General features: G+C 51.6%; 2 protein-coding genes across 2 annotated transcripts; both read left to right on the top strand.

Annotated features, from left to right (window-relative positions):
• Positions 1–30,649: 30,649 nt before the first annotated feature.
• Positions 30,650–44,217, top strand: DNMT3L (DNA methyltransferase 3 like). Its single transcript, XM_052648257.1, has 11 exons — positions 30,650–30,749; positions 31,048–31,092; positions 31,939–32,018; positions 32,093–32,205; positions 33,257–33,428; positions 35,322–35,409; positions 36,517–36,605; positions 38,533–38,608; positions 39,094–39,233; positions 42,382–42,467; positions 44,052–44,217. The coding sequence occupies exons 3-11, from the start codon at positions 32,001–32,003 to the stop codon at positions 44,215–44,217; spliced, it is 948 nt and encodes a 315-aa protein (XP_052504217.1). The 5' UTR covers positions 30,650–30,749; positions 31,048–31,092; positions 31,939–32,000.
• A 7,706-nt stretch (positions 44,218–51,923) lies between these two features.
• Positions 51,924–63,479, top strand: ICOSLG (inducible T cell costimulator ligand). The gene is made up of 7 exons (XM_052639127.1): positions 51,924–52,083; positions 53,431–53,471; positions 54,392–54,754; positions 55,794–56,075; positions 58,209–58,379; positions 59,316–59,351; positions 60,202–63,479. The coding sequence occupies exons 1-7, from the start codon at positions 52,070–52,072 to the stop codon at positions 60,210–60,212; spliced, it is 918 nt and encodes a 305-aa protein (XP_052495087.1). The 5' UTR covers positions 51,924–52,069; the 3' UTR covers positions 60,213–63,479.
• The last annotated feature ends 7,033 nt before the right edge of the window (positions 63,480–70,512 follow it).

Genomic DNA, 70,512 nt, shown 5'->3' with positions numbered 1-70,512 from the left:
TGCAGTCCAAGGGACTCTCAAGAGTCTTCTCCAACACCACAGTTCAAACGCATCAATTCTTTGGTGCTCAGCTTTCTTCACAGTCCAACTCTCACATCCATACATGACCACAGGAAAAACCATAGCCTTGACTAGATGGACCTTTGTTGACAAAGTAATATCTCTGCTTTTCAATATGCTATCTAGGCGGGTCATAACTTTCCTTCCAAGGAGTAAGTGTCTCTTAATTTCATGGCTGCAATCATCATCTGCAGTGATTTTGGAGCCCCCCAAAATAAAGTCTGACACTGTTTCCACTGTTTCCCCATCTATTTCCCATGAAGTGATGGGACCAGATGCCATGATCTTCATTTTCTGAATGTTGAGCTTTAAGCCAACTTTTTCACTCTCCTCTTTCACTTTCATCAAGAGGCTTTTTAGTTCCTCTTCACTTTCTGCCATAAGGGTGGTGTCATCTGCATATCTGAGGTTATTGATATTTCTCCTGACAATCTTGATTCCAGTTTGTGCTTCTTCCAGCCTGGATTTCTCATGATGTACTCTGCATATAAGTTAAATAAGCAGGGTGACAATATACAGCTTTGAGGTACTCCTTTTCCTATTTGGAACCAGTCTGTTGTTCCATGTCCAGTTCTAACTGTTGCTTCCTGACCTGCATATAGGTTTCTCAAGAGGCAGGTCAGGTGGTCTGGTATTCCCATCTCTTTCAGAATTTTCCACAGTTTCTTGTGATCCACACAGTCAAAGGCTTGGCATAGTCAATAAAGCAGAAATAGATGTTTTCTTGGAACTCTCTTGCTTTTTCCATGATCCAGCAGATGTTGGCAATTTGATCTCTGGTTCCTCTGCCTTTTCTAAATCCACCTTGAACATCTGAAAGTTCACGGTTCACATATTGCTGAGGCCTGGCTTGGAGAATTTTGAGCATTACTTTACTAGTGTGTGAGAAGAGTGCAATTGTGTGGTAGTTTGAACGTTCTTTGGCATTGCCTTTCTTGGGGTTGGAATGAAAACTGACCATTTCCAGTCCTGTGGCCACTGCTGAGTTTTGCAAATGTGCTGGCATATTGAGTGCAGCACTTTCACAGCATCATCTTTCAGGATTTGAAAGAGCTCAACTGGAATTCCACCACCTCCACTAGCTTTGTTCGTAGTGATGCTTTCTAAGGCCCACTTGACTTGACCTTCCAGGATGTCTGGCTCTAGCTGAGTGATCACACCATCGTGATTATCTGGGTTGTGAAGATCTGTGTATTTTTGCCACCTCTTCTTAATATCTTCTCCTTCTCTTAGGTCCATTCCATTTCTGTCCTTTATCGAGCCCATCTTTGCATGAAATGTTCCCTTGGTATCTCTCATTTTCTTGAACAGATCTCTAGTCTTTCCCATTCTATTGTTTTCTTCTATTTCTTTGCAGTGATCACTGAGGAAGGCTTTTCTTATTTCTTCTTGCTATTCTTTGGAACTCTGCATTCAAATGGGAATATCTTTCCTTTTCTCCTCTGCTTTTCACAGCTATTTGTAAGGCCTCCCCAGACAGCCATTTTGCTTTTTTGCGTTTCTTTTCCATGGAGATCGTCTTGATCCCTGTCTCCTGTACAATGTCACGAACCTCAGTCCATAGTTCATCAGGTACTCTGTCTATCAGATCTAGGCCCTTAAATCTATTTCTCACTTCCACTGTATAATTGTAAGGGATTTGATTTAGGTCATACCTGAATGGTCTAGTGGTTTTCCCCACTTTCTTCAATTTAAGTCTGAATTTGGCAATAGGAGTTCACGATCTGAGCCACAGTCAGCTCCTGGTCTTGTTTTTGCTAACTGTATAGAGCTTCTCCATCTTTGGCTGCAAAGAATATAATCAATCTGATATCGGTGTTGACCATCTGGTGATGTCCATGTGTAGAGTCTTCTCTTGTGTTGTTGGAAGAGGGTGTTTGCTGTGACCAGTGCATTTTCTTGGCAAAACTCTATTAGTCTTTGCCCTGCTTCATTCCATATTCCAAGGCCAAATTTGCATTTACTCCAGATGTTTCTTGACTTCCTACTTTTGCATTCCAGCCCCCTATAATGAAAAGGACATCTTTTTGGGGTGTTAGTTCTAAAAGGTCTTGTAGGGCTTCATAGAACCGTTCAGCTTCAGCTTCTTCAGCATTACTGGTTGGGGCACAGACTTGGATTACTGTGATATTGAATGGTTTAGAGACGAACAGAGATCATTCTGTCGGTTTTGAGATTGCATCCAAGTACTGCATTTCGGACTCTTTTGTTGACCATGATGGCTACTCCATTTCTTCTAAGGGATCCCTGCCCGCAGTAGTAGATATAATGGTCATCTGAGTTAAATTCACCCATTCCAGTCCATTTTAGTTCACTGATTCCTGGAATGTCGACGTTCACCCTTGCCATCTCTTGTTTGACCACTTCCAATTTGCCTTGATTCATGGACCTGACATTCCAGGTTCCTATGCAATATTGCTCTCTACAGCATCAGACCTTGCTTCTATCAGTGCACACACACAGCTGGGTATTGTTTTTGCTTTGGCTCCATCCCTTCATTCTTTCTGGAGTTATTTCTCCACTGATCTCCAGTAGCACGTTGGGCACCTACTGACCTGAGGAGTTCCTCTTTCAGTATCCTATCATTTTGCCTTTTCATACTGTTCATGGGGTTCTCAAGGCAAGAATACTGAAGTGGTTTGCCATTCCCTTCTCCAGTGGACCACATTCTGTCAGACCTCTCCACCATGACCCGCCTGTCTTGGGTGGTGCTACAGGGGATGGCTCAGTTTCATTGAGTTAGACAAGGCTGTGGTCCTAGTGTGATTAGATTGACTAATCAATTGTCCAAGGAGCAGTGGATGCACGGGTGCAGGAGGCCTAGAGGAGCTACTCCACGTTCAAAGTCAGGAAGGGTGGCTGCCTTTGTTGGGGCAGCTGTGAAGAGATACCCCACGTCCAAGGTAAGAGAAACCCAAGTAAGACAGTAGGTGTTGCAAGAAGACATCAGAGGGCAGACACACTGAAATCTTAACTGAAGGTTGTAAAGACCTCACCAGACCTGCTCCCATAATTTACATTTTAAGATAACAGAATTAGCCAGAAGGTTTAATCCAGAAACTGTCCTCAGGGAGGATATATAATCCTTGTAAAGACCAGACCTACTCCCATAATTTACATTTTAAGATAACAGAATTAGCCAGAAAGTTTAATCCAGAGTCTGTCCTCAGGCAGGATACATTATTGTTATATAATTTTAAGGAATGCAGAGGGAAAAAAAAGTTTGTCCTTTCTTCCTCCTTGAGAATTCCAGACCCCCCCTCTCCTTGGGGACCCCTAGACTTCTTATCAACCTGCCTAGGAAATGACTCTCTCAGTAGGAAGGAAGACTAAAGCTTAATAATATGCAGTTTCTATTTTCAGTGATGAAAAAGTTCTGGAAATAGATAATGGTGATGATTAATACAACACTGTGATATATTATGGAGAAGCTCTATACAGTCAGCAAAAACAGGATGGGGAGCTGACTGTGGCTCAGATCATGAACTCCTTATTGCCAAACTCAGACTTAAATTGAAGAAAGTGGGGAAAACCACTAGACCATTCAGGTATGATCTAAATCAAATGCCTTATGATTATACAGTGGAAGTGAGAAATAGATTTAAGGGCCTAGATCTGATAGATAGAGTGCCTGATGAACTATGGACTGAGGTTCGTGACATTGTACAGGAGACAGGGATCAAGACCATCCCCATGAAAAACAAATGCAAAAAAGCAAAATGGCTGTCTGGGGAGGACTTACAAATAGCTGTGAGAAGAAGAGAAGTGAAAAGCAGAGGAGAAAAGGAAAGATATTCCCATTTGAATGCAGAGTTCCAAAGAATAGCAAGGAGAGATAGGAAAGCCTTCCTCAGCAATCAATGCAAAGAAATAGAGGAAAAACAATAGAATGGGAAAGACTAGAGATCTGTTCAAGAAAATGAGAGATACCAAGGGAACATTTCATGCAAAGATGGGCTCGATAAAGGACAGAAATGTTATAGACCTAACAGAAGCAGAAGATGTTAAGAAGAGGTGGCAAGAATACACAGAAGAACTATACAAAAGCCAGACATTCTGGAATGGAAGTCAAGTGGGCCTTAGAAAGCATCACTATGAACAAAGCTAGTGGAGGTGGTGGAATTCCAGTTGAGCTCTTTCAAATCCTGAAAGATGATGCTGTGAAAGTGCTGCACTCAATATGCCAGCACATTTGCAAAACTCAGCAGTGGCCACAGGACTGGAAAAGGGCAGTGTTCATTTCAATCCCAAAGAAAGGCAATGCCAAAGAACGTTCAAACTACCACACAATTGCACTCTTCTCACACACTAGTAAAGTAATGCTCAAAATTCTCCAAGCCAGGCCTCAGCAATATGTGAACCATGAACTTTCAGATGTTCAAGGTGGATTTAGAAAAGGCAGAGGAACCAGAGATCAAATTGCCAACATCTGCTGGATCATGGAAAAAGCAAGAGAGTTCCAAGAAAACATCTATTTCTGCTTTATTGACTATGCCAAGCCTTTGACTGTGTGGATCACAAGAAACTGTGGAAAATTCTGAAAGAGATGGGAATACCAGACCACCTGACCTGCCTCTTGAGAAACCTATATGCAGGTCAGGAAGCAACAGTTAGAACTGGACATGGAACAACAGACTGGTTCCAAATAGGAAAAGGAGTACCTCAAAGCTGTATATTGTCACCCTGCTTATTTAACTTATATGCAGAGTACATCATGAGAAATCCAGGCTGGAAGAAGCACAAACTGGAATCAAGATTGTCAGGAGAAATATCAATAACCTCAGATATGCAGATGACACCACCCTTATGGCAGAAAGTGAAGAGGAACTAAAAAGCCTCTTGATGAAAGTGAAAGAGGAGAGTGAAAAAGTTGGCTTAAAGCTCAACATTCAGAAAATGAAGATCATGGCATCTGGTCCCATCACTTCATGGGAAATAGATGGGGAAACAGTGGAAACAGTGTCAGACTTTATTTTGGGGGGCTCCAAAATCACTGCAGATGATGATTGTAGCCATGAAATTAAAAGACGCCTACTCCTTGGAAGGAAAGTTATGACCAACCTAGATAGCATATTGAAAAGCAGAGATATTACTTTGTCAACAAAGGTCCATCTAGTCAAGGCTATGGTTTTTCCTGTGGTCATGTATGGATGTGAGAGTTGGACTGTGAAGAAAGCTGAGTGCCGAAGAATTGATGCTTTTGAACTGTGGTGTTGGAGAAGACTCTTGAGAGTCCCTTGGCCTGCAAGGAGATCCAACCAGTCCATTCTGAAGGAGATCAGTCCTGGTGTTCATTGGAAGGACTGATGTTGAAGCTGAAACTCCAGTACTTTTGCCACCTCATTTGAAGAGCTGACTCATTGGAAAAGACTCTGATGCTGGGAGGGATTGGGGTCAGGAAAAGGGGACGACAGAGGATGAGATGGCTGGATGGCATCACCAACTCGATGGACATGCATTTGGGTGAACTCTGGGAGTTGGTGATGGACAGGGAGTCCTGGTGTGCTGCAATTCATGGGATCGCAAAGTCGGACAAAAGTGAGCGACTGAACTGAAGTGAACTGTGATATATTAATTGCTCCTGAATTTTAAACTCTGAAGTAGTTATGTATATTTTAGCAAAATAAAAATTATTTAATTAAAAAAAATCAGTTGGGCATATTTGTATGGACCTATTTCTGGGTTCTGTATTCTGTTCCATTCATCTCTATGTCTGTCCATCCATCTGTACCCCAAATAGTTGACTACTGTAGGTCCTTTTGAAGGAGGCCAAACTACAAGGAGGGAATACAGCTCCACCCATAGATAGAAAATTGGATTAAAGATTTACTGAACATGGCCCAACCCATCAGAACAAGACCCAGATTCCCCCACAGCCAGTTATGAAATCTTCACACAAGCCTCTTATGCTTATCCATCAGAGGGCATACAGAATGAAAACCACAGTCACAGAAAACTAATCAAACTAAACACATGGATAACAGCCTTGTCTAACTCAATGAAACTATGAGCCATGCCATGTAGGGCCACCCAAGACAAATGGGTCATGGTGGAGAGTTCTGACAAAGTGTGGTCCACTGGAGAAGGGAATGGCAAACCATTTCAGCATTCTTGCTTGAGAACCCCACGTACAGTATGAAAAGAGAAAAGATATGACACTGAAAGATGAACTCCCCAGGCTGGTAGGTGCCCAATATGCTACTGGAGAAGAGTGGAGAAATAACTCCAGAAAGAATGAAGAAGCTGACCCAAAGCAGAAGCAATGCCCAGCTGTGGATGTGACTGGTGATGGAAGTAAAGTCCGATGCTGTAAAGAGCAATATTGCATAGCAACCTGGAATGTCAGGCCCATGAATCAACGTAAATTAAAAGTGGTTCAGCAGGAGATGGCAAGAGTGAACATTGACATTTTAGGAATCAGTGAACTGAAATGCACCAGAATGGGCGAATTTAATTCAGATGACCGTTACATCTACTACTGTGGGCAAGAATCCCTTAGAAGAAATGGAGTAGGCCTTATAGTCAACAAAAAAGTCCAAAATGCATACTTTGGTGCAACCTCAAAAATGATCGAATGGTTTCTGTTCTCTTCCAAAGCATTCAGTATTACAGTGATCCGAGTCTATGACCCGACCACTAATGCTGAAGATGAGTGGTTCTATGAAGACCTACAAGACCTTCTAGTTCAGTTCAGCTCAGTGGTTCAGCCATGCCCAACTCTTCCAGACCTTCTAGAACTAACAGCAAAAAAAGATGTCCTTTTCATCATATGGGACTGGAATGCAAATGTAGAAAGTCAAGAGATACCTGGAGTAACAGGCAACTTTGGTTTTGGACTACAAAATGAAGCAGGGCAAAGGCTAACAGAGTTTTGCCAAACGAATGCACTGGTCATAGCAAACACTCTCTTCCAACAACAAAGAGACAAATCTACACATGGACATCACCAGATGGCCAACACCAAAATCAGACTGATTATATTCTTTGCAGCTGAAGATGGAAAAGCTCTACACAGTCAGCAGAAACAAGACCAGGAGCTGACCTGTGGCTCTGAACATGAACTCCTTATTGCCAAATTCAGACTTAGATTGAAGAAAGTAAGGAAAACCACTAGACCATTCAGGTATGACCTAAATCAAGTCCCTAGCGATTATACAGGGGAAGTGACAAATAGATTCAAGGCATTAGATCTGATAGACAGAGTACCTGAAGAACTATGGATGGAGGTTCATAACATTGTACAGGAGGCCATGATCAAAACCGTCCCCAAGAAAAAGAAACACAAAAAAAGCAAAATGATAGTCTGAGGAGGACTTACAAATAGCTGAGAAGAGAAAAGAAGCAAAAAGCAAAAGGAAAGATCTATCCATCTGAATTCAGAGTTCCAAAGAATAGCAAGGAGAGATAAGAAAGCCTTCCTCAGTGATCAGTGCAAAGAAATAAAGGGAAACAATAGAATGGAATAGACTAGAGATCTCTTCAAGAAAATTAGAGATACCAAGGGAACATTTCATGCAAAGATGGGCACAATTATGGACAGAAATGGCATGGATCTAACAGAAGCAGAAGATATTAAGAAGAGGTGGCAAGAATACACAGAAGAACAATACAAAAAATATCTCCATGACCCAGATAACCATGATGGTGTGATCACTCACCTAGAGCCAGACATCCTGGAGTGGGCCTTAGGAAGCATCATTATGAACAAAGCTAGTGAAGGTGATGGAATTCCAGTTGAGCTATTTCAAATCCTGAAAGATGATGCTGTGAAAGTGTTGCACTCAATATGCCAGCAAATTTGGAAAACTCAGCAGTGGCCACAGGACTGGAAAAAGTCCATTTTCATTCCAATCCCAAAGAAAGGCAATGCCAAAGAATGCTCAAACTACTGCACAGTTGCTCTCATCTCACATTCTATGAAGGTAATGATGAAAATTCTCCAAGCTAGGCTTCAGCAGCAAATGAACTGAAAACTTCCAGATGTTCAAGCTGGATTTAGAAAAGGCAGAGGAACCAGAGATCACATTGCCAACATTCCATTGGATCATAGAAAAAGCAGAATTCCAGACAAATATCTACTTCTGCTTCATTGACTATGCTAAAGCCTTTGACTATGTGGATCACAACAAACTGTGGAAAATTCTGCAAGAGATGGGAATACCAGACCACCTTACCTGCCTCCTGAGAAATCTATATGCAGGTCAAGAAGTAGCAGTTAGAACTGGACATGGAACAACAGCCTGGTTCCAAATTGGGAAAGAAGTACAACAAGGCTGTATATTGTCACCCTGCTTATTTAACTTATATGCAGAGTACATCATGTGAAATGTCAGGCTGGATGAAGCACAAGCTGGAATCAAGATTGCCAGGAGATATATCAATAACCTCAGATATGCAGATGATGCCACCCTTATGGCAGAAAGTGAAGAGGAACTGAAGAGCATCTTGATGAAAGTGAAAGAGGAGAGTGAAAAACCTGGCTTAAAACTCAACAATCTAAAAACATGGCATCCAGTCCCATCCCGTCATGGTAAATAGATGGGGAAACAATGGAAACAGTGACAGACTTTATTTCCTTGGTCTCCAAAATCACTGCAGATGGTGACCGCAGCCATGAAATTAAAAGATGCTTGCTTCTTGGAAGAAAAGCTATGACAAACCTAGACAGCATATTAAAAAGCAGAAATATTACTTTGCCAGCAAAGGTCCATCTAGTCAAAGCTATGGTTTTTCCAATAGTCATGTATGGATGTGAGAGTTGGACTGTGAAGAAAGCTAAGTGCTAAAGAATTGATGCTTTGAACTGTGGTGTTGGAGAAGACTCTTGAGAGTCCCTTGGATTGCAAGGAGATCAAACCAGTTAGTCCTAAAAGGAGTCAGTCCTGAATATTTATTGGAAGGTCTGATGCTGAAGCTGAAGCTGAAGCTCCAATGATGTGAAGAACTGACTCAGTGGAAAAGACCCTGATGCTGGGAAAGATTGAAGGCGGGAGGAGAAGGGGACTACAGAGGAGGAGATGGTTGGATGGCATCACTGACTCAATGCACATGAGTTTGAGCAAGCTCTGGGAGTTGATGATGGACTAGGAAGCCTGGCGTGCTGCAGTCCATGGGGTCACAGAGTTGCACACAACTGAGTGACTGAAGTGAACTGACTGTAACTATTAATATACAATAAATCTTGAAAGCCAGTAGACCGACTCCTCCAATTGTATTCTTTTTCAAAATAGTTTTAGCTATTCTCTAGTTTCTTGGATTTTCCATGTAAGTTTTAGAATAATCTTGTCTCTATCTACAAAATTCTTGCTGGGATGTTGGTAGAAATTACAGTTTGGGGGAAACTGATATACTTATTGAGTCTTCCAATTCATGTATGCCTGTTTCTCCATTTATTCAGGACTTCATTAATTTCTTTCATCAGTGTTTTGTAGATTTCAAAATCTTTCAAAAATTTGTAGTTTCAAAAATTTTATACCCATTTTGTTATATTTACACCTAAGATTTAATTTTTTTGAGCAAGCATACATAGTTTTGTGCTTTTAATTTTAATTTTTGTGTTTCTATATTCATTGTTAGTATTTAGAAATACCAGTGATTTCTTTTTTTTTTTTGCATGTTTATCTCATATCCTACAGGCTTGCTGGATTCATTTGTTCTAGGAGTGTTTTGTTTTGTTACCGAACCTTTGAGATTTTCTACAAAGAAAACTGTGTCATCTGTAAACAGGAACAATTTGATGTCTTCCTTCCCAAGCTGTATGCCTTTTGTTCCCTTTTTTTTTTGTCTCACTGCCCAGGCCAGAACTTCCAGCATGGTGCTGAATAAAAATCAGGACAGTAGATGTCCTTGCCTCATTCCCAACCCTAGAGGGAAGGCTGTAGGTTATTTATGATGTTCTTCATCATGTTCAGGAAGTCCCTTCCATTCCTATGTTTATGAGAGCTTTTTTTTTTTAATCATGAATGAGTATTAAGTTTTGTTAAATGCCTTTTTGGCACTGATTGATATGACCAGATGATTTTTCATCATTAGCCTGTTAATATGGCAAATTATATTGATTGATGTTTCTGAACTTTGAACCACCCTTGAATCCCTGGGATAGACTCCGTTTGGCCATAGTATATTTTATTGAATCTAATTTTCCAATCTTTTTTTTAAGGATTTTTATATTTATATTCACAAAGTATTAATATATTGACCTATAGTTTTCTTTTCGTGACTGGTTTTGGCATTAGGATGATGTTAACTTCATACAATGAATCAGGGAATATCCCATCCTTGTTTTTCTGGAAGACATATGTAGAATTCATGTTAATACTTTTTAAACTGTTTGATAGAAACCCCAATGAAACCATCTGGGTCTAGAGATTTAGGGGAAGGGATAAATTAAGAAGTTAATCTCCTTAATAGTTACAGGCTGTTCCAATTATTTTCTACAGGTAAGTTGTGGCAGGTTGTGCATTTTTAGGAATTGGTTCATTTCATGTAAGTTGTCAAATTTACGAATGCACAGTTGCCGGGAGCCAGCTGAGGAACTCCGCCCGTGGCAAAGGTCATGAGGCAGGAGGCTCAGCATATGCAAAGGCAGGATCGAGCCTCAGGAGACCCCCTGTTCCCGAGGATCTACCTCCAAAACCAGAGTCTGCCTACTTTACTGCTCTATGCTCTCTCCTACACCTCTGACTTTACGGGGGGCTCTCCCCCACCTCTCTCTCGGAGAAGGAGTTAACTTACAGCTCCAGTTAATAATTCCTGGGCATGACAAGAGTGTTTCAACTTACAAACTCCTCTGAAGGTTCTCTAGCCTGCCTGAACAGGTTCGTCTGGCCACATGTGGTTGTTCACAGCCTCCCAACCGTGAGAGGCACAAGATGCTTTAAACTTTCTAAATACAGATTCTTTTGAGAAGTTAGAAAATTATTAGTATAGTATAGTGGGTTGATTAGGAATTATATTGGTGAAGGGTTTTTCATTTGTTGGGCCAATATTTGCTGCCAAGTCTCCATATTCCCTGCCCTTATACACATAAATGAATATAACTAGCATATAGGAGAAATAAGTATTAACCTTTAAGATTAATCATGTTAAACCTTAGGCTAAGTAAATTCCTTTCTTAATTATAACCCACTGCACCTTTACCCTATAGGAATGCAACTTTATCTGGTGCCTTCAGAGGGTGGCGCCTGGTTTAAGAAAATTTACCCCTGGAAAAAATAGGTTTTCTGGTTGACTGACTATTATCAGAAAGAAAGGGTCATAAAATGTCAGCAGGCCTCATGGCCAGAAGCTGATGTAAAGCCACCTAAGACCTTTTGTATACATTTATATGAAGCACCTGATTTTGATAAAGGTCAGGTCTGCTGACCCCGCGTGACTCTGTATTCATCCCTATGTATAACAAAAAGTATATAAGCAAACCTGGAAAATAAAGAAAATGGATCAGTTCCTGGAAAGACTGGTCTCCTCATGTTGTTCTTTCTCTCACTTTCTGGCTGAATTCCCATCTGGAGTGGGGATGCCCGCCAAGCCTGCTAATTATGCCTGGGCTTCTAAGATCTGACCCGGGGAGGCCTTAGTGTCTCCTCTCCTTCGGGAGAACGGGAGGACGCCTGCGGCCTACGTAGGTGGTGCAAACCTCTTGTCTCGAGGTTTTATTGGTATTCCACGTAAACCACGTTATTCAGCCCCTTTTCTCCACTAATATTTCCTACTATACTATCCTTTTCTAATCTCTCTTTATATCTGTAATTAAATAAGTTCTTTCCTAGGATGCTGACTCCGTCCCCCCTTTGAATTCCCTGGATCCACCAGGGCTGGACCCCGGCACACAGTTGTTCCTAATCTCCCCTCATTTCCCTTTTGAAGTCCTTAGGGTCTGTAGTGACACTTTCTGTGTCAGTTTTAAGACTGGAAATTTATGTCTTCTCTATCTCTTTTTTTGGTCAGTTTTTCTGGAAGTTTGTTGGTTAAAAAAAAAAAAAATCCCAAAGAACTAGCTCTTTATTTCATTGGTTTTCCCTGTTGTTTTTCCATTTTCGATTTGATTGATTTCTGCTCTTATCTTTACCATGCTATCCCTTCTGCTTGCATTGGGTTCATTCTGCTCTCCTTCTTACAGGTTCTTGAGGTGCGTGCTTAATTACACCCCTCTTTTCTTCTTCTTTATTTTAAAAATAAACATATAGTCCAACAAAGCCAAGTTTATTGGGTCAGTGAAGCCAGGAAGGACTCTCTGAATAACTACACATCTCTTGGGGATGGAGAGAAGGCACGTGACACAGCTGTTTTCAAGTTTGTGTTGAGTGCACACTTGTCCAGCCTGTGCCTCCCTGCTCAGGTGGTGTTGCCACGACAGAAGGGTCTAGGGTTTCTTCATGTCCTCTTGAATAAAAGGCGTCAGCGAGAGGACAGCAGGCACACCCTTCCCTGTATCCCAGAGGTGCAGGTGGGGGCAGGTGTAAGGGGAGCAGGTGGACAAGGGCCAGGCAGACACGCCCAGCTTGACCCATGCCCACGGCAGCCGGAACACAAAGGAGCCTCGTGAGTGATGTGAATGTGACTCCTTGACCCACAGGAAGCATTTATTTAGCACCTCCTGTGTGCTAGCCAGTGTCCCAGGAGAACAAAACAGCCCAAGCTCCCTGCCCAAGAAGATCCTAGTCTACTGGGAGGAGACTGACAACCCAGAGAAGAGAAAAGAGGCCTCAGTGAGCCAGAGGGGAAAGTGCAGATGAGAAAGCAGGGCAGGAAGGAAGAGGGCAGGTAGGCTGGGGCTGGGGCTGGGGATCGGGCTCTGCAGCAAGAGGAGAGGAGGCGGCCTGCGAGAAGGACCCTGAACTGAGGCCCTGAGACCCTGCGGATGTGCTCTCGGGGGGCGGGGGCAAAGCCCTGCGGGGTGCCAGCCTGGCGTGGAGCCCAGTGTGTCTGAGCAGCGGTGTGTGCAGGAGGGAGCAGGGGGAGAGGCAGGTGATGAGAGCCGTGGACTTGGGCCTGGGATTCTGACACCCCTCAGTGTGAAACCAGACTGGGAGGCTCAATAGGAAGTCACCCCGGTGACCAGGGAGCCACAGTGGCCTGGCCCAGGTGGAGGAGGGGCTCATGGTCCGATGCTGGGTATGTCTGGGGGTGGATTTGCTGAAAGTAGAAAACATTCTTATGGTTGCCAAGGGGATAAGGGGTGGAGGGATAAATTGGGAGATTGGGACTGACATAAACACATTACCAAACATAAAATAGATACCTAATAAGAACATACTGTATACACAGGGAACCCTGAGGAGGGTCCAGAAACCTATGGTTCCACAAAGCCTTTGGGAGTGGAAGACAAGGCTGGGTGCTGAAGCTGGAGAGGGGGCTCCGAGCCTGGGAGGGAACAGCCAAGAAAGGCATCAGCGGGGACCCTCTCTTGTCCCAATCTTAGATCCCTGGTTCTATAAAACCCACTTTGACTTTAGGTAGAAATTCTAGAGCACCACGGCCGTGATGAGATGAGTCTGCAGGCTCCTTTCATGGGTGTGTCCTGTTTTGCCTTTCATCAGTTCAGTTGCTCAGTCATGTCCAACCCTTTGTGACCCCATGGACTGCAGCACACCAGGCTTCCCTGTCCATCACCAACTCCCAGAGCTTGCTCAAACTCATGTCCATAGAGTCAGTGATGTCATCCAACCATCTCATTCTCTGTCGTCCCCTTCTCCTCCTGCCTTCAATCTTTCCCAGCATCAGGGTCTTTTCCAATGAGTCAGTTCTTCACATCAAGTGGACAAAGTATTGGAGCTTCAGCTTCAGTATCAGTCCTTCCAATGAATACTCAGGACTGATTTCCTTTAGGATTGACTGGTTTGATCTTCTTGAAGTCCAAGGGATTCTCAAGAGTTTTCTCCAACTCCACAATTCAAAACCATCCATTCTTCAGCACTCAGCTTTCTTTATGGTCCAGCTCTCACATCCATACATGACTACTGGAAAAACCATAGCTTTGACTGGACAGACCTTTGTCAGCAAAATAAAGTCTCTGCTTTTTAATATGCTGTTGAGAGAGTCATTTCCTAGGCAGGCTGATAAGAAGGCTAGGGGTCCCCAAGGAGAGAGGGGTCTGGAATTCTCAAGGAGGAAGAAAGGACAAACTCTTTTCTTCTCTACATTCCTTAGGATTATATAACAACAATGTATTCTGCCTGAGGACAGTCTCTGGATTAAACCTTCTGGCTAATTCTGTAAATTATGGGAGGAGACCCGATTTTTACAAGGATTATATAACAACAATGTATTCTGTCTGAGGACAGTCTCTGGATTAGACTTTCTGGCTAATCCTGTTATCTTAAAATGTAAATTATGGGAGTAGGTCTGGTGAGGTCTTTACAACATCCAGACATTCTTTGGATTTACTGGAGAGTATATAACTTCATTGCTAACACTAACAAGCGGATACTCTTTCTACCCCCTTCTGATGCCTATGTCAGAAGCTTTCTCTATCTCCTTTATACTTTAATAAAACTTTATTACACAAAAGCTCTGAGCGATCAAGCCTCATCTCTGGCCCCGGATTGAATTCTTCTCCTCCGGGGGCCAAGAATCCCGGCGTCATGATTCAACAACAACCTTTCACTGTCTAGGTTGGTCATAGCTTTTCTCCCAAAGAACAAGTATCTTAATTTCATGGCTGCAGTCACCATCTGCAGTGATTTCGGAGCCCAGGGAAAGTCTGTCACTGTTTCCATTGTCTCCCATCTATTTACCACAAAGTAATGGGCCAGATGCCATGATCTTAGTTTTCTGAATGTTGAGCTTTAAGCTAGCTTTTTCACTCTTTCACTTTCATGAAGAAGCTCTTTAGTTTCTCTTGCTTTCTGCCATAAGGGTGGTATCATCTGCATAATCTAAGGTTATTGAGATTTCTCCCGGCAATCTTGATTTCAGCTTGTGCATCATCCAGCCTGGCATTTCACATGAGATATAATTTCTGCTGTGATGTGCATAGATCTGAGTGCCTGTCTTGAGATGGCCCCCTCACCCGCCCCATGCAACTCATACCCCGTCACCAGACAGAACATGTCCATCTCCCCACAAAGCTCCCTGGTGCCACCTCCTGGAAGTAACCTCTGACCTAGTTTGTGTCACTGTGGGTTCAACGTGCCTGTTCTGGAACTTTCTACAAAGGGAGCCATCTGGTCCGAACCCTCCATGGGTTCGAGTTCTTTTACTCCAGGTACATCTGGGCTCCTCTGTGAGGCTGCGAGCACCGATACTTCATTCTGGTACTACCTGGACCCCTGAGCTGGTTCATCTGCTCACCTGTTGGAGGGCATCTGGGCTAATGTGAACCTTCTCATCCAAGCCCTTGTTGGGCCAAGGTTTTCACTTCTCATGGGTAAGTTATTAGCCAGAAGAGGAATTCCTGGGCCTTAGGGTCACTGTGCAGAGAAGGCGATGGCACCCCACTCCAGTACTCTTGCCTGGAAAATCCCATGGGCGGAGGAGCCTGGTGGGCTGCAGCCCATGGGGTCGCTGAGAGTTGGACACGACTGAGTGACTTCATTTTCACTTTTCACTTGCATGCACTGGAGAAGGAAATGGCAACCCACTCCAGTGTTCTTGCCTGGAGAATCTCTGGGACGGGGGAGCCTGGTGGGCTACCGTCTATGGGGTCGCACAGAGTCGGACACGACTGAAGTGACTTAGCAGCAGCAGCAGCAGTGTCACTGGATTCAGGGACACAGTTTCCCGAAGCGACCGCACCATTTTGTGTTCCCACCAGCAACACTTGAGGGTTCCAGTTGCTCCATGTCCTCAGAACACCTGCTGACGTCTGGTTACAACCATTTTGCCCCGTGAGTGGTGGCGTCTCACTGCGGCTTTGATTCACGTTTCCCTGATGACTGATGTTGTGCGAATTGGCCATCGGCATATCTTCCTGTGCCAAATATCTGTCCAAGTCTCTTGCCTATTTTAAAAAATTGGTTAGTTTGCGTCATTGATTTGTAATTCTTTACATACTCTAGACACAATTTTTTTCAACTTTTTATTTTGTATTGAGGTATAGAGGATTAACAATATTGTTTCAGGTAAACAGGGAGGGGACTCAGCCATTCATATACATGTATCCATTCTCCCCTAAACTTCTCTCCCATCCAGGCTGCCATATGACATTGAACAGAGTTCTCTGTGCTGTACAGTAGGTCCTTGGTGGTTACCCATTTTAAATATAGCAGTGTAGACACAAAGTTTTGTCAGATGTTGCAAAAGGGTTTTGCACTTTTTCTCTGGGAGTGGCCACCTCATCTTAGATTTTAGAATCTCCTGGCCACAGGCTGCAGCCCTGTCCAGCCCCCAACCAGGCCCATCCTCTGCAAGTTCAGGACATGTTGAGTGGACAAAGAGGTTGAGCCCCCTGCTTTCTGGGGACAAGGGAGCCAGACAGGGAAGTGCCAATGGCCTGGCACTGGGAAGAGTGTGATCCTGGAATAACAGTATGGGGACCTGGCCCCCACAGTGCAGGAGCAGAAAGCATGAAGTGAGCTTCCAGGTCAAAGGGCTTGTGGTGGGCACCCCCACACCAGGGTCTTCAGCCTCCCCCTGTGGCCTCAAGTCCCCCAGGCAGATGCAAACCGCTCTCTGGCCTCTCTGGGAGTCTGGCGGGCTGGGACCCAGGCCCAAGTGGGCAGGGAAAGTGCACTGATAGTTCTCTGGGGACATCCCTTCTGGAAGGTCCCCAGCAGTTCCTGTCCTCCTGAGTGTGCAGGGAACAAAGCAGAAAGGTCACCTGCTCCAGGGTCTGACGGGAGTCCCCCGAGAATTGTGTGTGAAGGTGAAGGAAGGAAAAGCCCCAAAATGTCCCTCAGTGGAGACCTGCGAGCATCAAGGCCACCCCTCTGTAACGGGCAAACCAGGGGAAGGTGGGGTGAGCCCAGGCCCACACCGTGTTTACTGTCTGCTGCAAACAGCGGTGTGGTGTGTGCAGGTGACTCAGTTATTGTGAAGCAAGCAAGAGAAGGAAAAGAAAATGTCTCCATCTGGGAGGAGCCTTAGCAGGTGTGAGCCCTGGGCGGGGGGCGGGGGGATAGTGAGAGGGACTTTGGGACTTAATCCATGCACTTAAATATGGTTTGTCTGCACAGGTTTGTTTTTACATGAAAAGTAAGAAATAGAATGCCATGGGAAATATCCACAATACCAACCAAAGTATCAGGTAATTGGGAATAAAGATAGTAAGAACTGTGCCGTACCCACATTTCATTTATTTTTATTATTTATTTGCTTGTATCTTTTTAGTAAGGTGTGATGGGTATATATAATATTTTTAAAAGAAGAAAGAAACAGGAAGATGCACATGTACCTGGATTTAATTTCCTAATTGCATTTTAAAAGGCAATTCTTCATATCTACAAAACAGAAGCAGACTCATAGACATCGAGAGGAGACTTGTGGTTGCCAAGAGGGAGGTGGGGTGGGACAGGGAGGGACTGGGAGGCTGGGGTGAGCAGATGCAAACTGTTCCATATAGACTGGAGAAACAACCAGGACCTACTGTATAGCACTGGCAACTATATTCAATATCCTAGGATAAGCCATAATGAAAAAGAATATGAAAAAGAATGTATATAGAGAAAGAATACGTATAAAGGATATATATATGGAAAAAGAAATGTATAACAGAATCACTTTACAGCAGAAATTAACATAACATTTTAAATCAACTATACCTCAGTAAAAAATTGCTTTGAAAAGTGGCCCTTAATCTCAAAAACGAATACATTTCCAATCAAATTACTAAAGGGAGTTTAGAACTTGAGTCTCCTGTTCTTTTGGCACATGAGTGAAGCAGAGACAAGACTCTTTTGAAGAGGATCAAGCTGCCCAGACAAAACATTAAAAAGCTGCAGAGAGGAGGACAGGAGGGCTGGTGCACAGATGCAGATGGCTGGAGTGAATGGCAAAGCCCAGAGCGAGACCCAAACATATCTGAAAATTATGGATGATAACTGCATCGCCTGGAACACATAGTAGGCAGGGGTAGATGGACCCCTTGATAAATCTGTCAGACCAGCTAATCACAACACCAAAAAAAATCCTGAAATAAAATGCTAAAATAAAGATGAATGTTAATATTATCTAATAACATAATAAAGCTGAATGCTAACATCACTTTGGAGTGGAGAAGAACTTTTTAAGTATGATAGGAAAAGTGAAAACCATTACAGAAGAGACAAAAATATTTGTGTGTTAAAATATTTTTTAAAAATTTAAATCGATAGAGCAAGGTACAGAAAATATTGGTGAAAAATCCTCGTATCACATATATGAGGATTAGCTAAGAGTTAATATCTCTCTTATAGAGAGTTCTCACATCAGTAAGAAGACAAATACTCAAGAGCTTTAAAAGAAAAGAGATTGACCTTAGTTATATTCCACAGCCCAGTAGCAATAAGGGATCGGACTCCAGCACCATTTCATTGTCTACTTTGGAACTTCTTTAAAAATTATTTTTTTTAAATTGGAGAATAATTGCTTTACAATATTGTGTTGGTTTCTGCCATACATTAACATGAATCACTCATAGATATACATATGTCCCCTCTCATGAGCCTCCCCTGCATCCCCCACCCTCTTAGGTTGTCACCAGGTTTGAGCTCCCTGCATCATACAGCAAATTCCCACTGGTTGTCCATTTTTCATGTGGTAAAATGTTTCAAAGCTACTATTTGAAAACTTTGAGACCTTTGGATATTGGTCTATAAATACATATAGCCTGTGCACAGAAAATATAACTAGCGTTCTCCATGTAGTGTTTACAAATGTACCGTGAGAGGACTGTCTGTGTAAGGGAGCTTGGAGGAACAGCAGGTTAAACCCAGTAAGCGGGCAGTCATAGCCATGTCCTCAGGGATGCCACCTTGAGTGGGTCTGGACGCAGCTCTGCTCCTGAGCCTCCCCGAGGCAGGTGGCGGCTCCAGATGGGGTGCCACTGGGGAGCGGAGGTGCAGGGACTGGGCATCTTACGGTGCCTCGTGCAGCAGCAGGGAAGACGCGCAGTCACAGTTTTGGCCAGGAGAGGGGGATGCCTGGTCACTTTTGGGGGTAGTGAAGGCCCTTGCTTTTGTGCTCACAGCGACTAGGATGGGGTTGCTTCTTTTCCACTGCCCTCATCAGGGCACCGATTGGCAGGCCCTCCGTTCTGCTCTGTGTGGCCGCAGGCGTCCACCAGGAGCACCAGGAGTCCAAGCTGTTAGGCTGCAAACCCCACCCTAGTCAAGCTGTCCACGGGTCTCCTCTCTCTGCATATGGAAAGCATCACTAATGCCCAAGACAGGCTTCCCTGGTGGCTCAGGCAGTAAACAATCTGCCTGCTATTCAGGAGATGCAGGTTTGGTCCCTGAGTCAGGAAGGTCCCCTGAAGAAGGGAATGGCAACCTACTCCAGTATTTTTGCCTGGAGAATTCCATGGACAGAGGAGGCTGGCAGGCTACAGCCCATAGGGTCATGAAGAGTCAGACACGACTGAGTGACTAACACTTTAATGGTTAAGACAACTGCAGGCTGGAGGGCGGAGGAGGGATGCATGGGCACATGGGCCACAGCCTGAGCACCAGCCTCAGGCCGGCAGCCGGCCCCTTCTCCCACCTTTCAGAAGCGTGCTCATGGGCAGCCTGGGGAACAGGATGGGTCTGGGTCTGGCTGTGTACCACCCCTTGCTTAGAACTTCACAGTTTCCATCACTGCATAAAGGTCTGAGAACCCCTGCAGGATTAAGTCCTGCCCATGTAATCCTCCACTTCTCCCAACCCTGTTTGCACAGAGACTATTTTCTTCTCAGGACATTTAAAAACACTTATGTGTGAAGCATGAGTTAGGGAATCAGCTTCCAATATGTGACATGACTGCTCCCAGGACATCTTCCCCGAAACCTGTCTCCCTGAGCCCATTTCCCCAGGAGTTTTGTCTAGTGAAAGCACAAAGGTCTGGACTCAGCAAGCCCACGCTGTGGTGGGGGGTCAGCACTGGGCTCCTATCTCCTCCCCCTCATCCAGGCCCATAGTCTGGGAGAGACGGTCTCTGCATCTCCTCCTGAATGACCTATGAGTGGCCAGGAGCCTGCACCTGGCACCTGAGACAAAGGAGAAGCCCTGAACCCTAGTCCTTGATGGATGCTCACATGACTGTTGCTACCCTGATGCAGGACAGCAGTCCTGTCGGCAACCCCTGGTCAGAGTGCGCTCCAGGAAAAGTGAGGCTACACCTCTGCCAGGCCCCCTCTCTGTTTCACGTGCCTGAAAATCCTCTCCAGATGCCTGCTGTGTGCCCTGAGCCCCTGCTGCTCTGGGGGCCTCACGGGAGTGCAGAAGGACAATATGAGGCCAGCAGAGTGGGGTCCCTCCCCTTTCCCAGGAAACCTGGTCGGTGCCCTGTCCCTGGGACAAGATCCCCCCAAGTTGTATGCCCCCCCACCCCCGCACTTGGACCAGCCTTGGGTGCAGGGCCAAGCCTGACTGGAGTCAGGTGCCATTCAGGATGCCCTTGGGCCCCAAAGCCTCTGAACTAAACTGGGAGCAAGCTGTGGGTCATCCTGTCTGGCCAGCATTCAGAGACTGACCACCAGGCCAGGCAGGACCTACCAACCAGAGGCCCACTGTGGCTCTGAGGGGGAGGGGCTCCATGCAGGGGTGTCAGCGGGCCCTCACTGCATCCATGCCAGCCTCACAGATATCCTTACTGGGGAAAGCAGGATGTCAGGCCGCTTGGGCTGGGCTGGGCGAGGCTGGGGTTCACCCAGGAATCTTCAGAACCACCCCAGCAGGGCCCATCCACTGCTGGGTGTGAGGCCATGGAGAGAGGTGCAGCTGGCACTTGGTCCTCTTGGAGATGGAGACCTGCGCTGTGTCCTGCCCTTTGCTCCCACATGCATGATCTTCAGGCTTCCTGGGGTGTCCACGGGTGAGGACAGTGTGCCCTTGACCAGCAGAGGGACCTGGCGTGTCAGGGTCTGAGGCCAGTGGTGGCCTCAGGGACTGGGCTGGTCACCCACAGGCCAGCTCCTCTGAGGCCTGTTTCCCATCCACTAGACTCCCCACTGCCCCATGCCCCCCTCCAGACGGCGCGGTCTCTGCCGAGCTGCCTCAGGGTGCATGGTGACCCAATGCCCTGAGAGAAAAGCACCTGTGCAGGAGTGTCCTGGGCCCCCACCTGCACCTGTCCACACACTCTGGGTGGAAACTTCCAGAAGCCTCTGCTCCACACTGCTAGGTCAGGTGCTCTTGCCCCCAGGATGCCCTCCCTGCTGATCAGGTCTAACAACAAGAAGTTTGTCCCTTCCGTAGAGCTAGAATGGGCCCCTGGAATTCCCACATTCCCCTTTTGCCACAGGAACAACACAGACAGGGCAGATTGGGGAGCAGGGGTGTGTGGTCAGGCGACAGGCCTAACCCCAATCCCTTCTGGCCCTTATAATCTTTTAAAACCTGGTGTCCCAGTTTAAAAATTGAAAATAAATAAAAGGAGGAGAAAGCAATAAAGACAATGTACTCGGACATAGGGGAAATTATCTCATCATCATTGTCAGCTTCATCATTTTCTTCCCTCCACTAAAAAACAGTCTTAATAAACTTTTTTTTTTAATTTATTTATTTTAATTGGAGGCTAATTACTTTACAATATTGTAGTGGTTTTTGCATACATCGACATGAATTAGCCACGGGAGTACATGTATTCCCAATCCAGAACCCCCTCCCACCTCCCTCCCCATCCCATCCCCCAGGGTCATCCCCGTGCACCAGCCCTGAGCACCCTGTCTCATGCATGGAACCTGGACCAGCAATCCGCTTCACACATGATAATATACATGTTTCAACGCTATCCTCTCAAATCATCCCCCCCTCGCCTTCTCCCATAGAGTCCAAAAGACTGTTCTTTACATCTGTGTCTCTTCTGCTGTCTTGTATATAGGGTCATCGTTACCATCTTTCTAAATTCCATATATATGCGTTAATATACTGTATTGGTGTTAAAAAATAATTATTTTTAATTGGAGGATAATTGCTTTTCAATGTTGTGTTGGTTTCTGCCATACAGAAATGTGAATCAGCCATAAGTATATGTATGTCCCTTTCCTCTTGAAGCTCCATCCCACCCCTCTAGGTTGTCACAGAGCCCTGGTTTGAGCTCCCCGAGTCACACAGCAAATGCCCACTGGCTATCTGTTTTACATATGGTAGAGTATATGTTTCCGTGCAACTCTCTCCATTTGTCCCAGGCTCTCCTTCCCCCACCATGTCCATAAGTCCATTCTCTATGTCTGTGTCTCTAGTCCTGCCCTGCAAATAGGTTCATCTGTACCATTTTTCTAGATTCCATAAATGTGCATTAATATATGATTTTATTTTTCTTATGGGCTTCCCTGGTTGGCTCAGACAGTAAAGAATCTGTCTGTAATGCAGGAGACCTGGGTTCGATCCCTGGGTTGGGAAGATACCCTGATGAAGAGAATGGTTATCTACTCCAGTATTCTTGCCTGGAAAATCCCACGGACAGAGAAGCCTGCCAGGCTACAGTCCATGGGGTCACAAAGAGTCAGACATGATGGAGTGACTAACACTTTCACTTTCTGATCTAGGAAGTGGTACTGTTAAAAGATGCCCAGGTGATTTCAATGTGCAACTACATTTAAGAATCAGTGCTTTACCTATGGGACTCCCAGGTGGCACAGCGGCAATGAATCTGAATGCCAATGCAGGAGACATAGGAGACACAGGTTCGATTTCTGGGTCCAGAAGATTCCCTGGAGGAGGAAATGGAAACTCGCTCCAGTATTCTTGTGGGGAAAAATCTCATGGACAGAGGAACCCGGCAGGCCACAGCCCACGGGGTTGCCAAGAGTCAGATATGGTGGAGCGCACACACACATGACCTTATCTATAGCAATTATAATGTTAAAAAAAAGAGTGAAATGGAGGATGAATCTATGACACTTAAGAAACATGTTACTGCAACTAACACAACATTGTAGATCAACCCTACTCCAATAAAGCTTAAAAACAAATCTCTACACAATCCAAGCAATATGGGTGCATGCTGAGTTGGTCATGCATCTCACTCTTTGCAATCCCCCGGACTGCAGCCCGCCAGGCCCCCCCGTCCGTGGCATCTTCCAGGCAAAAATACCGGAGTGGATTGTCACCTCCTCCTCCAGGAGATCCTACCGACCCAGGGATCGAACCCATATCTGCATTGGCAGGGGATTCCCCACCGCTGAGCCACCCGGGAAGCCCCTCCAAGGAATATATTTTGTATTAAAAATGTGGTATTAATTGAAATATGATGAGATATTCAGATAAAAATAAACTTAATCTATTAAGAATTCTCATAGAATTTTAAAATTATCAAAGAAATCCATAAAAACATATACATGAAATGATATGTATATATAATAAACTACATTTATAAATACAATTTTTAAAGTTTGAAACACACACACAAAAAGAAACATGTTAAGCAATCACAGTGCATGGCCTTTGCTTAGATCCTAATTCAGTAAACAAAGAGTAAAAATTAAAAAAAGAATCAATGATATTAAAAAACAGTCCCCAGAATACCTCAAAAAGTTAAACACATTGTTTCAATATGACCCAACAATTCTACTCCTAGGTACATACCCAAGTGAACTGAAAATGAAAGTTTACACAAAAAGTTGTATATGAATATTCATAGCAGCATTGTTCAAAGTAGCCCCAAAGTGGAAACAAGCCATCTGTCCACCAACTGACGAGTGGAAAAACAAATTAAAATAGTTATGGCATATCCATATAATGGAATATTACTTAGCCGTGAGAAGGAAGGACATATGTTACAACATGTATGAACTTTGAAAATATTACAGTCAGTGAAAGCAGCCAGATGCAAAAGACTATTTTATGACTATACTGTATGATTCCCTTTATATGACATATCCAGAATGAGCAAATTCATAGAGGGAGAAAGCACATTAGTGGTTTCCAGGGGCTGGTGTGAGGGGCGATGGAGAGTGATTGTTAATGGGTACAGTGTTGTGTTTGGGGGTGATGAAAATATTTTGGAACTAGATAGAGGTTGTAGTTGCAAATATTGTAAACATACTAACTGCCACTGAATTATTCACTTTAAAATAGCTAAAATGGTAAATTTTACGTTATGTGAATTTTATCTCAGTTTAAAAAAAAAAAGAATCAGTGACCTATACAATTTCCTGATAGAGTTGAAGAAATCTGGAAAATCTAGAATAAGCCCTAAGATAGGGTCATATTTACCCTCCCCATGGTCTATTTTTTTTTTGGGGGGGGGGTTCTTTTTTAAATGGAGGACAATTGCTTTACAATGTTGTGTTGGTTTCTGCTGCACAACAACGTGAATCAGCTGTAAGTATACATCTATCCCCTGCCCCTTTCCCACTATCCCACCCGTCTAAAGCGTCACAGAGCATGGAGCTGAGCCCCATGTGTTCTACAGCAGCTTCCCACTAGCTATCCCTTTTATACATGGTAGTGTACATATGTCAAAAGCTACTCTCTCAATTCATCCCACCCTCTTCCTCCCCTACCGTGTCCACAAGTCCATTCTCTATGATTCCCAGTGGTCTTTGACCCTCTGCTAGAGGAGAGAGTGAATGGTTTTTGGAAGTCTGATTGCAGGAGTAGATATGATCAGATCCCTGTGACCAAGGGCAAAGAAGCTAGTTTTCATCTGTCAGTTGAAGCTGTATTGATTTGAGTTTGCTCGCAGAATCTGGGAAGCTCAGGCTGTGTTTACATTCAAAGGCTGATGGAGAAAGTGACTGCTGAGATGAGTTCTCTTCAAGTGTGGGACTTCTTTAATGTGAATATAAACAGAAGGGTGATCCACACAGCTGCAGGTTTAGGGATGCGCAGCAAATTGACAATTAAGTTACACTGATGCAGCCACATGTCCGGAGGGGAGACAGAGCACCCAACCTCCAGAAGGGGAGGTCACGGGGAGGTCATGACCCCATGCCCTCAGTCAGATGGACACAGCAGGGAGGGCTGCTAGGGAGAGAAGTTGTACAGAGACCTCTTTTCTGGAAATTCCACCTGTATATATATTTTTTAATTTTTTGGTTTATTGTCTGTCTTCCTTGTTGTTGTTCAGCTAAGTCGTGTCTGACTCTTTGCAACCCCAAGGACTACAACATTCCAGGCTTCCCTGTCCTTCACCAACTCCTGCAGTTTGTGCAAACTCGTGTCCACTGAATTGGTGATGCCATCCAACCATCTCCTCCTCTGTCGTCCCCTTCTCCTGCCTTCACTCTTTCCCAGCATTAGGGTCTTTTCTAATGAGTAAGCTCTTCGCATCATGTGGCCAAAGTATTGGAGTTTCAGCTTCAACATCAGTCCTTCCAATGAACATTCAGGGTTGATTTCCTTTAGGATTGACTGGTTTGATCTCCATGCAGTCCAAGGGACTCTCAGGAGTCTTCTCTAACACCGCAGTTCAAAAGCATCAATTCTTCAGCACTCAGCCTTCTTTATGGTCCAACTCTCACATCCATACCTGACTACTGGAAAAACCATCCCGACCTTTGTCAGCTAAGTGATGGCTCTGTTTTTTAATACGCTGTCTTGGTTTGTCATAGCTTTTCTTCCAAGGAGCAAGCATCTTTTAATTTCATGGCAGTCACCATCCACAGTGATTTTGGAGCCCAAGAAAAAAAAGTCTGTCACTGTTTTCATTGTTTCCCCATCTAATTGCCATGAAGTGATGGGACCGGATGCCATGATCTTAGTTTTTTGAATGTTGACTTTTAAGCCAGGTTTTTCACTCTCCTCTTTCACCTTCATCAAGAGGCTTTTTAATTCCTCTTTGCTTTCTGTCATAAACGTGGAAAGTGAAAGTGAAGTGGCTCAGTCGTGTCCGACCCTTTTCGACCCCATGAACTGTGTAGCCCACCAGGCTCCTCTGTCCATGGAATTTTTCAGGCAAGAAAACTGGAGTGGGTCGCCATTTCCTTCTCCAGGGTTAATAAACTCTTTTAGAATAAACATTCTAAAATATTGAGAAATATATGCACATGAGTTGAAAGAACTAATATTATTAAAGTGGTAATATTATCCAAAATAATCTATAGATTTGACAAAACCACTATCAAAATTCCAATGGCATGTTTCACAGAAGGAGAAAAAATAAATCCTAGAATTTGTGTGGAACCACAAAGGCCTCAAATTGCCAAAGCAATCTGGAGAAAGAACAAAGCTAGAGGTATCACACATCCTAATTTCAAGCTATGTTACAAAGCTACTCTGATTAAAATGGTATGGTGCTGACACAAAAACAGACACATAGATCAATAGAACAGAATAAAAAGCCCAGAAGTAGATCCATATACATAATGTGCAATTAATTTATGACAAAGAAGCCAGGAATATACAATGGGGAAAGAACAGTCTCTTTAACCAATGGTTCTGGGAAAACTGCACAGTCACATGCAAAGGAATGAAACTGGACCTCTGTCTTACAGCATACACAAAAATCAACTCAAAATGGATTTAAGACTTGAACAGATAACCTGAAACCATAAACCCCTAGGAGAGAGTATAGGTGGTAAGCTCCTTGATGTGGGTCTCGGCAATGGTGTTTTGGATTTGATGCCAAAAAACGAAAGCAATGAAGGCAAAAACAAACAGATGAGACTATATTCACACTAAAAATCTTTACTACGAAAGAAACCATTAACAAAATTAAAAGGCAGGCAACATGCTGAGTGAGGGGAAATATTTGACCATCGTATATCTAATAAAAGCTTAATATCCAAAATATATAAAGAATTTATACAACTCAATAGCAAAACAAAAGACAACTTGGTGTAAAATCTAGGCAAGGAATCTGAATAGATGTTTTCCAAAGAAGACACGTGGATGTTTTCTGTGCGTCTTCCAACAAACAGGTACATGAAAATATGCTCTACATCACAAATCATCAGGGAAATGCAAATCAAAGCCACAGCAAGTTAGCACCTCACACCTGTCAGAATGGCTGTTATCAAAAATGCAAGAATAACAAATGGCAAGGATGTGGAGAAAAGGAAACCCTTGTGCCCTGTTGTGAGAATGTAAATTGGTGCAGCTGCCATGGAAAACACTAAGGAGCTTTCTCAAAAAATAAAAAATTGAACTACCACACAGTCCAGCAAAACCATTTCTGGGTATGCATCCAACAACAATGAAAACACTAATTTGAGACGATATCTGCACCCTCATATTCATTGCAGCATTACTTACAATATCCAAGGCATAAACCAAGTGCCCATCAAGGGGTGAATGCATCAAGAAAATACAATGTATATATACAATGGAATGCTACTTTGTCATGAAACAGGAATGAAATTTTGCCATTTGTGACAACATGAGGGCATTATGCCAAGTGAAATACACCGGACAAAGACAGATACCATATGACGTCACTTACATGTGGGATTAAAAACAAACAAAAAATCCAGACTCACAGATACAGAGAAGGTGGCTGCCAAAGGAGGGGACTGAGCAGTGGGTAAATGGGTCTGGCTCTCCCACCTTGCAGCTTGACACTTTCCCCTCTGAGCCACCAGGGAGGCCAGACAAATGGGTGAAGAGGGTCAAAGGTGTAAACTTTCAGTTAAAGATAAATAACTCACACATAGAGATAGAGAGTATTGCATGATGGCTACAGTCAATAACTTGTTGTTGTTTAGTTTCTAAGTTGTGTCTGACTGTTTGCAACCCACTGGACTGTAGCCCGCCAAGCTCCTCTGTCCATAGGATTTTCCAGGCAAGAATACTGGAGTGGGTTGTTATTTCCTTCTCAAGGGGATATTTCCTACTCAGGGAATAAACTCTCATTTCCTGCCCTGGCAGAGGATTCTTGACCTCTGAGCCACCTGGGGAGTTTAGTCAATACAGTGTGTTTAAAAAAGAAAGTACTTTAGAATACTTTGTATCTATAGAAAATCTCTGAAGCTAGGACAGAGCTCCCACAAACCCATACCCCTGTGATTAACATCTTGCTTCATTGTGATACAATTGTAACAATTAGTGAATCACTACTGATACAAGCACAAGCTGGAATCAAGATTGCCAGGAGAAATCTCAATAACCTCAGATATGCAGATGACACCACCCTTATGGCAGAAAGTGAAGAGGAACTAAAAAGCCTCTTGATGAAAGTGAAAGAGGAGAGTAAAAAAGTTGGCTTAAAGCTCAACATTCAGAAAACGAAGATCATGGCATCTGGTCCCATCACTTCATGGGAAATAGATGGGGAAACAGTGGAAACAGTGTCAGACTTTATTTTGGGGGGCTCCAAAATCACTGCAGATAGTGACTGCAGCCATGGAATTAAAAGACGCTTACTCCTTGGAAGAAAAGTTATGACCAACCTAGATAGCATATTGAAAAACAGAGACACTACTTTGTCAACAAAGGTCCATCTAGTCAAGGCTATGATTTTTCCAGTGGTCGTGTATGGATGTGAGAGTTGAACTGTGAAGAAAGCTGAGCACCAAAGAATTGTTGCTTTTGAACTGTGGTGTTGGAGAAGACTCTTGAGAGTCCCTTGGACTGCAAGGAGATCCAACCAGTCCATTCTGAAGGAGACCAGTCCTGGGTGTTCATTGGAAGGACTGATGCTGAAGCTGAAACTCCAATACTTTGGCCACCTCATGCGAACAGTTGACTCATTGGAAAAGATTCTGATGCTGGGAGGGACTGGGGGCAGGAGGAGAAGGGGACGACCGAGGATGAGATGGCTGGATGGCATCACCAACTCAATGCACGTGAGTTTGAGTGAACGCCGAGAGTTGGTGATGGACAGAGAGGCCTGGTGTGCTGCAATTCATGGGGTGGCAAAGAGTCGGACACAACTGAGCAACTGAACTGAACTGAACTGAACTGATACAATATTCTCGAGGCTAATGAGCCATAGTTTACTAGATGTCCTTGGTTTTCCTCTAAGGTTGTTTTTCTGTCCCATTTAGTCTAATCGTCACGCTTCCTTAGGCTCCTCTTGGGTGTGACAGTTTCTCGGATTTTTTTCTGATGAGCGACACAGTTGTGAAGAGCCCCAGGCAGGTGTGTTGCAGGCTGTCCTGCCCCTGGCATCTTCCGGTGCTTCTCTCATGGGTGGGGGCTGAGTCACAGGTGGGGAGGGAGCCCACAGAGGTGGCACACCGTCCTCGTCTCTCCCTATCAGGAGCAGTACTGTCCATTCCACTGACCACTCTGCTGTCAACCTTGACCTTGGCAGGTTTCTCCCTGCAGAGCTACTGCCTGACATCCTGCTGAGTTTTTTATATATATATATAATTTATTTATTTGGCTACATCAGGTCTTAGTTGGGGCATGTGGGATCTACTTCCGTGACCAGGGATAGAACCTGGGCCCCTGCATTGGGAGCCTGGAATCGTAGCGGCTGGATCACTAGGGAAGCACTCATTGAACTTTACACCAGTAAGTCAGGCCACCCAGACCACACCCAAGCTGAAAGGAGCGAACCATGAGCCCTCCCCGAGCCAACTGAGCTTCCTCCCCACTAATTGCCCCTTGGCCCCTCCCACCGCGGCAAACGCCCCCACTCCCGACCATTTATCCCACCCAGAACCTTCACCCTCATTAGGCACCACACCCCTTAGATCCCTAAACCCCACTGAACTCCCTCCCAGCCCTTGCTGCCCCCCTGTGCCCGCCCCCAGCAGAGAATCCTGAGAGCCCTATGCCCCGCCCCTGAGTCTCCCACCCCCGCACTCAGGCCCCATCACTGAGCCTCCTCACTCCGCCCCCCTGAACCCGCCTCTCCCACACGGGTCTTCTCATCCCTCCCCACTGTGAGGATTCTCCTTCCCCTCCCCCTCCCGGGATTCCCTAATCCCCCACCCAGCAGGAGCACCCTCACGGGAGCCCTCCACCCTTCCACCCAACACCCAGTGGCACTGAGGGGTCCCCGCCCTCCCCCGCCCTCCCCCGCCCTCATCTGTATGTCATCCTACGTGCCCCCACCCCAGGAGTCCAGCACCCCGGTTTCCTGCTGATTCTGGAAGAGGTCCCTTCCCAGATTCCATGGCCCTCTCCTCCCCGGGGACGCTGAACCTGGAGACTATGGATGGCACGGACCCTGACCCAGCCCTGCTGCCGGATAGGGAGCAATGGCCCCCGCCCTGTGAAATCCGTGAGGCCCTTTTTTCTTCTCAGGAGCCCCCCTGCCTTCAAGAGTTCTTGGGAGAGACCAAGGCTGGATGGGGTCTGGGAGACCCTGGGGTGGCAGGAACATGGGGTGGCTGAGGGGCCCACAGCTGGGGGGATGCAGACTGAGGAGGTGCCACGGAGGACGTCGGGCCCTGTGAAACCCAAGTGGCCCACCTGATGGGCAACCCCTGAATTCCCCCTCGAGGCTGGTACTCACCACTGATATTCCTGCCCCTCAACACCATCCCCGCCCTGGGTTGGGAGGAGTGAGTGTCACCGTGGGGGGTGGGTAGGGGCTGAATGAGGATTCCAAGATTCCAGGGCTCCGAGATGGAGGCTGATGGGGCACCTTCTCGCTCTCCGCTGTCTGTCCTGTCTCCTGGTTTGGTGGCCCCTTGGCTGCTACCCTAGTCCTGGACCCAGAGGCGGAGCACAGTCTGGACATCATCCTAGTGGGTTCCAGCGAACTGTCATCCCCACCATCACCTGGGCCTCGCAGAGGTGAGGGTTCATTTGAGTACTGGGCCCATCACTTGGGATGCCAACTCCAGGCCTGAGCACTGTCCAGGGTTCCCAGCTTCTGGAATAATCAGGCCTCACTCAGGAGCAGGAGGGCCCCACTCCAAGCCTCCCCTACCCCAGCAATCAGCTTGGATGTTTAAATGTCAATGTGAAAGGTAGAGGGGGGAGGGTGGTGCTGGTCCTCTGTGACCTCAAAAGATCGACTTTGAGGCTCCTCTCTTGACCTGTTTGATGTGGGAGACAGGCAGAGGCAGGGACTATGTCTTTTCTTTTCCAGATTTTATTGCATATGAAGTCAAGGTCAACCAGCGAGACATAGAAGGTGAGTGCCACACACCTGCCCAGGCGAAGGGATGTCAGCCCACTCAAGAAGGTTGTCCATCCCTGGAGGAGGGCAGTGGATGCCGCTGGTGCCCAGCTTGTATCCCCTCCACCTGCTCTAAAGACCCTGACCCATCACTGAAGGTGTACGCTTCAGTGTCTTAGTATAATCATACATAATGTGCCACCACCACTGCAATCTAACTTTGGGGCATTTTCATCACCTGCACAAGAAACTGTAACTCCACAGTAACTCCTTCCGTATCCCTCCCCTCTTTCAACTCTAGGCAACCACAAATCTACTTTTTTTCTCTATGGATTTGCCTAGCCTGGATCCCCTGCATTTACACATGGATTTTTGGATCAGGCTAGCAATTTCTGCAAAAAAAAAAAAAAAAAAAAAAAAACCAGCTGGAATTTTGAGAGAGATCTGTAGACCAATTTGGGGAGGCTTGCCATTTTAATGGGCTTCCCTGGGTAGCTCAGTGGTAAAGAATCTGCCTGCTAACGCAGGAGATGTGGGTTTGCTCTGTGGGTCAGGAAGATCCCCTGGAGAAGGAAACGGCAACCCACTCCAGTATTCTTGCCTGGGAAATCCCATGGACAGAGGAGCCTGGTGGGTTAGTCTGTGGGGTCGCAAAGAGTTAGACATGACTGAGACACACAGCATTTTAACACTCATTCGTCTTCTGATCCACAGACATGGGATGCCCTCCCATCTGAGCTTTCTTTCAAGAGCAGTTTGTGGCTTTCAGGGTACAGGCCTTGCACTTTTTCTGTTGTTGCTAAGTCTGTTGCTCTGTCTGGCGGTGTCGTGACGCACGTTGACTGTGGGTTTCTGCCTCAGACGTGTGTATCTGCTGTGGAAGTCTCCAGGTGCACACACAGCACCCTCTGTTTGAGGGGGGGATGTGTGCTCCGTGCAAGGTAAGCAGGGCGGCGAGGGTGGCTTGGTGGTGGCCTCAGGGCAGCGTGGGCAGCCTGGCTTTGCCCTCACCAAGGACAAGTTCCTGGAGTGCCTCTTCCTGTATGACGACGACGGGCACCAATCTTGCTGTTCCATCTGCTGTGCCGGGGAGACGCTGCTCATCTGCGAGAATCCCGACTGCACCCGGTGAGGCCAGGGCCGTGTGGGATCGGGTCATGAAGGATTGCTGCCCACAAACCTGGGGAACGCCCATCCTTCTGGGCTCTGCATCCCGGAGTGCAGGGGACTTTCCCACCCCACCCCCGCCCCCCTTCCCCAAAGGATGACTTTCTCCAAAGCTTTCAATTTCCATCTCAAATATTTCATTTGCTGAAGAGCCTTGACCTATGGGAGGGGCTTCCCAGGTGGCGCTAGTAATAAAGAGCCTACCTGCCTGTGAAAGAGAAATAAGAGATGCTGGTTCGATCCCTGGATAGGGAAGATCCCCTGGAGAAGGGCATGGCAACCCACTCCAGTATACTTGCCTGCAGAATCCCACACACAGAGGAGCCTGGCAGGCTATGATCTGTGGGGCCACAAAGAGTCGGACACGACTGAAGTGACTTAGCATGCATGTACGCTTGACCTGTGAGAGGGGGTGTCAAAAGCCGTGTGCTTGTGATTTTTCTTTCTGTTTTTATCTCCAAGGCATAGCTGCTCCCTGAATGGTTAAGTAGGACAGTGACAGGACACTCACATGGCCAGGGTCAGGCAGGTGCCTTCATTCTCCCCTGCTATGTGCCCAGCTGAGCTTTACTTGCAGTCCCTCCCTCCAGCCCTTCTGGGCCATCCTTGTACTTAAGCTCCCCGACCCCAAACCTGCCCCCCTGTCCCCTCAGTGGGTGCCCCTGCACTCAAGTTCATGGGGAGATCTCACCTGCTTTCTTAGATGCTGAAGTTGGGAGGCGGAGAACAGCTGGCGTAGGGGAGTCTTGAAAACCTGCCACTGTCCGCAGGTCCCCCTGTCCTCTGCGGATGACTGGGGCCCTGTGGCTCTAGGTCCCCTAGAGGGACTGACCCCCTCCCTCAGCCGCAGCCTTGCCTTGCCTCCCCACCCTGCTGGCTTTGTCTTTCCACCTGTCTTTTCACTCACTCCAGAACAAGGAGCAGCCTCTCTGCTGCCTACTGGGCCACTGGGGTTTCACCTGGCGAGGAGGCAGCATCATTTCTGCCGCTGTGGTTTTCTGTTTGACTCCAGATGCTACTGTTTCGAGTGCGTCGACACCCTGGTTGGCCCCGGGACCTCGGGGAAGGTTCACGCCATGAGCTACTGGGTCTGCTTCCTTTGCCTGCCCTTCCCCCGGAGTGGGCTGCTGCAGAGAAGGAGGAAGTGGCGGACGTGGCTGAAGGCCTTCTATGACCGGGAGGCGGTGAGTGGCAGCTGGGGCTGGAGAATAGAAGGGGCGAACAGCCAGCCCTAACTTGGCTCGTTTCCTCCGGCGACTGGTTGCAAAACGCCCATCCGCTCTGCTTATGTGATGAAGTTAAAGGCTTTTGAGCAAATGCACTTTCCTCATCTTCCTCTTTGATAGCAGTGTCCACTAGGTGTCTGTCTCCCACCAGTCCCCTTAGCGCAGCAGCTTTGTTTCTCCCAAGCCTGGGAACCAGGCATTTGTAGCAGGGAGGAGAGGGCCCAGCAAACGTGGGCCTCTGGGCTCAGCAAGTGGGAGCAAATGCCTGGGTGGGATCTCCAAGTCCAGCCCGGACAGCTGGCACAGACATGGGTCTTCTCTGGAATCAAGGCCGGGGCCATGAGCTAAGCAGGAGTGTGGGCTCATCATAGTAGTTTGAGTTCTGTTCCTCAAACATACACCCAAGTCCTAACCTCCGGTACCTCTGAACATGACCTATTTTGGAAATAAGGTCTTTGCAGATGCAGTTTAGAGAAGGATCTTGAGGTGAGGTCATCCTGGATTGGGGTGACATGAAATGCAGTGATTGGTGTCATCTACCAGGAAGGAGTGGGATAGAGACACACGGAGAGGGGGTGGGGGCTGAGTGACAGGGCAGGGTGGGCACTGACCAGGGCAGCCTGGAGCCTCAGGTTCCTTCTCTGCTCTTCGAGACTGGCCGGTTCTGGGGAGTCGCTGCACATCTGGCGTTGCTGGGCCAACCATGGGGGCACGTGGTGGCCCCACCACCCTGCACTCCCTGACACTGGATGGAGCAAGTGCCTTCAAGGTGCTTTTCTAAACTAGGCACCTGCCCTCCCCGTAGAGCCTTCTTCAGGTCCATCTTGTGGCAGAAGCCGCCCATCTCTGTGTTAAAGACCCCGAGCCAGCAAACTGCAGGAGGGGTTTCTCATCCAAAGGGGAAGGGGTAGATACTCTGAACCACTGTTACTGCCCCAGGGGAGCAAGGGGAAGGAGGCATGGCTCCTGCAACTGCCACAGGGGACCAGGACGTGCGTCCCCAAGTGTCTGTCAGGGCTGCGCCTGCACCAGACATGCCCTGCCTTCTCCATGCCCCCAGGAAGCCCAGGACCACCTGCCCTCTCCCATTGCTTCACTTTTTGCCTGCCTTGGGTGCCGTCCACGTGCTCCAGTCCTGGGCTCAGGGTCTCCTGTGACCCCCACCATCCACTACTTGCAGGCAGCACCGCTGCTCAGGCCCGGTCATCCATCCACAGCTCAATGTTATGCTCATAGGAGGCCAAGAAGCCTCCCGGGGGTCGGGGGCTCAGGAGTGCTTGTTTCCTGGATAGATCCATTGCATCTCTGCCAGCTGGTGCCCTGCATGGGAGAGAGGGTGTTACCGGACACCTTCTCGGCTCCTGTCCTCAGCCTGGCCCCTCCACGCAGAGACACGGGTGCTGGCTTAGGCCTGTCCTGGGAGAGGCCCTGCGCTGGTAGCCTTCATGGGTGGTGCCGGGTGACTTCAGGCCTAGGTTCAGAGCCTGCAGAGGGGACAGAGAGGAATCCGGTGTCTCCCATGGCCACAGGCGTTTGGAGTGCCCCAGGTCAGAGACTCTTCCCAAGAAGTACAGGGAAGTGGTTTCTCTAGGAACAGAGTTATCTCCTTTCACAAGCAATGAGGTCCCGAGCATCTGCCTCCCCTTTGCTGGAGATGCGGTTGGCAGGGGAGGGCAGGAGCCTTGGCCTGGGGGATGGGCCGGATCTTCATGAAGGCCTGGCGGTCAGTGCAGTCAAGGCGGGGCCAGCCCCCTCAGCAGGTGTGCAAGGCCAGAAAGAACTTGTCTTGACACTCATGGGCTCTATGACCAGGCAGTCATCAGAATATTCTGTGTTTTTTTTTTTAAATAGGAGAATCCCCTTGAGATGTACAAAACTGTGCCTGTGTGGAAGAGAGAGCCCATCCGGGTGCTATCCCTTTTTGGGGACATCAAGAAAGGTGGGTGCAGTGACACCTGAGGATTCATGCTAGAGGAGGGGTCTGCTTGGAGCAAGACCCACAGGGGACCCAGGTGTGTGCAACGAGGGTGGGGGTGCAAAGGTCCCCAGCATCACACTCACTGCATGTCTGGGACTGGGGGCCGTTTCCAGGAAGCGAGGGGTGTGCTGTGCAGGAGCACCTGGGGCTCCTTCCTTCAGCTGGGCTGCCTTGGAAAGAAAATTCACATAGCAAGACGGTGGGTGTGAAATGCCACAGTGAGGGCCGTAGGGCCAGCTCTCTGCTAGGACAGCCCTGTCCAGAGCCACTGAGTCTCACACACCTCCACACACCTGGCTCCCTTACTTGCCCCACCCCTTGCCGGGCTCCCTGCACTCTCCGTCTCTACCGGGACACCCCCATCACCCAGGTAGTCACATGTTGCATTCTAGCCTTGCCTGGGTGTCCTGCTCCTGCGGACCTCCAGCAGACCCCCACCTGCCGGTACTTTTGGAAACCCTGTGGATTCCTGTGGGCCCAGCAGATGTAAAAGGGATCAGTGAAAATATGTCTGTTAGTCTCTGGCCAAGTGGAATGGGGCCATCTGCCCCGCTCCTGGCACTCGCCAAGGGCCTGGTAGTGTGATCCTGGTGGCCCCGTGTACATCCGTGTTAACGATCTGGGGGCCGAGACACACAGAGCGGGCATGGCTTCCCTGAAGGAACCCAGGAGTCACGGCCCATGGCCACTCAGCCTTCCAGTCCCTGCCCAGACAGTGCGTTATTTAATTCACAAGATCCTTTCTGGGCTCAGCTTCTAGTGCCTCGGCTGCACTCTCTCTGGCAGCCCAGCTGTGTCTCCCAGCCTGACCGGGTGACGTCAGCATGCATCGCCACCGCCCAGTGGTTCCCTAACCCAGAGAGTGGCACTGCAGCCTGTAGCGCTGGTTTTGCAACACATGGCTTGACTTTCTGAAATCAGTGGTTGCTCACCCCATCATGTCCCTGGAAAGATAAAGTCTGCTCGCCATACGATAGCCATGCTTTCTGATCAGCCGTTGGCCTTTGATTCCACGTCGGGTCAAAACCCAACGCCAGCCCTCTTATGTCCTCTCGGCTCCCCACCCAGAGCTGACGAGTCTGGGCTTTTTGGAAGATGGTTCTAAGCCAGGAAGATTGAAACATTTGGATGACGTCACCAACGTAGTGAGGAGGGACGTAAGTACTGCCGGCTCCTCCCGGTCCCCAGTGAGGGCAGACTCAGCTCCTCCAGGCCCCTGGTGAGAGCAGACTCAGGGGAAGGGGACAGGGGACCAGGCAGAAAGAGGGGGAGGGGCAGCCCCCTGCAGGGCTGACCTGGGGGGGGTCTCATGGGGATCACCCCCACAACAGGGGAGATGAGAGGAGCATCTCTGTGGCCCCCACGCTGCCTGTTCCTGCTGTCCTGAACGTGGCCTGGAAGGGAGGGCCTAAAAGTGACTCAGCCAGCTTGGTCAAGAGCACCCTGGGGTGGGAAAGGGATGGGAAGCCTCCTCCAGGGGCCTCTGCAGGAGGATCTGGGCCCTCGCTGGAGGCCCACACAGCCCCTCACGTCGGATTAAGCCTGAGGGTCTGGAGCGCTGGCCACTGCAGGTGGCAGCAAGGAGTCCACTCTGCCCCCAGGGTGCCAGCCAGAGCCTTACAGCTCCGTTCCGCCCCCATCTTGGTCTGACCCAAGGGTGTGTCCAGGGTCCAGCCCTCCTCTCTGGCTGAGCCTGGAGACGCCCCCCGCCACCGGTCCATCCCCCTGGGGTCTGCCCTGCTTTGAAGCCCAAAAGAGTGTCTGTCTTCTCGCCCCACTGGTCCCATCAGATGTCCCACCAGGGAGCATTTCTGGTCATCACACTTGTCCTAGGCTCCCCAGGCGGGGTCCTCCCTTGAAGGGCAGAGGGTCCAGGCGGGGCTGGACAGTGGTATGAGGCCTCCCCCCTCAAGCCGCAGAGCTGCAGGACAGAGCAGACGTGGAGGGGCTCTTGCTGGTGCGGTGGAGGGTCTAGATCCCTCCCATGATGAGCTCTGAGCCTCACTGCTGACAGTGACTCCCGTGTGCATCGTCATCGCTCGGTCCCGCCAGCGTCCAGTCCTCTTCATGAGGATCGTGACCCAGGCCTTCCTGTAGTGCCACCACCCTAGAGATGGGGCATCCGCTGCCACTCGCTCCCATGTCTGCATGGTGACATCTGGCTGTCCATGTCTGTGGGTTTCAGGGGATTCAGAGTGCTCGCTGGCGGATTCTTGGGGAGAACAAGGAAGACCTTGCTTCCTTCATGGCATTTCCTGGGTCGTCACAGCAGCCACCAGCCTGCAGACCCTGGCCCCCCAGCTCAAGCTCGCCTCCTCCAGCCCCCTTGCCTCCTCCCTATCCAGACCCCCCTCTGTACTCACCCCAGTCTGCAGCCTGCAGTGGAGCCCCTGGATAGAGCCCCTGCTATAGGAGTGCACCTGGTCAGGGGCAGGGGCAGGGGCAGGGGCAGGGGCAGAGCTGGCTGCAACAGGGCATGTGAGGTGGGGAGCTGGCGTCTGGTGCGGGCTTCTGTCCACTGGTTTGGTGAGGGTCCAGGGAAGCCAAGTCTGCTCTGGACGGGTTGCTGTCACAGAACCAGGCGTCCAGTGTTTGGGTCTCATTTATTTTAAGAATGACTTGGGCCGTTATCTCTGACCCGGGCCCTTGGTCACATGGGAGGGGCACTTGAGCCCCTGGTGGTGAAAGCACGTCCTCCACTCAGGAGGGGTTGGGGGGCCTCGGGGTGGGGGTGTTGCTGCAGCAGCCGGAGCAGCTCATGCTCCCACTGTCCGCTGACCCATCAGGGGCTCGATGTGTATTTTCCAGCAACACAGGAAATACGCATGAATCTGGGGGCCCGTGTGTCAACCTCCCGGGAGGGTCTTTGAGGGCATGGTACTCAGATTCCCAGGGCCGCCTCCTTCAGTTGGAGGAAGTGAGTTCCCCACACCCCCTGACTTACAGAGGCGGGTCTGACCCAGTGGGTTTCACTGCCCCGCCACCCCTTCCATGAGGGTCAGCTTGAATCACATGATTAGACAAATGAGGTGCCCAACCCAGGGGACCACTTTGCCCTCCTAAGCCACCCCTGTCCTCCTGCAGATAGATGAGTGGGGCCCCTTCGACCTCGCCTATGGCTCCACGCCCGCCCTGGGCCACACCTACGACCATCCCCCGGGTAAGAAACTGCCATCTGCTGGGACTCCAGGGCCTCTTGTCCCCCACTCTCTCCCACACACCCCAGCACTCTTCCGGGAGGGCAGGAATTGCAAACTGTCTGCAACTTAAAAAAAAAAACAGCTTTGTTGGGGCATCAGAGACATGTATCAGTGTCCGTATTCAGTGAGCACGTCCCAGTGGGTCTTGTGTACCCTGTGAAGCCATCAGCACAACCACAACGTGAGCGGGTCTGTCACCTCAGGGCGGCCTGGTGCCCCTCCCACCCCGTCTGCTCGGTCGTGTGTCCCTCAGGGGCGGTACCCAGCCCCTCGCACCTGTGCTGTCTTGGTGTCAGGCACATCTGGGCCCTCCAGGCTGTTGGGGGGCAGGCGGCTACAAGGTAGCTGAGGTCTCCCCTCCCCACTCCCACTGGAGCCCCGCCCTCCTGTCCCGGGCCCCTCCCAGTGGGTGGAGCCCAGACACACCTGCCCGCTCCCTCCACAGGGTGGTACGTGTACCAGTTCCACCGCATCCTGCAGTACGCGAGGCCCCTGCCTGGCAGCCCCCAGCCCTTCTTCTGGATGTTCGTGGACAACCTGGTGCTCACGGAGGAGGACCTGGATGTGGCCACTCGCTTCCTGGAGGTACGTGCAGGTCAGGGCCTCTGCAGGGGACACTAAGGCCGCTTGGTGGGGGCACCACTTAGGTCCCAGCCCTGAGGACTGGATTCTCAGAATTCATAGGGCCCACGAGGGCTGTCATACCACTGAGGCCCCAACGGTGCCTTCTCAATGCTTTGCTCTGGATTCAGGAAGCTACCATGTCTTTCTCCCCCTACCCAGCTCCGTCTACACATACACACTCACACACATGTGCACACACTCACACTCACACCCACCCTGGGGAACCAACAGCCTTGCTCTTTCTGTCCTCAGACCCAAGTCCTGGCCTTTAGGCCACTTCTGGACTCAGTGACCTTCTATCCAGGCCTGACCCAGCCCGTGCTTCCCAGCTCGTTTCGCCCCCCGCACAGGGCAGCCCCAGGCCAGGCTGGGTGTCCCCTCATCCCAGGACGTCCCCCTGCTGTGTTCCGGTGTTTATAAATTGACAGCAGATGTCTGCCAGCCACCCACTCCCCCGACTCCCGCTGCATTTGCCTTTAGGCCCCTCGTCACCTCCAGGACATCTCCACAGACTTGCAAACCTGCCCACAGGCTTTTCTCACTCACCTGTTACCCTGGAAATCCTTCTGCTGGGAAAGTGCCTTTCTCCTTCTTTGTTTTAATTTATGTGTTTTTGTTTTGTTCTATTTGTATGGACATAAAAAATTGCCTTCAACCTGTTTCCAGAAACACACAGTTCGGTGGTTTCTAATCTCTTCCTCTTAAAAACATTGCTACGAGGGGGGATGTCAGTAGGGGTGGATTCCGGAAGAGAGGTTGCGGGATCCATGGGCTGTTTTCAGAGATGCTGCCCCCCACCCCCAGGATGTCTGCATAGCCCCTCTGAAGGCAGAGCTGCTCTTTCCCCTGCCCGCCCACAGGGTGTCCCCAGCTCTCTGCCTTCCTTCCTTGGCTCCAAGTGTCCTTCTGCTCGTCTTTCCTCCTACAAAGCTGGGATTTTTCCAGTCTGTATCTTACTGGTTTTGATTTGTATTCAAGAAACTATCGATCCATCTTGATTGATTTGGCTCCTGTCACCTTATTGGACTACTTTGTGGAGGACAGTGGTTTGCAGTTGATTCAGGTAGACTTCCTAGGCGTTTGAGCAGATTATCTGCAAGGTGTGACAGGTTTTTCTTTCCGATTCTGTACCTCGAATTTCGCTGTCCCCGCATTTCTCTGGTTTCACGTTGGATCACAGTAGTGGCAGGACATGCCTGCCTGGCTCCTAACGTTCACGGAAATGTTCCCAGTGTTTCTCTCCTAGGCTGATGCTGATTTTGAGGTCACAGTTGATAAATTTCACTATCTTAAGGAAATTTCTAGTCATTTCCCTTGATTTCTATTTTTTGATCCATTTTAATTAAGAATAATTGTGGGATTCTGTCAAATGTTCTTTTTTATGTTCGTGGAGATAATTGAATTTATTCTTTAGATCTGTTGTGAAAGTGTTAGTCGTTCAGTTGTATCCAGCTCTTCTGACGGATTGCTGAATTCTGGTGAACTGCCTTTCATGTAGGATTTTTGCTTTGACAAGTGCGAGAGAGGTGCGTGTGACGTTTTTATTGGCTTTGTGCTATTTTTATTGGTTTGGATGCCAATGTTAAGCTTGCTTTGTAAAAATATTTAAAGATTTGACAACGGTGAAATTGTCTGGATTGGTCATTGTCGCCCAGGTTTTAAATGGGAGCAATTCTTGTGTCGGAGAAGGCAATGGCACCCCACTCCAGTACTCTTGCCTGGAAAATCCCTTGGATGGAGGAGCCTGGTGGGCTGCAGTCCATGGGGTCGCTAAGAGTCGGACATGACTGAGCGACTTCATTTTCACTTTTCACTTTCATGCGTTGGAGAAGGAAATGGCAACCCACTCCAGTGTTCTTGCCTGGAGAATCCCAGGGACAGGGGAGCCTGGAGGGCTGCCGTCTATGGGATCACACAGAGTCGGACACGGCTGAAGCGACTTAGCAGAATTCTTCTGTAGAAACTAATCTGTTAAGATTTTCAATCTTTTCTGAGATCACTTTGGTAAGTTATGTTTTCCCAGAATGCCATCCATTTAAGTAAACTTTAAAATCATTTTCATAGAGTTGAGCAAAGTGTCCTCATGATTCTCTTACTTTCTTCCGCCATCTGTGGTTATTTCTCCTTTTTAGGGAACCTGGAATTTTAAAATACTGGCATGTTACCACATACGAGCAGTCAGGACCAGGCTTGTAAGGTTCCTTGATTATTGAAAAGTCTGTGAATATGTGATCCTGAGTCCAGCCAAAGCCAGTCTGCAAACCTAAGCAGCAGCTGTCAGCAGACGTGGAGGACAGCAAAGATGCTGGCTCTTGACCGTTTTGTGAGCACATTTGGTTGCTCGGAATCAGTCCCGAATCGAAAGTAAGCAGCAAAGAGAACTCACTGTGTGTCCTGTGGCTGCTCCCACTTTCCTGTAGATCCACATTTCTGCTGATGGCAGGGAACAACTAGACGTGCCAAACCCAGGACTGCCTGTCTCTGCCCTGTACCTAAGGGTACATCCTGCTGTGAGCTCTCCTCCCCACCAGGGGTGTGGACACGGGAGAGGCTGACATGCCCAGAAAGGTTCTGCCACCCCGGCTGAGTCTGAGGAGGTGGAGTCCAGGCCGCAGGGGTGCGTGTCGGGAATTGGATGGTCTCTCGGCCTCGTTTCTCCGGCCATGGCTCCCCCAGCCCCTCCTCCCCTGACCTTTCGAGGGAGACTGTGGCCCCAGGATCCAGGTGCTCCCTTGGATCACGAGGCATCGGCCTTTTTGGAAGTCTGCTGTCTGCCCACAAAGCTCCTTATCTGCCGGAGATGACACAGCTCTTGGCTCAGAGATCAAGGAATTCTTTGTCCTTCACGGAATCCACCTCTGCGTGGAGCAGATGGGGAGTCCCTGGGCATGTGACCTTTGGAAATGAAAAATCTGCTGGTGAAAAGGTCTAAAATAGTAACTCAATTTTATCCTCATAAGGTGATTTATAAGAAAACAGACGTGCCATGTGAACAGTCTCGACTGGGAGACAGCTTCCGTCCAGGAGGGCTGAGACTGTGCTCTGGGCGCCTGTGGTGGCTGAGGCCTGTGGGTGCCCCCAGCTCACAGCCCGTGTTCCCATCCCTCAGACTGACCCGGTGACCATCCAGGATGTCCGCGGCAGGACTGTCCAGAACGCCGTGCACGTGTGGAGCAACATCCCTGCTGTGAAGAGGTACTCCCTGTGCACGTGAGGTCCCTGGAGGCCTGGAAGCACACCGGCTGTGGGCATGTCACCAGGGAACCCAGGGCGGCTGAGGGAGCCGTGCCCAGGCAGCCTCTGTGGCCAGCTTGGGGCTCCCCACCAATTCTGGACAAGCTCAAGGCCAGCGGGCCCCCTTTTCACTTCAGGGACCTCCTCCCCGCTTTCACACTGGTCCTTTCTGAGCAATTCGCCTCTGGACAAACTCCTGGACGTGAGCCGCCCGGCTTGTGTGCCCCAGTCCCCTGTCCCCAAGTTCCGGGCACCTGCCTCACCCTGCACACCCCCACACCCATGTGAACACACCCAGTCTCTCATAAGCTCACACTCGTCATTCACACACAGAGCACATACTCACACAGGCCCACATTCTCACTCATGTTTCGCCATGCACTTTTGGGCCACACTGAGCTGCTTCTAGCCCCTCAAACAGGTCTGGTTAGGGCCTTCACACACATGCACGTGGACACACACACACACGCACACACACATGTGCTCATGAAGACACACACAGCCCCCTCTCTGCTCCCGGAACATCCTCAGTACTGTTGATCCCCAGGAACAGCCCCTCGCTGCCCCTGCACACCCCTAGCCCTGGCCCAGCCACCCCACTGCTCCAAGGACACTGCCCTCCCCTCCTGACCCTGCCGCATGCCCTCCCCAGGCCCTAAAGGAGAAGGCCATCTCCTCCCCCAAACCTCATGCATCTGGCCTTTGCCCTTGTCTTGCCTGCATCTTCCAGGGCAGTAAGTCATGTGCCCTCCTCCTGACAGTTTCTGGAAACTTCTCTTTGCCACCTCCCATGCCAGCCTTCTCTCTGCTCACATTGTGGTGCCCACCAGGCCCCTACCCAGGACTGTAGTGGGGGGAGGTGGGCAGCAAGGTGGAGCAGGTTCTTAAAACACTGTCTTTTTGAAGACTTGAGGGTCACCCAGCCTCATCTACGGCATCTCCCCCCACTTCTGGCCCCTGGAGGGAGGTGGTGGGGCCTGGGGGCACACCTGGGCCCCAGAAACACAGCGGGTGCTTCCCCTCAGACCCATGTTGCCTCAGTAGTGAGCAAGACCTGCCTCACTGGATGTAAGTCCCTGCTGAGTGGCCTCTGGCCAGGCAGTCCAGGGCCTGCAGGTGGCCGTGGTCAGCTTGGGTGCAGTCGAACCCACGGGGAGGCCACGGAATGCTGCTGGACCGGCCTTGCCCACCACCCACCCCCGCCTCGGTGGGTCTGCTCCACGGTGGCCTTTCCACACGCAAACTGGGACCTGCTGAGCTGGGCCAGTAGTCTGTCCTTGGGAACCCTCTGTGCCCCCGTCTCCAGGGACAGGCTCCTCCCTGGGGGAGGTGGGAGGTGTGGGGGCCGTTGTCCCCTACTGCCCAGGACACACCTATTACCCACCCCCCCCCCCCCACCACTGGGTGAAACACTCACAGAGGGTGGGGGCTCTTATAAGCGTGTTTATCTCAGAGACCTCAGGGAGCCTGGCGAGGCTGTACCCCTGGCTTCCAGGGTGTCTGTGGGGTCCCCGGTTGGGCACCAAGCCCCTTTCTCCTTCACAGCAGGCACTCGGCTCTGGTGTCCCAGGAGGAACTCTCCCTACTGGCTCAGTACAGGCAGCGAGTGAAGCCCCTTGCCCAGGGCCCGGCCACGCTGGTGAAGAATTGCTTTCTCCCCCTGAGAGAGTATTTCAAGTATTTTTCAACAGAACTCACTTCCTCTTTATGAATGAGTCATTCTACTGTGAAAAAAAAAAAAATACTTTTCCTAGAACAAAGGCAACTTTCCTTACATTGTCTTTATTTTCCTTTTTCAAATTATTATTTTAGTTGCTTAACTTTGGGTTTCCCATGGTTGCTAAAGACCCACCGTCACCCTTTGGATCTGGTGGTCCTGCCCCCACTGTGACCTTTGGTGGGAGGAGGTGAAGCCCAGGGTCTAATGGTGGATGAGACCCAGACGTTGTCATGCACCTGTGCTGCCGGAAGCATTTCTGTCCAGCTGAGAAGTTACAAATATATTTATTATGATCATTATAGGTCTTTTTTTGGTGTTTTTGTGTGTGGTGCTAAGTCGCTCAGTCATGTCTGACTCTTTGTGACCCTATGGACTGTAGCCTGCCGGGCTCCCCTGTCCATGGGCTTCTCCAGGCAAGAATACTGGAGCAGGTTTCCATGTCTTTCAAGAGATCTTCTGACCCAGGGATCAAACTCACGTCTCTTATGTCTCCTGCATTGGCATGTGGGTTCTTTACCACTAGCGCCACCTTATCCTGTAGGACATGGGACGTGTGTGTAAGACGAGCAGGACATGTGCCTATAAGCCCCCGCTGCACCTGTGTTATTCTTACACATAGCCAATGCCTTCATAACTGCCATGTGCCGTGATGGTTAAAACCACCCATCCTGGTGAGAGGCACATGAAACATTCCAAACCTTAGCAAAGCGTGGAATATCTGCTTGGTCAGCAAAGGGAGGACAGACTGAAGGGAAGCAGTGGAGGCCGAGGCCAGGTCCACTCATGAAGTGTGTGACCTCTGTCCTCCTTAACCCAGAGGGATTTGCTTGTGGAGGCAGGGTCCCCGTCTGCCCTGGGCTCTGGTGAGGACTTTGCAGTCCTGACACAGCTGGCTCCAAACCACATGTGATAAACCCACAAGGGATCTTTCCAGACTAGCCAGAAAACCCCCCAAAGAGACCTAGACTCAGATAAGCATGCAGGTTCCGCTTGTCCCGGGGGTCACCCTGCGACTAGGGGCATGCTCGGGATCAAGCTGGTGGCTTTTGGAAGAAAGGGGGAGGGCTAAAACGGACTTCTGAAGGGTGTTTTAAAAATATTTTTAAATAGAATGGAAATTGTGATAGTTAATTTCAGTGTTGACTTGGCTACAGCACCCAGACATTTGTTCAGACGTTAACCTGGAGGTTTCTGTGAAAGGATTTCTGGGTTAGGTTGACACACTGGTGGACTTTGAGTAAAGCGGGCAGTTCTTCACAGGGCAGGTGGGCATTGTGGTCTGAATGTCTGTGACCCATAATTCACTGTTGACCCTAACCCAAGTTGGCCTCCAAGGTGATGGTGTTAGGAGGTGGGGCCTTTGAGAGGTGACCCTAAGATGGGATTAGTGAAGTGAAGTTGCTCAGTGATGTACAACTCTTTGAGACCCTATGGACTGCAGCTCGCCAGGCTCCTCCATCCATGGGATTTTCCAGGCAAGGAAACTAGATTGAGTTGCCATTTCCTTCTCCAGGGGATCTTCCTGACCCAGGGATCCAACTCAGGTCTCTTGCATTGCAGGCAGACTCTTCTCAGTCTGAGCTACCAGGGAATCCCCCAAGATGGGGTTAGTGCCCTTACAAAAGAGGCCCCAGGGAGCTCTCTCACCCACCGCTGCCCGTGTGACTAAGAAGTGTGTGACCAGGGAAAAGGCCCTCACCTGACCCTCCAGGTACCTGATCCACCACTTCCAGCCCCCAGCACTGTGAGCAGGATGTTTGTGTTGTTTGCAAGCTGCCCAGTATGTGGGATTTCACCATAGTGGCCCCATCAGACTGGGACAAGGGGCGACTCCTGAGCCATCAAAAGCCTAACATCCCCTGAGCAAGAAGGCTGGCCAGCTCACCCTGCAGATTGAGGGTTCATCAGGCCTTCATAATTACAGGAGCCAATTCCTTGAAATCAATTCTCTCTCTCTCTCTCTCTCCACACACACACACACACACACACACACACACACACACACAGCCCTAGCTGACACAGACATCCTCATCTTCATGAAGACCTTCTCTCCAAGCTGGCAGGAGGACAATCCTGGACTCTGATGTTACAGCTCTCCTGTTCAGGGGCTAAAGATTTGTAATGAAACTAAGGTCATGCAGGCCCAGAAAACACGGAGGGCCAGTAGGGACAGGAGCATCGAGCACAGGTGAGACACTTGGGGAGGCCAAGCTCTGGGTCCAAGCCAGGACAGGTCTGGTGACAGCTGTTTGCCAGCAGGCTGACTCCAGCTGCTTCCACCCAAAGCAGCCGGTGCTGAGAGAGCTGACCTGCTGGCGTCTGCTCTTCTTCACCTGCTGCCAGGCAGGGGCCCAGAGCCTCTCAAAGCAGCTTTACATCTTTGGCTTTTTCTCAAACACCTTAAAATTCTAAAAATATTTAATCCCAATTACAGGGGCCCCTTGTGACCGCCCTGTGGTCAGCTGAACAATGACCCGCAAAAGATGTCCCTGTCTGAAAGCCCAGAACCTGTGAATATCAACTTATATGGCAAAAGGGGACTTGGCCGAGGTGAGGAGGTGGAGACAGGGAGATCAGGCTGAATTGTGTGTGATCCTGAAGGTCCTGGTCAGGGAAGGCAGAGGAGACCTGATCCCGTTCAGAGGACAAGGCTGTGGCCCCGGGGGCAGAGCGAGCTGAAAGCCCAATGGGCCCGGAGCCCCTCAAGGATGACTGGTTCGGGCAACCAGCCCCCAGAACTGGATAGGAGGCTGCATTTCTGTTGTTTTATGCCTCCACTTGGTGGAAGTGGGGTCCTGCTTCCGAGTCTGCCCCCAGAGCCTCGGATCCTTCTTGGTTCCTATGCCTAGACAACCTTATGGGGGCTTCTCTCTCCAACCCCTGACTCCCACCCCAATTGCCTGAGAAACAGTCACAGTGAAGGGGAAGAGACGAAAACCTTACCTCACCTACAGGAAGCCTCCTGAGGGCCATTTGTGTGTGTCCATTTGTCTTGAAATCCTCCGTGCAAAACCCACGTGTGGGTCCTGGTGTGTATGCTCTACGTGTGTTCATTCACGATTCCTCAAGGCTATCCCCACCTCACAAACGGGAATCACAGGCACAGCGGATTTAAGTAACTTGCGGAACATCACTCTGCTCCTGAGGAGCACTTGCCAGTCTGAGGTTCCTGGGACTGATCTTCTGCCCACTCCAGGGGTGCCCCTGCCCCACTGCCCTGAGAAGCTTGGATGCCCCCTTCCAACCTGGCTGCACTCCCTACCCTTGTCTGCCTGCTCAACCAACAGCGTGTTCCTTGGGCCTGGGGTCCCCACACTCTGGTGGGCCTGGCAGCAACGCTTGGTCTTCTGGGGTCTGGCATGGAGGGCTGCCAGAGCCTGCCACCAATGCCCAGCAGCTGCCAACTCGAGGGTGTCAGCCCCTTGAAGCCCACTGTGTTTTCTCCTCCGCAGCCCTGGGGCAGTAAACGGGAGGAATTGAAGGGCTGCGCTCCAGACACCGACTGGGCACCTTCGCTTGCCGGGTCCACGTGAGCAGGCACCCTCCGAGGGAGACTATAACCGAGGGGGGCTTGACCTGGTGCTCTCCAACAATTTGAGGTTGCAGTGGGGTCCACCGCTCCCGCTCCTGCTCCCGCTCCCTGCGGGTAGAGGCAGCATCCTACTGGGAGCCAGGTAGTGGGAGGAGAACCCAGCCGTCAGCCAATCAGTGCAGCGTAGCCCTCCGCCTGTCCAATCAGAGAGAGCCCCGGGATTTGCGGGCGGGGTTGGACCCGGGAAGGTGGGAAGCAGCGCCGCAGACGGTCCCTTGTCTCTTCCTCCTTACCCGTTGGTGATGCTGGGGCTGGCTTTCCGCAAACGCTGTTCACCTTTACCAGCTGTTGGGGGAGAGGATCAAAGGCCACCGATATCATGCCCCCCGCCCCCAGCCGCACTAGGCCTGACGCGGCGCTCACTCCCATCATCAAGCGTCCCGCTAAGTGTGTTCTGGATGCAGCGCTGGTTTTCCGGCTCTGGCAATGGGAAGCGTCCTGAGACCCCGTTTCTGATTTGATTCATGCCCACGGCCAGCTCTCCTGGCCAAATCTTACCTTTCCTCCTGGCTCCCATTTCCAGCCCCTTCAGGAAGTTCCCCACCCCGCCCCCCCCCCCCCAGGTTCAGACTTGTCTGTGCCCTCACTGGACACCTGACCAGGAACCCTGACCAGGACCCCTGTCCCTTCTTTGCTCCTGACCACAGAAAAGGGAGCGTAAATCTTCCTTGGCTTCTTTAAATCCTCCACCCCAGTCTCCCAGCCTGACCTGGGAGGAGTGAAGCCCCTGGGCTCTAGGCTTGCAGGCCTCTCTCCCTGGCCACCTGCAACCCCCACCCTCTCATCCCACCTCCCAGCCCATCTCTTTTACTTCTTTGTCTTGTTTGTTCTTGTCTCCAGAGAAGTGATCGTTTCCACCAGGCAGAGATTCTCTTGTTTTAAGCTTTTATCGTTAGTGCTTACACAGACCGTGGTAGGTGGGCCTTACACCCTCCCTCTCCTACCCCTCTCCAAAGGCAAGCCTCAGCATCCGCATCAGGCCTAGTGCAGCTGGAGGGGGCATGATATCCTGCAGCCAGGGCAGCAGGACACACTCCTCCTTCCTGCTCCATCCAAGACATGACCCTCTGGACCTGAGGCAGGTGCCTAGGAGCTCAGGTCCTTCCAGGGATGCCCAGCAGAGAGGGAACCTGTTCCCTCATGGTTTCATCCCCTCACCTCATTGGCATCTACCTGTCCTGTGCGGAAAGAGGGAGGGGGAGCACTGACTCAGCTGTGACTCCCAGAGAGAGGCCAAGTTGACTGGGAGGGGTGAGGAAGGAATAAACAGAGTGTTTGTCCTTAGCACGGGGCTCTGGGGCTCCCCCAGTGTTACCAGAAAACAAGAGCATCAAGTCCCACAGGCTTGGAGGAGCAAAGACTGAACAACTTTCCACAAGGTGGGCTTCTCAGAGTCTTTAATGTGTAAACATGCAAAGTCTTTAATTCAGACTTAAATTGAAAAAAGTAGAGAAAACCACTAAAGCATTCAGGTATGACCTAAATCAAATCCCTTACAATTATACAGTGGAAATGACAAATAATTCAAGGGATTAGATCTGCTATATAGAGTGCCTGAAGAACTATGGATGGAGGTTCATAACATTGTACAGGAGTCCAAGATGAAAACCATCCCCAAGGGAAAAAAATGCAAAAAGGTAAAATGGCTGTCTGAGGAGGTCTTACAAATAGCTGAGAAAAGAAGAGAAGTGAAAGGCAAAGAAGTAAAGGAAAGATATATCCATCTGAATGCAGAGTTCCAAAGAATAGCAAGGAGAGATAAGAAACCCTTTCTAAATGATCAATGGAAAGAAATAGAGGAAAGCAATAGAATGGGAAAGACTAGAGATCTCTTCAAGAAAATTAAAGATAGCAAGGAAACATTTCATGCTAAGATGGGCTTAATAAAGGACAGAAATGGTATGAACCTAACAGAAGCAGGATATAAGAAGAGGTGTCAAGATATTAAGAACAATACAAGAAAGATCTTAATGACCCAGATAACCACCATCAATCACCTAGAACCAGACATCCTGGAGCCTTGGGAAGCATCACTATGAACAAAGCTAGTGGAGGTGATGGGATTCCAGCTGAGCTATTTCAAATCCTAAAAGATGATGCTGTGAAAGTGCTGCACTCAATATGCCAGCAAACTTGGAAAACTCAGCAGTGGCCACAGGACTGGAAAAGGTCAGTTTTCATTCCAATCCCAAAGAATGCTCAAACTACCGCATAATTGCACTCATCTCACATGCTAGCAAAGTAATGCTCAAAATTCTCCAAGCCAGGCTTCAGCAGTACGTGAACTGAGACTTTCAGATGTTCAAGCTGGATTTAGAAAAGGCAGAGGAACCAGAGATCAAATTGCCAACATCCGCAGAAGCAAGAAAGTTCCAGAAAAACATCTATTTCTGCATCGTTGACTATGCTAAATAAAACCTTTGACTGTGTGGATCACAAAAAACTGGGGAAAATTCTTCAAGAGATTGGAATACCAGACCACCTTACCTGCCTCCTGAGAAATTTGTATGCAGGTCAAGAAGCAAGAGTTAGAACTGGACATGGAACAACGGGCTGGTTCCAAATTGAGAAAGGAGTACGACAAGGCTGTATATTGTCATGCTGCTTATTTGACTTCTATGCAGAGTACATCAAGTGAAATGCCAAGCTGAATAGAGCACAAGTTGGAATCAAGATGCTGGGGGAAATATCAATAACCTCAGATATACAGATGATACCACCTTTACAGCAGAAAGTGAAAAGGAACTAAAGAGCCTCTTGATGAAAGTGAAAGCTGGCTGAAAATTCAACATTCAAAAAACTAAGATCATGGCATCTGGTCCCATCACTTCATGGCAAATATGGGGATACAGGGAGAGACTTCATTTCCTTGGTCTCCAAAATCACTGCAGATGGTGACTGCAGCTATGAAATTAAAAGATGCTTGCTTCTTGGAAGAAAAGCTATGACAAATCTAGACAGCATATTAAAAAGCAGAGACATTACTTTACCGACAAAGGTCTGTATAGTCAAAGCTATGGTTTTCCCAGTAGTCATGTGTGGATGTGAGAGTTGGACCATAAAGAAAGCTGAGTGCTGAAGAATTGATGCTTTTGAACTGTGGAGTCGAAGAAGACTCTTGAGAATCCCTTGGACAGCAAGTGGATAAAATCAGTCAATTCTAAAGGAAATCAGTCCTGAATATTCATTGGAAGGACTGATGGTGAAGCTGAAGCTCCAATACTTTGACCACCTGATAGGAAGAGCTCACTCATTAGAAAAGACCCTGATGCTGGGAAAGATTGAAGGCAGGAGGAGAAGGGGACGCCAAATGATGAGATGGTTGGATGCCATCACCGACTCGATGGACATGAGTTTGAGCAAGCTCCAGGAGTTGGTGATGGACAGGGAAGCCTGGTGTGCTACAGTCCATGGGATCGCAAAGGGTCAGACAAGACTGAGCGACTGAACTGAACTGAGTGCTGCGGCAGGTGGCCCAGGATGGAGGAAAGACAGAGGAGCCAGACTGGGAGGCGGGGCAGGGGGTGACCCAGGACTGGACTGGAAGAGGAGCCTGCCAGCCTGCCTTCCTCCTTCCGGCCACTCATTCATTCGTTCCTGAGCAGTCGTGGAGCTGTCACTTCACCTCGCCCTGGAGGAGCTGACTGGGTTCCGAGAGGGGCAAGGAGGGCGGGAGACTGACACCCAGCCCGCCCGTCAGGCTCTCAGGGCGCAGGGGTGGGGCAGCCGGCGTGCGCCGGCGGAAGCTGGGCGCTTGGGGGCGCGGACGTTCTGTGCGACTTTGGGGGACAGCATTTAGCCTCCCTTCAGCCAGGCAAGTGCTCCCACAGCGGCCTTGGCCGCCCTCCTCCATGGGGCCTTCCCTGTCCTCAACTTGCCGGGCCTGGAGCCCCCGGCCTTCTACCCTCGGGGCCCGACTTGCACTGTTGCCTGGGAAGGGCTTAACTTGCGTGAGTCAGTGTCCACGCTTCGGTTCCCACAGCTCCAGGCAGACACAGTGGGAGGGGCCAGGGGCGGGGCCAGGGGCGGGGCCAGGCTGATCTCTGGCGGGCGCTCAGCCCCCGACCCGCTCAGCTCCCAGAGCCTCAGAGGCGCGGCGGGAGCTCGGCTGGTGTTGGCCGGCCGCTCCGAGGGCTCCCGCGGCCCGAGGTCGCCCGTGCTCGGCGTTCTCCCGCCGCCCGAGACCTCCCTCTGGCTGCGGTCTCTAGCGCCCCGAGATCTCCAGGGCGGGCCGGGGTCTCCGCCCCCACCATGCGGCCGAGGAGGTGAGTGTGTGCACGGCCGCGTCCTGTAGGTTCGCGGGACGGAGCGGAGGCGCGGCGCCGGGAAACGAAGTTCTCGCCGGCGACCGGTCGCCTGGCGGGGCAGCGGAGGCGGAGCGGCCTCGGGCTGGGCCGCGGCAGGTGCGGTTACGTGCGGGCGGGAGGGCGGCGAAGGACGGTGGCCTTGCGCGGGTGTGTGCTCCGGCCGGGTCCCCGTCGAGGGAGGGAGAGCGGAGAGCTGAGAAGACGCAGCGACCCACGCTCACTTCCCCCCTTGCCCTCCCCTGTCCCAGCGGTTACCCAGAGGAAAGAAGGGCGTGACCGCGCTGTGCCAAAGTCACTCATTTACTTCCAATGAGAGCTGGTGCCCACCGCCCCCGAAGCCCCCCACTATCCGCCGCCTGCTCCCAACTCCCCCTCCACTTTTGGCCAAAACGCTGCCTTCAGGGAAGTCTTAGGGTAGGCAGCCTGTGCCCTACTTGATGAGATGGTGCGGTACCCCATCCCCAGGTGTCCCATCACACAACCCAGAAGCACCCCCCCTTCTCCCACCCCCGTCCCCCCTCTGTCCCGTCTGTCCCACCACTTAGTCTCCCTAGTCAGAAATGCAGGTAAAGACTATTCCCTCAAGAAAGGAACATAAAAGTACTGGGATGTCACAGCCACCAGCCACCATGCCCCTGGGCAGGTAGCCCCGTGTGTGCTTTCTCCTATCTGACCCAGGGAGCTGTGGGCTGGGTCAGGGGCAGGGAGGTGTCAGGTGAGGCAGGGGGCACAGCTGGGGTGTGCAGGGTGCAGAGGCTCCCAGACTGGAGGTGTCAGGAGCCTGGGAGCGCTGAGACGCATCTGCTGGCCCCCAGGGCTGAGCTGCCCACAGACTGGGGTGGAGCCATCAGATCTGGTTCCAGATTGACTGTGTTCCTTCAGAAGGTTGTCCTGGGGCTGCTCTGACCTTGGCTTGAGGCAAGCATCTTACATCCTGTCTTTCAAATTTCAAATGCTGGGAAAGTGTTTTTTTTTCTGATTTTATACAGTTTCTTGGACCCCATCCGTGCAAAGCCACACTACCAAGGGTCTGGTGACCCCTCTCAATACCCTTTATCACACTCTCAAAATTGCTGTGAGGGGCATTCTGTTAACACAGAGCTGGTCCCTGGCAGGGCCTTGCTGTGCTGGGCAGGGCGGCTGTGGTCCTGGCCCCTCTTGCTGAGTTCCTGGCTGCCCCAGGGACCCTGGGCTGATGGGCTGGCTGGTTGTGGATGTATTCCCATTTGGATGATGTGGGTAACCAGCTCTTGCCTAGTCTGGAAGAAGCGGGACTCACCTGGCTTTCTGGTTGTTTCTTCCCAGTCCTGGACTGCTCCTGCTGCTGCTCTGGGGCCTGCAAGCCGGTAAGTGCAGGAGGCGGTCTTGGGGAGGCTTTCAAGCCCTTCAGCGCTGAGCAGTAGGACCCGGGGCGGAGGCAGGTGTCAGTGGGGCCCTCCTCACAGGGCTGCCTGCTTTTCCAGGGGTCCTTATGAGAAAGCTAGGCCCTCAAGCCTGGGTTAATGTGTGGGACTGACAGCCACCAAGGGGAGCACTCCACCAGCCCCCAAGGTTTTTCGTTTCATGCTTGGGGCAAGCACAGTGCAGTTCCACCCAAGTGTTTCAGAACCTCCACTTCCCAGAGGAGCCAGGGGCTGATCTTCCTGTTTCTTGCAGCCCCTGTGCTCCCCAAAGCCACCAACATCCAGGAGAGCATGAAATGAGGTGCGGCACCACAGTGGAGATTGAGGCCTTGTCTGGCCCTCCAGCCCACAGAGGAATGGGCCAGCGCGCACGGCCACTCTCCCTGCTGGCATTCCTATGGCTGGAACACCCCAGAGCCTCGCTGGGCCTGCACTGATGGAGCACGGGCAGCATCACAGTGATGCTGAGAAGCTTATGCTTACTTTCAAAACGTCTAAATTTTTTTTTAAACCTTCTTATTTTGAATTCGTTATAAAAATCCCAAGAAGTAGCAGAAACCTTGAGGAGCAGTTCCAGTGCCCTAGGGCCTGATCCTCCCAAGGCTGGCCTTCCGCTTGATCACAGGAAATCAGCCCTGGTCCTCCACTGGGGCAGTTCACCGCCAGGGTCCGAATGTTTAAAATACTTTGGCTTCCCTATGTGCTTCTTATTAACACATTCCTTTGCTACTGACATGAGTCACAATTGGAGTTTGAGTCTTGCAACTCAGCAGCTCCCCCCACCCCGCCACCCCCCATAGGGTGACGTCAAAGTTGGGGGTCAGGTGCGGAAGATGACTTCTGTTCTCTGTGGGTGGTTGCAGAGAGTCAAGAAGAAGTCCGAGCGATGGTGGGCAGCGATGTCCGGCTCCGCTGCATTTACCCTGAAGGAAACAGCTTTGATTTAAACGATCTTTACGTTTACTGGCAAATCAGCATGGCGGGCAAAGGGAATACCGACTCCGTGGTGACATACCACCTATCCGGAAACAGCTCTGCCAGCCACGGTGACAACCACTACAAGGACCGGGCTCGGCTGTCCTTGGACAGCATGAAGCGGGGTGACTTCTCTCTGCACCTGCGCAACGTCACTCCCCAGGATGAGCAGAAGTTCAACTGCCTGGTGTTTCGGAAATCCTTGGAATTAGAGAAGATTTTGGAAGTTGCGGTCACGCTGCACGTGGCAGGTAAGACAGAGGAAGCGGCCAAGCCGATTTCATCGCAGACTTATGTCCAGGAAGAAGTGTCAGTAAGACCCGTTTCCTGTGGCTCTTTCACCTGTGTGTTCCCTTAAAGAAAACCCCGATCCCTCTGTGATCTGGTGTTTAACTGTGTGTACAGCTAAGGGGAGCAAAGATTATTCAACTCCTGAGACTGTTTTCCAGTATCTGAGGCTGCCTGCTTCCATACGGGAGCTCCCCATCTTGCTGTCTTTGCTTTGAACTCTCCAACTCAACCCAATCTAGACTCTTTTGCATAATTCACTTATTTTATTTTTGGCTGCACTAGGTCTTCATTGCTGCATGCGCGCTTTCTGTAGTTGTGGCAAACAGAGGGTCCTCTCTAGCTGTGCTGTGCGGCCTCTCATTGTGGCGGCTTCTCTTGTTGTGGAGCACGGGTTCTAGGGCATGTGGGCCCAGTAGCTGCAGCTCAGTGATGGGCTCAGTAGTTGAGGCTCCAAACTCAACAGCACAGGCTTAGTAGTTGTGGTTCACAGGCTAAGTTGCTGTGCAGCATGTGGGATCCTCCCTGATCAGGGATCAAACCTGCGAAATGGCAGGCAGATTCTTTACCAATGAGCCGCCAAGGAAGCCCCCCAAACTAGGTTTTTTGATGAAATAAGAAACCAGTGCTGCAAGGCATTAAATGAGGTCAGGAGAGTCAGAAAATGAAAGTGTCTCCAGTAGTCTGCTCGGTGCATCATTCAGTGGACACAGGATCACTAGCTGTCCATGTCACTAGACTCAAATGAGGCCAGCCCCACTGGGGCAGGAAGCGGGCACTGGTCACTGCTCACCAGACTCAGTAGCCTCCTTATTGACCTGGGGTGTGGCTCTTGGGCAGAACGGAGCCTGTGCTGCTGACGAGACCACAGTTTTTGTCCTGCCCCTGCTCCAGCATCACGGGCTCAATGGCTGCCTCCCCTCTGCCCTGGCCCTTGGCATGTGTCCCCCCTTTTCTGACCTTCAGGACCTGGCACCCCTCAACCCATTTCTCTCCCCGCAGCAAACTACAGCATGCCTGTGGTCAGTGGCCCGTCCCAGGATGAGGAGCTCACCTTCACGTGCACGTCCACCAACGGCTACCCGCGGCCAAACGTGTACTGGATCAACAAGACGGACAACAGCGTGCTGGATGGCGCCCTGCAGAACAGCACAGTGTCCCTGAACGCGCGGGGCCTGTATGATGTGGTCAGTGTCCTGAGGATCGGGCGAACCCCCCACGTCAACGTGGGCTGCTGCATTGAGAATGTGCTGCTACACCAGAACCTGACGAGCGGCCAGACAGGTGAGGTTCCAGGCGACCCCAGGGCACTGCATGCTGACCCCAACCCAAGGCCGGGCCGGGGGTGACTGGGCAGGAGACAAAGCCCCTATGAGGAGACTGGGCAGCAGCATCAGAGGTGGGGCAGGGAGGGGAGGTGAGAGTGTCACCATGCTGAGGGCAGGAGCTGGCTGGTGCTCGGGGGTCAGTTTTAGTGACCCATTTCACAGATGGGGGACTGAGGCTCTGAAAATCTCAGAAGCCACAGAACGAGGCAGCAGCAGCACTGGGATGGAAGCCCCGTTCAGCACGGCCCCCTTCCACACTCTTTGGACATGTGCCCCCTAAGAAGCCAGGACAACTCGTCCACCAGCGGGTCCAGCTGGGCCCAGCCACTGCCCAAGGCCCCCCATAGAAGGGTGCAGGCAGGTGACTCCTTCATAGAAGCCATAGGCTCTCTGGGTCTGTGAGTCGCTGTCAGCAGGGTTGAGATGCTGGAGGAGGGTGGGAGCTGGGGGATGGGGGCTGCCAGGAGTGTCTGGCCTGGGCATTCTCCTGGAATACGGGTGCAGCCCTGTGGCTCAGCAGTCACAGTCCTCTGGCTGCACTAAAGGCCTCCTCTGACTCTGCATCCCAGCAGGATAGTCCGAGGCAGGGGAGGGGGGATGGGAGGAGAGCAGGAGGGTCTCCTGGGGTCGTGGTCTCAGACTGGCTGCTCTGGGGAACAACTGGGAACCCCTGTCCCCCCTCATCGCGTGCCCACACTCTCTGAATCAGAACCTCTGGAATGTGTTGAAAAGCTTCTGGGGGGTTCTAAGGCACTTGCGGGGCCTCACCACAGTCTGGTTTGTAGTTTCTCCAGGTTTGGGGAAACATGGGGCACTTGTCACAAGCCTCCCCGAGAGGGTGTTGCCTGTCTGCCCCTGAGAACCACTCCCCAAGAGGCACCATGGTGGGGCACTGGGACGCGGGGCTGGCCCCCTCATGCACTTCCAACAGATTCGGGGTGGCGCAGCTGCCGTGGAAAACGGTCTGCTTGTTCCTTTAAAAGCTAAACAGGATCAGCAGTGACCCAGCAGGTCCACACAGCTGGGTGTGTGGCCAAGGGCTCTGGAAGCGAGACTCAGACAAACACCTGTACGTAAATGTTCACAGCAGCTTATTCACAGTAACCAAAAGGTGGGGATGCCCAAGAGTCCATAGGTGGACGAAGGGGTGAGCACAGAGTGTCCATCCACAAGGTATAGCGTTACTCAGCCACGAAAAGGAGCAAAGCTCTGAGCATGCTGCAGCGTGGATGAGCCATGCAAAAGATGTTCAGTGGGAGAAGCCAGACAAAACAGTCCTCAGCGTATGACTCCACTGATACAAAATGTCCGGAATAGGTAAACCCAAACAGACAGGAAGTAGATTAGAGTTTGCCAGAGGGCTGGGGGAGGGAAGGGCTTCCCAGGTGGTGCAGTGGAAATGCAGGAGACCCAGAAGACCCGGGTTCGATCCCTGGGACGGGAAGATCCCCTGGAGAAGGGAATGGCAACCCACTCCAGTATTCTTGCCTGGAGAATCTCATGGACAGAGGAGCCTGCAGGCTGTAGTCCATGGGGTTGCAAAAAGTCAGACACGACTTATTGACTGAACTCGCATGCATGCCTGGGGGAGGGGGTGGGGAGTGACTGCTGGTGGGCAGAGGGTTTCCCTTTGTGGCATGAAAAGTTCTGGAATCAGGTAACAGTCATGGCTGCATGAACTTGTAAATTAGTAAACACCACTGAATGGTTATGAAATGGTTAATTTTGTTCTGTGACTTACACATTTTTTTTTTTTTAAGCCAACAATTAAGCTAGAAAGAATTAAAGTTTAAAAAGCCAGGAAGACTTATGCTTCCTTCCACGCCATCCCCAGGTGTGAACCTCTAGGAAGCACTGGGGTTACAGGTCTCACCAGTGGGCTGAGGAGAAGGGGCATCCCAAGAAGAGATGAAGGCTCACCTGAAAGAGGAAATCCTTGTCTCTGTCAGCTTTATAGCTTAAAAACCACCCAGTGCCTCTAGGAAGTCTTGTTGGATCAGTGCTTCTCTTAGCGCCCAGTCCTTCAGGATGAAAAAAAACCGCTTTTCTTCCCTGTCTATAAGCCCTGCATGATTTTCCTCTCCTGCAGAAACGTTCACAGGAACCAAGGACAGCGTCACAGAGGACCCAGTCGATGGCAGCCCCAGCAGGGAACACCAGCCGATTCTTGGCGTCCTTGTCGTGCTGGCCGTGATCGTGTCCCTGGCTGTTGCCACAGGCTGGCTGTGCAGGAGCAGGTGTCAGCCCAGAAGCTACACAGGTATGGGGACGCCTGTGCTGTGGACAGCGCACTTTTGTGTTGTTGGGGTGTGGGGCCACCTTTCCCAAGATGTTTACAAGCTCTGAGAGGTGTCGCTTGCACGGGACACACAGTTTAACCGTGCTAACGAGCGTGAGCGTAGTAGCTGCAGCATGCTCCTGGGTGTGATCTCAGCCTCCAAGACCCTGACACTGCCCACCCCCGAAGGGAAGGCCAGTCTCCTGGGTTTGGGGGAGGATGGAGGACTCTACTAATGTGGAGGTCAGGCCGCAGTGCCCCTGTGGAGGCTGAGCTGCCTTCTAGTCCCTTCAAGGCCTTCTGTCCAGTTCTGGCCAAACTCAGACAGATACAGAAAGTCTGGGGTTTGGCTACGTGAAACGAAGAAGCAGGGCTCACAGTGGGAGCAGGAAAGCCAAGAGTGTGGACCCTGGAAGCACCCAGGGGTCAGCGAGAAGGGCTGAGGGCTGGTTGGGCCCAGCACAGTCTTCCCAGGTCAGCCTGGAGGTGGAGGTCAGCGGGCATCCCCAGAGGTCCTATTAACAGAGTCAGGACCCACTGAGACCCCCCCAGAGAGTGAGAAAGGGGAGCATGGCTGGACTTAGGACCCAGCTCATGGTGGGAGGCCCGCCTGACGAGAGGGTTTCCACCTGTGGCCCTGGGGTGTCCCCCTGGCTGCCAGCTTCCACCTCCTAGAGACGTCGCCTGGCGCCCTGGAACCCAGGCCGTGAAAGCCCTCAAGCCTCTTCAGGTGCTTCCCACCTGACCTCCTACAAAGTCTCGTCCTGGGACTCAGGGTGGCCTGAGAAGCCCCTCACCTGAGCAGGAAGCCAGAGGAGGGTTGAGTGGGGGGAGGGTACTGAGCACGGGGCCCCTGGGGTCTTCAGAGAGGCCTTGCTTCACTACCCCACTCTGAGCATTTACGCTTAATTCCCGCAGGTGCCCAGATGGAAAGGCCGGACCTGGCGCTCGCAGGTGAGTTTGCCAGGAGGGAAGGAGATGTGTGGAGGAAGCTCGGATCACTCAGGCCGGGTGGCTGGGTGCTTGTCTCTCTGCACAAGCATGGCTCAATGACCAGGAAATAGGTGCTTCCAGTGCACAGCTGGTGAAACCCTGAGTGGAGGCCTTCCCTCCTGGCATGCTGCCCTGCCCTCTGCTGACTCTGGGATTTTCCAAATGTTCGCAGGAGCAGAGAGCCTGGAGCATGAGGCCCCCCCCTCCACACCCTGTCTCCATTCCCCTGGTCTCCCTCCATCACAGCCCTCGGGGTGGGGCTCTCCAGCAAGTCCAGACCCTTTGTGCAGAAGAGCACCTCAGAGTTCCCACACAAACGTCACGTGACTCCTGCCCTGCTCTGGGAAAGTATCACACACAGAGCCTTTGGTTTCGGTTTCCCACTGACAGGTGCCTCGGGCTGCCAGGGCCTCTGGGGTCCTGCCGGCCGGCTCCATGCCTGAAGCCAGTGGCCTCACCTCTCTGAACCCCATTCCCCGCCAAACGCCCTTGAGAAGGGTTATCAGGGAAGGGTGAGCACGACCCACGTGACGTGCCTGCCCACCTGTTCACCCAGGTGATTCCCAGCCCGCGGCTGCCTGGTGCCACAGCAGATTCACTCCCGAGGCCTGTCCCCGAGGCCCATCCTGGAGGATGCGACACAGCTTGCTAAGGAATCCAGGCCCACAGACCTGAGAGTCCAGTGTGCACTGCCTGCAGGCATTCTCAACCCTGTTTTCAGTGTACTGGGCCCTGAGAAGACCAGTCTCTGCCACCAAAATGAGAATAAGTGGACTCCAGGCTCACGCTGTCTCCCCTCTTTCCTTCCAAGGGCACGTGTGATGAGGGACCCCCCCAGGACGAGGCCGTGGCTCCCAGGAGATGCCGTCAGCTGGGACGTCGGATGGCAGCTCGAGAACTGACTCGGACAGGCCAGGCAGAGGGGACCATCTGCGCCAGAAGCTCGGGGCTGCATGGACACTGGCCTCCTGGCATCGGGGGGATGTGAAAGGCACCCTTGGAAGGACCACGCTGATCCCGGGAGCATGTGTCAGCTGCTGCCCCGATCCCAATGAACCTTTCAAAGGTTTGGCGTGGTGGCTCCCCAGGGCTACACATGCCCCCAAGTAGGTGGGCCCCCCACCTTTGCCACCAAACACAGAACAAGAGAAGGGCCGTGACAACTGCTTCCTGCTACCAGCCCCGGACCCAACTCGCTGTGGGATGAACTGCTGAAGCTGGAGGAAGAATGTCTGGTTCAGGAAGAGTTGTGCGGGAGCCCTCTCTTCCGGATGATCCGTGCTGGGCAGTGGTTGCTCCAGGTGCAGCGGCCACTCTCTGGGTCTGCATGTGAGGCTCCCACCCCACCTCCAGCCCAAAGGCCCCGTGTCTGTGTGCATGTCCTGAAGCACAAAACAGGAAACACTGGAAAGCCCCCCTGAATTCACGTCTCTCCAGGGTGCCCACTGGGAGGAAAACTTGACCTCCTTTGTTTTGGTCAGAAGCTAGGTTTCCCTCCTCAAAAGCACATGGAATTTAAGGAGAAGCTCTGTGCTGGGCTGAGCAGCTGGACAGGGCAGCCAAGGGCTTGGACTCTACTGTAGGGGACACGTGGGCAGGTCTGGGACAAGCATTTCCAGTGGACACCAGTGTGGACCGTCATGGTCCTTCACAGTGGGGCCATGGGTGGACAGAGGGTGACCTCCCGGCCATGGCAGCTTTTCTTCAAACACGGCAGACATTCCCTCAAATCTCGCTGGGCAGCCCCTGCCAGCCCCACACTGTTGCCTGTGCCCCCACCTGCCTCCCCTGAGGACCTGCAGGGTCACAGCAGCAACCTTGCCTCACCCAGGGGGTTCCTGGAGCCCACCAGGCCCGCTGGGTGACCGGAGTGGAGCCGTGGCCAAGTCCGGGGGCAGGTTGCCCGATGCCCTGCCCCCGCCCAGGTGGTTTCCACGTTAATTCCAGGACTGCATCCAGCAGCTCAGTGTTCCCAGCAACGGAGTCTGTAACGGAGTCTGCCAGGTCGCCTGGTGGGCGGTGCACCACCCCCCCACAGGAAACGGGCCTGTCGCCCTGTGGTCATTCAGCACCCATGGGCATGTGAGACCTGCACCTCCCAGACCCAGACTTGCAGCAAACTCAACATGGCGGCTTGGCGTGGATCCTGAGTCAACAGTGTTTCAAGAATCCTGCGTATGTTTGTACCAAAAACCCTCACATGGCCTGTACATGAGTGTGCTGTGGTATCCACACAGACTTTTAATATGAAAACATTAGAAGGCATGTGTGGTTCCTCAGAGAATGACAGAAGGGTGAGTCATGGCATCTCGAGCAAGAAGGCGGAGCAGCAGGTGGGGCCGGGCAGGTGGGAGCAGCCATGTGGATACGGGCAGGTGGGCGTGGCCCATCCACAGTGACTATGCTGTGACGCCAGGACAGGTACCCAGGAGGGCTGCTCTGCCACCCTGCTGGAGGCCCTGCCTGCAGACCCTGAGCAGCCTCTGGTGAGGGTAGGGTGGGGAGGGGGCATCTCAGCCTGGCAGGATGGCACAGCTGCAGGGAGACCGAGTCTGATTCCAGCTTTCCAATCAGAAGCAGTTTCCTTCTCAGGGAAGCAGCAGGGCTGGCTCTCTGGCTCAGGCCCCCTTGACATCCTGGCCCAGGAGGGCCCCTAGGGGCTCTCTCCCACTTGCTTGTGGGCTCTGCCTTGGCCCTGGCCTTCCCGAAGCTGAGGCCACGCCCTCCAGGCTCCGTGCCAGAGTCATCATCTTCCTGCTGGGCTCCGACCGACCCTCCTGGCTGCCTCCCGGCCTCTGGGGCCGCAGCAGTGCCCACTGTCCAGCTCGCACAGGTCACCCCCGGCCAGTTCACCCTGGGGCCTCTGCTTGCGTCTCAAGCTGTGTTATGGATAGCGTGTGAGTGCCGAGTTTTGACATTTTTGGAAGCCTGGTTCCAGAGAATATAAGCTATTGGCATGTCTGGGTCCAGACACTTAGGCCAGCACGCGGACCAACTCAGTCCTCTCGGCCAGCCCTGATTGCGGTGGGGGACCCGGGCCCTGCCCCTCCAGAGTGGCCCCGTCTCCCGGGGGACATGGGTCAGCACGGAGGCATTTGGTCACTCTTGGGGATTTCTACTGATGGTGGGGGGGCACTTCTCAATGTCCCACACAGGTGGAGTCCTGCCCAGAGGTCAGTAGCCAAGACTGAGGATCCCCATGTCACCTTTCCCCGCAGGGCAGGGCAGCAGAGCTGCTGTCGGGGTCCCCATCTGTATGGGGTACAGGAGAGGTGACTGATAGTTCACCAGGGAACATTCCAGGTCAGGGGTTGGGCACGAGTCCAGGGTGCTGGCATTGCCATGGGTGGAGGCCACAGGCTGCAGGAGTCTGGTCTCTGGGAGCCTGTGGCCCCTGCCCCCTCTGCCCTGCACACAGCAGGTATGCAGTGAACACCTGTCAGGGAGGTGGAGCCTGCTGGCAGGGGGAGGCTCGTCGAGAGGGCAGGGGCCAGAAGGGAAGCCGCGTGACCAGCACACCCCAGTTTCCTTTCCCACAAGGCAGGCAGCTGGAGCCTGGTTCTGTCTCCCCGGGCCCTGCAGCTTGGACACTCCCCATGACTGCAGCCTCCACCCTGGGGAGGGCAGCTGTGGCATTGGAGACCCTCAGGAGAGGGCCACCCTGCTCTGCCAGTGCCCGTGAGGCCCCGGTGCTGTGACAGTGGTCGCTGGTTGGGCCGGAAGCTGGCAGGAGGCTCCGAACCGTGCCTGGGCCAAGCAGGCATATCCTGTCTGCATCTCCTTCCAAGCCCCGGCTCCTCAGAAGGAGGCCGTTTCCAGTCAGAAGGCACTGACCTGGCACCATTCTGTCCTTGGTGACTGGCGCCCCATCCCTGCACTGGCCCAGCCCAAAGATGGTACCCCCCCAATGTGGCCTGCCCTGCGTTCCCCACCCTCATCAGGCCCACCGGGCACCGCTAACCACCCCTCTGCTGCATTCCTGAATGTTCTCCAGCCCTGACTCAGCACCCGCCCCCACACCATCCCCAGCTGCCCAGGGCTCCTTCCTGATTCCTGACTCCCATGGGGAGAGCCTCCTTCATTACTAGTAAACACGTCATACTTTCCTCGAATCCGTGTTGATCTTGCCGTCGTCGTCAGAGAGAAGTGAGAAACTGGGCTTTTGTCACAGGGGCAGGGTAGGACAGCTCCAGGGGGTGAAGGTCTGGGGAAGGCTGGACCTTGTCCAGGGGCTTTAATGTCAGGAATTTGGGGGCTTGTCTCAGTGACCCCTGGGCTCAGCCTGAGCTCCGGGGAGGGGGCTTCTGCCACTGCTGCTGTTGGGGGGGCACAGTGTACACTTCCTGGGGGGTGGGGGGCTTGAGTCCCCACGGGACCCCCATGAACAGGCTCCAACGCCCAGGAGCTGTGCAGGCTCTGGCCGGCCACCCCGTGTCAGAACAGAACCACGACCATATCACCTTCCAAGTCTCCTAAGGACCCAGATAGGTCTGGGTCTTGGGGGTGTGACCCCAAGGGCAGGAACTGGCCAGGATCCTCCTCCCCTCTCCTGCCCCCACCCTCCTCACCGTGCGCCAGTCCCCATGCCCTCACAGTGTCCTGGGGCTTGAGCTCACCCTGCCCCCGCCCCCTGAGGGTGATTCATCCCCAGGTTGCACGTGCCTGAGGCTGCTGGGAGTGGGCCAACCAGGAAAGGAGGGCACTGCCACACCAGGGCCCAGGCTGGGGGAGGAAGTGGTCTCCCCAAGGCAGGGGGCTGTGATCAGAAAGGCAGGGGAGGACCCGGGGCACGGCTGATCCATGGAGAAGAGGGTCTGGAGAGCGCGGCTGTGCACGTGTGTGGTTCAGGTACCCCGTGCACTTCCCCACGGGCTCCCGGCAGATCCAGGGCAGGACCCCTCACCCAAACCCAGAAAGTGACACAGCGGTTTGGCTAAAATGCAGCCTGAGAGGGCTGCTGGGCCCAGACCCAGGGGCCATGACAGGCAGGACCTCTACGCGGGGTCTGTCTCCTCTGGGGCGAGGGTGGTGGGACTCACCCAAGCTGTGAGGCAGTGAGCTCCCGGGAGGGGCCCCAGGCGTCTGCAGATGTCCGCTCTCTCTGGGTCTACAGGTCAGAGTCCAAGATGAAGGCGTGGGCAGATGAAGGCGTGGGCAGATGAAGGCATTCCCTGACCTCTCTGCATCTCCTGCAGCTTCCAGAGCCTGCAGGTGACCCCGACACAGCCCACAGCCCTGTCTCTGGTGCTCTCCTCTCCTTACATGGACACGGGTGACTGCATTAAGGACCACCCTATCCAGGGTGACCCCATCTTCACTAGTGACATCAGCTGAGACCATTTCCCAGTGAGGTTCCCTGACATGAATTTGGGGGACCCTGTGTGACTCCAGGGAAGATCCCCTGGGGGAGGGCACGGCAACCTTCTCCAGTATTCTTGCCTGGAATGTCCCATGGACAGAGGAGCCTGACGGACTACAGTCCATGGGGTCACAGAGTCAGACACCACTGAGGCAACTGCTCATTTCCAAGCAACTCACTACGGGAGGAGGAGAGAGAAAGATGGAACAATGGGGAGGGGACCCCAGAGGGGTCGGGAGAGGGCAGAGACTGAGCAGAGGGGAGGGCTGAGCTCCGAGCCAGTGGCCGCCGCCCTTTCCCCTGTGATGACCGCACCCAGTATGGCCTTCTTCATGCCTCCCCTGCAAGGAGCACCTGCAGGAGCTGGGCCCAGTGGGTGAACACCGGCCCCCACTCTTGTGCCGATCAGAGTTCTGTCCCTGCAGGAGCACCTCATGGGTGCCACAGCAGGGCCCGCTAGTCCCTCTGCAGGGCGCTGGCCCTGGTGACCCGTGTCCTCCTCGCCAAGATCCCCATCCTGGCCGGTGTCCAGCTCTGGACCTCAGGTCAGCCTGCAGTCAGCACCGAGCCCATAGGGCAGCTAAAGAGGCCGTGCGGCCAGGGGAGGGACAGGCCCCCACCTTGTTCTGAGCCTTCCCTGGGACCCATGCCCCCTGCCCGCTGGGTCAGAGCCCTTTGGAGGCGTGGGCACTACCCCTCCCTGAGTACGTGTACTCAGACATGGCCTGCTACAAGGGATGCTGGGAATTGCAGTCTTGGGTCTCAGGAGGCCATGAGGACTGGGCCAAGGCTGGAAGCCAAGCCAGCAAGGAGGTCCTTGGGAGGAGAAGCAGCTGACCCTGGAGGAGGGACAGGACAGACGCAGCTGTGGCCAAGGCTGCAGGGGAGGGGCTGTGAGAGCGACGGGGCTCAGGCTCAGGAGGACGAGGTCCAGCAGACCCCATTTAACCCTGAATGCCAGGCACCGCCTCCCCACTGTCTCCCACCCCTCCCCACTTGGCCAGGCGCAGGGTCACTGCAGACCGCCCACACTACAAGGCCTGGTGCCCAGAGAGGTCAGCCCCTACGCTGACTCAGGTGGAAACACCACCATTGGAATTTTCACTCCAGATGCCAAATCCAAGAGGCTTCACAGCCACACTTCAGTTTTTTAAGGTAAGAAGTACTTAAAAAATAAAAACCAAAACCACTTCCTAAAAAACAGGAGTGGATGGGAAATGCCAAGCCTGGACTCTAACCAAGTTCAGTTGCTCAGTTGTGTCTGACTCTCTGCAACCCCATGGACTGCAGCACACCAGGCTTCCCTGTCCATCACCAACTCCTGGAGCTAGGGTTTTTCACCTTGCTCCTTGGAAGAAAAGCTATGACCAACCTAGACAGCATATTAAAAAGCAAAGACATTACTTTGTCAACAAAGTCCATCTAGTCAAAGCCATGGTTTTCCAGTGGTCATGTATGGATATGAGAGTTGGACTATAAAGAAAGCTGAGCACTGAAGAATTGATGCTTTTGAACTGTGGTGTTAGAGAAGACTCTTGAGAGTCCCTTGGACTGCAAGGAGATGCAACCAGTCAGTCCTAAAGGAGATCAGTCCTTTATAGTCATTGGAAGGACTCTAAGCAAATGTTCACTCAGTTGTGAGTGAAGCGTGGCGGGGGTGGGGGCGGGGTGAGAGGAGGCATAGCTAGCGGTCAGGAGAGGCCGGCCTCGCAGAGTGCACCGGGGTTGGTGTGTCCAGACCTGGATGACATGGGGGAGCCCCGCCCTCACCAACGCTCGAGGGCCACTCCCGCAGGACTGGGACGGCCTGGCGTGACGCAGGACAGAGCACCGTATGGCTGGTGCACAGGAAGGCACGGGTCCCGACGGCTCAGCCGCCGGGCGCCTCGCACCTGAGTCGCCAGGGACTTTCCACCTCTGCCCTCAACCGCTGGACACGCAGGGCTGTGTGCACGGAGGCGTGAAGCACCTGACCCGCAGAGCCGTTTTCCGTTTACACCCGTGTCTGCGAGCATCCTCTTAGAACCTTATACTTTAGTTAACTGATTGGGTTCCCTGTTTATCTTCCAATGAAACCTGCAGATTAGAAAATGAAACTTCGTTACTGGGAGTCTAAGCAGACCCCCCCACCCCCGCCCTGCCCCGTTTGGGAAGGAAGAGGCTTCATGTCACCAAGTGGATTTCGTGGATGGATCCCCAGGGGTTGAGGCAGGTGGGAAAAGTCACTGAAGGGGATTAGGGGGTTGGGCTGGCCAGGGTCAGGGGCTATTGATGGGAAAACCTGAAGTTTAGCTTCGGAGGACAGTAAAATCTCCCCAGCTTTCAAGGGCTATTTATAAACCTTTATTTAATGATGGGATAAACCCGGGAATCCCTCACCTTCTATAATAAAATAAAGCTAAAAGTAGAACTGTGACAAAGGGCACGGAAAAAGCTGTCAACTACAAAGACCCAGGTCTGGAAAGGGCTCCTGGCTGTAGACAAGAGGCCCACAGTCGGGGGCACCCCACAGCCAGAGGGAAGCCCCAGGGCAGAAGGACACCCTAAGGTCAGAGGGGACCCTCAAGACACTGAGGACGGGGTGACTCTGGACACAGAAACAGAATGAGCGACTGTGACTTCAGCAGGATGTTCCTGGAAGGACTCTGTGGAGCAGCTGCTCACCGGTGCCCTGGCCTGGCAGTGCATTTGCTGCTGTTTTTCTCGGGGACAGTGGTCCTGTCCATGGGGGGCGTGGGTACCATGAGGGTGTCTGCTCTGGGCAGAGCCTGGGCATTGGGACTGACAGATGGGGGGGTCACGAGGGTGGCTCTGCACCCACTTTAACCATCGGGCGCACCTGCAGGAGCCAGAGGCATCCCTGATGATCACGGGCCCACAGGCTGGGAGGATCGCAGTACAGCTCAGCTGGGGGAGAGGCGAAGCAAAGAACTCGCTTAAGATCACCTCCCAAACTTCCTGTCTGCCTTTAGGGCCTAAAAAAGGAAGTGACACTTTTGTAGTCAAGAAGCCAATTCAGAAAGAAGCCTCTTACGCTTGGAGGGCTCCCAAAGCAAGCCTGGCACTCCTCCCAGAGCCAGGAGGACGGCAGGCCTGGTGCCCCCCCAGATGTGAGGGCCGCTGGGAGGCCACGGTGCAGGCCTGGGGCTGAGATGGGTCGGCCAGGCCCCTCCGCGGGGGATGGCGCCGTGCTCTGCCTCACCCCCACATCCTCCCCACCCCATCCTCCCCCGCACATACCACCCCCACCCACGGCTCTGCGAGGACCAAGGAGAGAGGGCTTGCGATGTTCCGGGAAGGCACAGGATGCGGTTAGGATGCCAGATCTGCTTTTGTGACTGTCGGGGTGGCCTGCCTATGGGGGACAGGATTGGCAGATGCTGGGGCGGGGGAGAAGGAGCCTGTCCATCCCAGGGCCCAGCTGTCCTTGGGCTGGACTGTGACAGCCCCCAGCCTGGCAGAGGGACCTCCAGGCCCAGCCATAGGGGCAGATCCTCTGGTCAGAGCTGGGGGTGGCCTGTCTGCCGGGTAGGCTCACTCACACAGGTGTGGCTCAGTGCTGCCTGAATCCTGTGCCCAGACCTGCCGGTTCCAGCTCTAAGCTGCCCAGCTCCCCCTTGACGTCTCTCCCGGAGGGTGCAAGGTGTATGATGAGGAGGTGGACCATGAGATTGAGGGAAGGGGTGGCTCATTCCTCCCAGACTCCCACTGAGGTCCTTCAGAGGAGGTGGATCTGGCCCAAGGGACTGCCCATCAGGACATGCAGCCTGGAATGCTCCAGGGTCCACCCCTAAAGCCACAAGGTCCCGGGAGTCCTGGGCATGTTGGCAGGGATGGGTCACTGACCAATTCAGATGTGTATCCCTAGGCAGGTAGGTCAGGGAAGCATGTACAGGTATGAAAGAGACACGGAGATTAAGGTGTAGAGGGAAGTGACAGTGGACAGAAGGAGGTGATCAGATGCATACACAGACTAGGTCTATCCATTTTTAGCAGGGGGAGCTGTGCCGCAGAGCTTGTAGGATCTTAGTCCTCGGACCAGGGATCAAGCCCATTCCCTGCGGTGGAAGTTCTAACCCCTGGACCACCAGGGCGTTCCCTACACACAAACTGCTTTTAAATTGTTTGTGTCAAATTCCAAAACCCCTTCAGTTTTTTTCTGAAACAGTTCCAGACTAGCTGGACTCCCTCCACTAGACTCTCAAGCTGACCTCCTGGTCTCACCACGTAAAGAAGAGACCGAGGGCTTCCCAGTTGGCTCAGTGGTTAAGAATCTGCCTGCCAATGCAGGAGATCGGGCTCCTTTGCTCAGACAAGAGCACACAGGAGGGGCCCCGGGCCATGGGACCATGAAGGAGCTATTCCCTCCCCGTGGGTTCAGCCCGTAGAGGTGGGGGCAGGCAGGAGAGCAGAAGGACGGGCTGCTGCCCCAGCTCCCCGCTGAGAGGGCAGGCTACCCGGGATCCAAGCCTCCATCAGGGCGGTGGCCACTCTGCAGGTGCGCACCCGCTGGGCAGAGCCGGTCATGCTCTGTCACCTGTGTACACCACCCCCGGCCTGTGTCTTCCTAAAGCCACGCCGTGACTCGCGAGCATTTGCATGGCCGGAAGTCACTGCTTCCTAACAACATTGTCACGCAGGTGGGACACGCGTGATTGCCACTTCCCGGGGGGAGGGGCTGAGCGTGACCCACTGCCCATCTCAGTGCTGACGGCAGAATCTTCCAAGGCCAGATTCCAGCCTCCTCCTGCCCCCAAGATGCCACTGCCCTACCACCTGGGCTGTTGGGTGTTCTCCAGCGCTTACATCTCGGGTGCACACCCCGGGTTCCGTTAGGGCTGTCTGAGAGTATTCAGCAAAATTCCAAAGTGGGCCGATTGCTGGGAATCCTGCAGCTGGTGTCCGGGGAGCCCGGCCCCTGGGATGGGGGAACAGGGCTGGTCACGGCCACGGCCGCAGAACAAGCTCATGTCTTCTGATTTTACAGAAAGAAGCCAAAGCCCAGGGGGTTGTGGCCAAGGCGGTGACTGAGTTGGACCCAGGACCACGGCTGCCTGCGGTCCAGACAGGCAAGGCACTTGAGACACAAAGACAAAGGCGGGCTCACCCACAAGCCAAGGCTGTACACTTGAACCTGTACATGCCTTCCTCCTGAAGCTGGACCCTCTGGGCACCGTGGACCCCAGGCAGTGGGAAACAGCCAGTAAATATTCAGGAAATTTGCAGCCCGTCTCACAAGGTTGGTAACTTGCACCCACAAGAAGGCTCGGTTGGGGTAGGTTCCCTCTTCTCTGGTGCCTGCTGTAAGCTCAGGACCCTCCCCAAATGATCCGGGTCCTTGCATTTTTTGTCCTAACATCCTACCCAGTGAAGTTCTGCTCTGTACAAAGGAATCCCCAGTACAAGCCGGCCGAGGGCACTTTCCCTAAGTAACAGTCCTGGGCGAGGAACCCATCATTTACTCCCCAAATCTGGGAACAAATGTCGGTGTCTTTGCTTTGTTAATGACTGTTGAGTGACTGCTTGTCACAGGACCCCGTCTGAACACAGACCCTTGCTCACAGCCTCTCCCTGGGAAGTCCCCAGAGATGGTGTTCTTTGCCCAAGAAATAGTCCTCAGCCCCTGGACATCACTTTTGTGGCTTGCTATGCAGCAGCTCCTTTCGATAAAGGGAATTTCCATCCGTTCGTTAAAAACACTTTTTTTAACGGCCTCTATTTTTAACACTGAGGTTTCTCAGCTGAGGTCCCACGTCTGTCTGG

This window comes from Budorcas taxicolor, chromosome 1 (assembly GCF_023091745.1).
Source record: "Budorcas taxicolor isolate Tak-1 chromosome 1, Takin1.1, whole genome shotgun sequence".
Classification (NCBI taxonomy): Eukaryota; Metazoa; Chordata; class Mammalia; order Artiodactyla; family Bovidae; genus Budorcas; species Budorcas taxicolor.
Note: the sequence above shows the minus strand (reverse complement) of the source record. Positions and strands in the feature narration are given on the sequence as shown.

Excerpts from the sequence above, each read along its gene's own strand:
- ICOSLG (XM_052639127.1), top strand. Across the intron at positions 53,472-54,391 it reads GCTCTGGGGCCTGCAAGCCG|AGAGTCAAGAAGAAGTCCGA; the intron begins GTAAGTGCAGGA and ends GGGTGGTTGCAG. Across the intron at positions 58,380-59,315 it reads TCAGCCCAGAAGCTACACAG|GTGCCCAGATGGAAAGGCCG; the intron begins GTATGGGGACGC and ends TAATTCCCGCAG.
- DNMT3L (XM_052648257.1), top strand. Across the intron at positions 32,206-33,256 it reads GAGAATCCCGACTGCACCCG|ATGCTACTGTTTCGAGTGCG; the intron begins GTGAGGCCAGGG and ends GTTTGACTCCAG. Across the intron at positions 33,429-35,321 it reads CCTTCTATGACCGGGAGGCG|GAGAATCCCCTTGAGATGTA; the intron begins GTGAGTGGCAGC and ends TTTTTTAAATAG.